This window comes from Podarcis bocagei, assembly GCF_964188305.1.
Source record: "Podarcis bocagei genome assembly, chromosome: 13".
Taxonomy (NCBI): Eukaryota; Metazoa; Chordata; class Lepidosauria; order Squamata; family Lacertidae; genus Podarcis; species Podarcis bocagei.
This window is the reverse complement of record NC_138138.1, coordinates 28,170,519-28,230,503: the sequence shown is the minus strand read 5'-3', so window position 1 is coordinate 28,230,503 and position 59,985 is coordinate 28,170,519. Positions and strand designations below refer to the sequence as shown.

Genomic DNA, 59,985 nt, shown 5'->3' with positions numbered 1-59,985 from the left:
AGCTAAGCCTGCTGCTTGCTTGTGTCTGGTACAATCATGCACACCTTATTTGAGAACTAGATTCAAATCCCCTCTCCTGGCATGAAATTGCCTGTAATTGTGAGCACCTGAATATGCGGCATGAAATGTATACAAACATTTGTCTCCTGAAATGTGAAAATGAAGGGGGAAATTTATGTTTTGAAGCTAATATTTCTAAAAATGTCTGCAGCAGAGCATGGCATCCAACCCCATGCACGCAATGTGGCTGGCTGACTTTCGCTCGAGCTGACGATGAATCACTTGTTCATCTCTCCTCAGACAGGCGTCCTTGTTTTCTTTCTGTCAAATGATTGACTTTGTACAACTGTGTATGTCCACTGGGTGTTTGGTTGATCCCCCCCCCTCCACCTAAACCCTCCACTCTCCCCCACCCCATCCGGACTCTGCTCTCAGTACACAGGAAAAATCTACTCCCTTCTAATACTTTGCATTAGTATGGAAACTGGTTTTTTCAGGCCAGCTCCCAGCTGGGACCGTGCATATAGCAAAGAGACATTGTTGTTGCCAGAGAGCCACTTGCAAGTCGTCACTCGGCCTTCTGCAAGGAAGTAAAGCCAGCTGGGTCTTGGCACCTACCCCACTGAGGAGACAAGGGCTGTTTTCATGCCGCCTTAACTGCTCCAATCTTGCCTTCTCCTAATCAAGCTTAGTCTGTTCCTTGATCCTTTCCAGGGGAGCTGCTCAGAGCATGTAGCAGCTTGTTCTCATTTGGCTAGCACATGGTGTGATGGGATGAGGTGGCAAGGTCTGGGTAGTGGAATGGTGCCCAAACCTTGGTGTATTTTTCGTTCTCCAAGGCCTCAGTCGTAGGTAAGAGGGCAGACCGACGTGTTTCAACTTGCCTAGAAAAAGGAATCCACACTCCAAGGAATATCATATGTGAATGGGGCGACTCGAGATAGTTATCCAGACTATAACATCAATATACGTATGTAGCGTAGATATGCCCAGACTGAGTGCTCCATTTTCTGCTCCTTCAGCCGACGGAAAGTTCAGTGCAGGCTGAGTAGTGTCAATATTTGGAAGAGTGGGAACCCTGAAGGTTCTGGGAAAGTTTGTGGGACTTTCCAGTCCGTGTGGTTTCTCGTGTCAGCAAATCCTTGTGCAGAGTCAACATGTCTTTTCCCCCAGCAACCGCTTCTGTTGCATCAGGAATCAAGTGCTGCACTTCTCAAAACTGCAAAATCAAGTTGCTAGGACATTGCAGCCCTGGCTAATTCAGCAACCCACTGCAGAGGGCTACATGGAACAGGCTTGCCCACCTTTCATGGAGACCAACAATTCAACTTCTCCCCACCTCTGCCCCATTTGGATTCAGGATACGGGCTGAAGACACATAGAATTGGAAGGGACCCTGAGGATCGTCTCGTTCAACCCCCTGCAAAGCAGGAATATGCAGCTGTCCCTTATGGAAATCAAACCTGTGACCTTGGTGCTATCAGCATCATGCTCTAACCAACTAAGCTGTCCTCTGAATAACACGAAGCGACCATCTTGTTGAAACTAAGCCAACCTGGGTCTGGTCAGTGCTGCCTGAGAGCCACACATATGCCACACTTAGTACCAAGATGGAAAAAAGATGGGCTATAAATGCAAGAAAATAAATGGGGGGGGGGGAATTGTGCATACCTTATAAAAGGATTGTTTCCCCTCAGTTACATTTTTATGTAACACGTCTGTTATTTTGTTTATAAAACGCAAAAATCATTCCCGAACAACACATCGTCCCCAGAACATTCCCCTCCTGCAATGTGGAAGGCTGTGGAACCTCAGGCCTACTGGGTGCAACCCTCCATGTCCGTCTTTCTGGCCCATGGGTTTTGAACTACACTGTGCCCTCTCTCCCTAGGCCAGACCCCTCATCTGCCCTGCTCTCTAGAGGCTCCTCCTCCAGTGTTTTCGCCCGGCTGGCATGTGCCCTTGAAGTGTGGCGATGTTTCTTGTGGGCCTAGTTGAAGAGATGGAGAAGGAGTGTAGAAACCCGTGGTTTTGGTGTGGCTGAAATGTAGCCTGCAGTACAAAATCAGGGGCCCTGCCCTTTTGCCTCTGGACTCACCAATCGCTGGCATGTAGCATGCAGAAGGCTGCCCATCAGGAGAGAATGCAGCCCTCAGGCTGAGAAAGGTTCCTCACTCTTGCCTTAGGCCTAATGCTCAACAAAAAGAAATGCAGAGCCTCCACGTGTCCCTATTCTCCAGGGACAGTCACAGATTATCAGAAGCCATCCCAGTTTCTGATTTCATCCTGCAGTGTCCCACTTTTCCTTGTTGTTTCGTCGTTTAGTCGTGTCCGACTCTTCGTGACCCTATGGACCAGAGCGCACCAGGCATTCCTGTCTTCCACTGCCTCCCGTAGTTTGGTCAAACTTCATGGATCACTGCCTTGTCGTGGCGAAGGGGCTTGAATAACTCAGAGAAGCTATGAGCTATGTCGTGCAGGGCCACCCAAGACGGACAGGTCATAGTGGAGAGTTTTGACTAAACGTGATCCACCTGGAGCCACTCCAGTATCCCTGCCAAGAAAACTCCATGGACAAAAACAACAGGCATTTTTCCTTAGCATGTCCTTATTTTTACCAGAGAAATATAGGATGGTATGGAGTAATAAGACCCCCCCCCCCGAGCCAAGGTTATAAGGAACTCTATCACCTTGAAAAGCATCTGAAGGCAGTCCTGTATATGGAAAAAATGTTTAATGTTTTATTATGCTCTTATATACATATATAAAAGAGTGGCTGAGGCAACCTGGCAGTCAGATGGGTGGGGTATTATTATTATTATTATTATTATTATTATTGCCATCCCTATTTTCTTTGGAGAAATGTTGGAGGGTATGGAAATGGGGAAAGCCACACACAGGCATATTACAAAAATTACAGTCCTAAGAGCTCCAGGAACTCCGGCCAACTACTACTAAATGCAGTGCAAACCAAATCTTGTGAGGCTCTTTAACTAAAAGGGCCTCAGTCCAGCGTCACTGCTTTCCAGTGCTGCAAGCTGAATGGAGACGGCAAAAGCCCTTACAAACCACAGCCTTTGATATGATGTAATCATCCACGTAAATATCCAAGGATTGAACCGAGGGCATAAAATCTCCAAGGTGAGTCAAGAGCAAAGGTAACTTATTGCTTCGCCTCCCATCACAATGAATCACTGAGGAACTATCAACAAATACAGGTTTTTAAATATATAACAGTATCACTCAAGACAAACAAAATTCTCCACAGGGTTGCTGGCTGTTGCCCACAGCCCGCAATCTCTGCAAAGACAGGAACGTCCTGCTTTGCCTGATAATCCCACTTGGTACTGAATTGTCCCTTGCTAAGCATTTTTAGGGCGTTCCATGCTTAATAAAACCCCTTTGCAAAACTCTATTTTATTTGCCAGTTTGAAAGGAGGAAGCAAACGTCAGAAACAATCCATCTCAGCCTCACAGCAGAAATGATTCTGCTCTTGAAACTGAAAGAGCTCAAAGACACGATAGCCAGCCTCTTTTTCTCATACTGGTTAAGTATAACAATAAATTCCACACTGACTGGTGGGTTAAGCGGAACAATAAAAGCCACAGCCCAAATGTCAAACAGCCTGTCCAAGGGTCTGAGTCATAAGCTGTAACCCTAGTTTGCAAGCAAGAAAAAAGAAGAAGAAAAAGAAACCAGAATTATCAGCTGTAAAATTCTTTGGCTCCTCCTCTCTTGTCAACATTCGATAGAGCTTAATCAATCCATATTTACAGTACAATACATATTTACAGTAAAGGGTTACTATGCAGTGCAGCATAATTAAATAACTACAGTTACAAAAACAGATATATATAAAGTTGAGGAATTTCCAGATAGGTACATTTTCTGTTCAGTTTAATGATGTTCCCCTTAATAGCCATCTATTAGTAATACAGTGGTACCTCGGGTTAAGAACTTTATTCGTTCTGGAGGTCTGCTCTTAACCGGAAACTGTTCTTAGCCCGAGGTACCACTTTAGCTAATGGGGCCTCCCGCTGCTGCCGTGCTGCCAACACGCGATTTCTGTTCTCATCCTTAAACAAAGTTCTTAACCCGAGGTACTATTTCTGGGTTAGCGGAGTCTATAACCTGAAGCGTCTATAACCCAAGGTACCACTGTAATTCCACCTGGCTGCTGCAGAGACAGTGATGGGGCAGCTGGGTTTACTGCATTCATTTGACTGAAGGACCAGCAGCCATTTGGCTCCTTCTGGACCAGCCCTACCAGTAGACAAGGGTGAGCCTCTTGTCTCAGGCAGTGATTGGGATTAACGGTGGATCGGTGTCCCCCTGCTAATCTGCAGCTGCCTTCACCTGCCAAGCCACTCAGTGCTGCCATTTTGCTTGCTTGCTGGATCCAACCCACACCGCAATCTCCACTGCAGCACTCTCAAAGGTCTCTACAGACCCCACAAGTCCTTGTGAGTGCGGTGACTCTAGCACATGTGTTAAACTTTAAACAGTATTTGCGGTTGTTGCAGCAGACATGGTTTAAAGTTTAACAGTAGTAAACACCAAAGCATTATTCTTTGGGACACTTTCACTGTGGTTTAAACCACTGAGCCTCTTGAGCTTGCCAATCAGAAGGTTGGCACTTCAAATCCGCGCAACAGGGTGAGCTCTGTCCCAGCTCCTGCTAACCTAGCAGTTTGAAAGCATGCCAGTGCAAGTAGATAAATAGGTACCGCTCTGGCAGGAAGGTAAACAGCATTTCCGTGCACTCTGGTTTCTGTCACGGTGTTCCATTGTGCCAGAAGCGGTTTAGTCATGCTGGCCACTTGACCCGGAAAGCTGTCTGTGGACGAATGCCGGCTCCCTCAGCCTGAAAGCGAGATGAGCGCCGCAACCCCAGAGTCGCCTTTGACTGAACTTAGCCATCCAGGGGTCATTTACATTTTTTTACCTACTCTTTGGGACCACCACTGGTCACTCCACAGCAGACGGCACAAATTAGGGGAGGTGGGAGAGACAGGCCAGATGCAGCAAGCAAACCAAACAACGTGATATCTATTTATTGCATTTCTCTCCCACCTCCCCCCCCCGCCCGTTCTTCCCCTCCTCATTTAATCCCCCCACAACCCTGTGACGTACGTTAGGCTGAGAGGCTGTGACAGGCCCAAAGATCTTCATGGCCGAGTGGGGATTTGAATCTTGGTCTCTCAGGTCCCAACCACATGGATCATGGCAGAAGATAGCCCAAGAGGACTTAGACATTGTTTTGCTAACGCAGCAGAAAAAACTATTTCAAGCCAGAGGCGGCAGCAGGAAGTGTAGGCCCACCTTCCTGGTGTGGCACAATGTCTTGAGGCAGCCCTATCCTCCGGTCTTCCTAAACCATCTCCATTATAAAGACAGTTACATTACTTTAAGAAACGGTGTCTGACTTTGCTTTTTCTTCTTTTCCTCCCTGTCCTTTTCCCTTTCTTAAGACTGAAAGCCTGCAAGCAAGACTGTCCCTTGCTTTTTGTCTTAGTGCAGCACTTTATTATACACGCTTCCTAAATAATAAATAATACGCAGCCAGCTTGATTTTTCTGGCAAGCAACATACCCGGCAGGAGAAATTACCTCTCAATGAATCTTGCCTTCACTGCAACAAGACAATGCATCCACTCCTTGTATCCAATAAATGCAGGGTTTGTGCAAAGAGCTGTATAGGCCAGGTGTAAATAAGTAAGTAAGTAAATTTGTATTTATACCCTGCCCTCCCCGGGCAAGACCGGGCTCAGGGTGGCTAGAGGGTGTTGCATTGAGGTGAGGAAATTGTGAATCAGTAGCTTCCTGTGTCTGGAATACCTTCCTCAATAAGATTAAGTCCACATTTGCAAGCATTCCAAACTCACACACTGAATGCTGTTTATTTTCCAGAATGGGTGTGCAACTTCGTGTAAATATTGCATTTCTCTCTCAGTATATGATTGCCATTTGGCCAATCTGACGCCAGACCAATCAGGCTATTTATTTTTAAAGCTCAGCTACGTAATTGCCCAATGAAATGGTATACAAGCGGGAGCTTCTCCTTTTCCATGTGTTTTTCTTGGTTACAATCGGAGTCTTCTAAGCATGTTGCCTAGTAAGCATTAAGATTTCCATGATAGGCAGTGAGGGCCATCAATGTGGAATGCATGTATGAAAAGCCGACTTAAAATAATGGCAGCCTTCTGCATGGAACCTGTTACCGGAAAAATCCGAGGGCTCCCTTGGACAAAAACAAAGACACCAACCAGGATAACTTGGAGCAAAACAGCAGCCTGTAGGCTTGGCCTTTATTGAACTGTTGCAACAGGGTATTCCCTTCACTTGCGAGAGAGAGGAAAAGACCCAGAAAGATGGTGTGCAAGACCTTATAAAAACTTTTGAAATTCCCATCCTCTAGGTCAAGCCCACCCCCAGAAACATCATGCATACATTACAGAAAGGAGGGGTTGAGGGAGGAGTTGTGGTGGTAACCTGAGTGTCCTGTCACCTGGCTGGTTCTTCCTTTCCCCCTGCCCATGAGTCACTTCCAGGAGACAAAGGGAGTTTGCAGTTTCCTGCCCCCAGAGGGAAGAGCTGCTTATTGTCCTTTGTTTCAGTCCATGCTGAATCCACTCCCATATGCAAGTTCTTTGTGATCCTGATTGTCTTCTGTCTGGGATCATCAGGGTTGACATAGCAACTGGGCAGGGCTCCTGTGGATGTGCTGGGATGGTGAAGGGATTATGGCTGACCAGAACCAAGCCACCCCCCCTTTGATAGTCCTTGTCATATGGAGTAAAATAAAAATGGAACAGTGCAAATCTGATGTATGGTTGATTTTCTATGAATTTATAACAGAAATGTGGCGTATGTAGGGTGTGAGTGTGAGTGTGTGTGAAGTTTGTACAAACAGAATGATTGGGGTGGGGGGGTTCCTGCTACAAACCTATTCCCAAACAAACAGGGATGGCATTAGACTGCATATAATGGGGGGAAATGGTTTATTTATATCATCTTTTAGAAAACAAACACCACAGAGTTACAGAAAACACATACCTCTAAACACAAAACTTCATTATGTATTTGTTTGTGTGTCTGCAAATGCATGACTGACAAAACAGAAAACAGAATTAGGTAATGATTCAGCTAAATATTCTGACTGCTATCTTTGTCAGTAACACAGCTGGATTTCAGACTCCAGGCTTCATGCTAAGGTGACAATTCTATAAAATCTGAAGGCAGAATTCTCAGGGAGGAAACATCCGCTGTAGAAATGGAAGAGAGGCTTACAATGTTCAATCCTATACATGTTTAGCTGGAAGTAAGTCCCACTGTGTCCAATGGAACTTACTTGTTTCTAAGCGTGCTTAGGATTGCAATAAAACCTGATCTCCCCTTTTTCCCACACGTAAGGGAAAAAGAAAGTAAAGCTTTTCCATCAGCCTCACAAACCTGTCTGTGGAGAATCTATAAGGACTGCCAATGTTTTAAGACCACGTAAAATGATGCCATAAACTAAATGCTGTGTTCTTTTCTTTGCTGTGACTGCATTGCATTATTATTATTATTATTAGGGGTAAAGGACTGCAACCATAACTGCACGTTGAAAACACAGGTAAGATTTTCATATGCTTCATTGTCACCATGAGTATGCTGAATTTCTGACTTACGTGAGCCATGTTGGGATTGGTCTGAAAAGCAGGTTAAAACCAAAGAACAGAACTTGAAATAATATTCTCCCAGATTAAGGCACTGATTTAGATATCTCAGGACTCAACAGCTTTTTTTTTCCTGTGGGAAATGTTTCTAAAGGAAAATGTTGGACTCCAACCCCCAACAGCTTTAGCCAGTATGGCCAATGGCTCAGGAGTGATTAGAGTAGTAGGCCAACAATATTTCCAGGACCATAAACTCCCCGTCCCTCTCTTTTAACCATCAATCAATTTCTTTATTCGACCGATAGTCAGAATTAAAACATTACGCAATAATTATAAACTATAACATCATAGGAGATACATAGGTAAGGTAGGGCCACAGAAATAGACCTCTCACAGATAACCCACATCAAAGCATTCAGTTATACGTTTCCGACGCTTGAGTGCCAGGAAAAGAAATTTAGCCACTGACAAGGTTGTTTTCCCAGAAGACTTATTTAGCAGATATGCTGTCTGGATTCCTCTTTGTCGGGAACTGAGCTGGGGTAAGTATGGAGTTATAAGATACTGTCTTAAATCGTTGTAGAAGGGACAGCTCAATAAAATGTGCTCTGTGGATTCTACCTCACCCAATGCACAGTGGCATAATCTCTGGTCATATGGAACTCCTCCATATCTTCCCTTCAGGACCGCCGAGTCAAGAACATTCAGCCTAGCCGCAGTAAATAGTCTGCGGTATTCCACGTAGTGGATATCCGCCAGGTAGCGAGCTGGGGCAGCCCGATACAACTGCTCCCCCAGAAACAACCCAGGTTTCACACGGGCTATGTCCTCCTGTCTGGCAATATCCCTTAATCTTTGCGCGATCACCGCCTTTGCGTGGCTATACGTCATGGACTCTATATAAAGGGAGGACAACCCACACTTCTGCACTTCCTCCACTATCTCCCCTTCCCATGGAGATTTAAAGTTATCCCTCAGAATCAGGGGGGCCAAACCCACCGGTCTGAAACAGAGCTTGAGCCATAGCCATAGCTTCGCTTTCAGGGCCACATACCTAAAGGCTTGGCAACCGGTTTCCAATCTCATGATCGCGCCTGCCACGGAGGGGGGGATCCTGAGTATGGCCCTGAGGAATTGGGTTTGGATAGATTCCAATTTTTCAAAATCCCTACGTGAGCCCAAGGCAATGCCCACCAGCAGAAGAGGGAGGACTTTCATTTTAAAGAGACGTAAGGCAACATTGACAGTCTGTGCCTGTTTCTTGGAGTACAGGGTTCTAATCGCCAGGGCTGCTTTGGATGCGTTCGAGGCTATGTATTCTCTGTGCGCCAGGAAGGACCTATTTGATCTTACAACCTGACCCAGGTATTTGAAGCAACTGACCTGCTCTAAAGGAATACCATTAATTGACCATAAATTAGGTTTCGGTCGAGCAGCAAAGACCATTATTTTGGTCTTGGCATAATTTAATTGGAGCTCGTGTTGGGTCTCATATTCATGAAGAGCTCGAAGCATCCTCCTTAATCCGATGGGGGAGGTAGCTAATAGGGCGGCATCGTCCGCATACAGTAGGACATTTAAGGCTCGTCCTGCCAGTTTTGGTGGATGGAAATCAGCATTTGCCATATGCACCACTAGCGAATTAATATAGAAGTTAAACAGAGCAGGGGCAAGCAAACAGCCCTGTCTTACCCCCCTAGTGGTGGCAACCGGATTGGAGACTAGCCCCTTACTATCTATCCTAATCCTCAAGAGGGTATTTGTATGCAAATTAATAATCAGCAAGAGAAGGCGGCGGTCGATAGATGTCGCTGCCAATTTTGTCCATAGCTGGTTCCTGGGAATTAGATCAAAGGCCTGCTTAAAGTCTATAAAGGCGACGTGGAGGGCTTTTAGGCCATTGCCAGCATACTTGGTGGCCAAGTGATTTAGGATTAAGATTTGGTCTGTTGTTGATCTTCCGGGGCGGAAACCCGCCTGCTCCTCTGCGATGATATTGTTGCTTTCCATCCAGGTCGTTAATTTGTTAAGTAGAAATCTTGAATAGATCTTCCCAATAACATTTAGCAGGCTAATTGGTCTAAAATTGGCCGGGTCTGTGCGCGGCCCTTTCTTGTGAATTAACACAATCAGTGCAGAGTTCCAGCTTGGAGGAAATTGTGCTGTTTTGTTTATATAAGTAAAAAGAGCTGCTAGAGGTGGACACCACCAATCCTTATTGGCTTTAATAACATCTATGGAAATAAGATCGTCTCCGGGTGCCTTGCCCGCCTCAAATTGGCCTATAAGTGTTTCCACTTCAGAGCAGGTAACAGGATCCCACTCTGGCAAGGGGGCCAAATCTAACCTTCCTCCGCTGGGTGCCTGAGCTGCATATAAATCGGAGAAGAAGCTTTCCCAGGTGTCAGCTGAAATTTGAGGTTCTATCCTTGACAACGGTCTACCCAGGTATTTGGAAATTTGGTGCCAAAAGGAGGAGGGATTTCTATTTTCTGCAGCTTTTAGAAGGTTCTTCCAATCATTTCTTTCTGCCGCAAGCTTCTTTTCCTTTAATAGTGCTTTATACCTTCTCTTGAGGTTCATAAGGTGACTGCTAGGTGCGGGGTCATTTGATGCCCTATATGCCAAGAATTCGTTATATAGGTTGTTCTTGAAGAGTCTACATTCCTCGTCAAACCACTTTTTATGAGAGAAATGGTTACTATTCATTACCGGGGTCTTAGCCAACGAAGGTTTTAGCAGTTCTACTAAATTGTCATATATTGGCAGTGGCTCAACTGCCTGGATAAGGGAGTCCCTTGTCTCTTGCAGTTGGTCAGACCAAAGGAGTTCATTTATCCGTTGAGCCATATTGTCGGTCCATTTTAGGGCAGTGGGCCTCATCTGAAGCTGGTTATTTGTAATAGGCACACAGGAATAGGTAGCCAATTCTCCATCCAGGGTCAGAGAAAGTTCTAATGGAAAATGGTCACTTTCCAGCCTCGTTACCACCCTAAAGTTGGAAATTTTGGGAATTAGGTCTACTGATGTCCAAATAAAGTCTATGGTAGAGGCTCGGGAGCCTGACCAGAAAGTAAATTCGGCAGGGTAATCAGAACTGAGAGCTCCGTTTAAAAGGTGAAAATTAAGAGCCATCAAGGTTTGTCTACATTTAAAACCTGCATATGTAGCAACACTGTCTTTAAAATTCCTAGGTAAAAGGTCTGAGGTTAAAATGGGTAGTGAGGGATATTTATTATACTTAGCAAATAATGATTTATCAGAGTGAGACAATCGGCCATTGAAATCTCCTGCAACTAGGAAGGTGGCTTCAGGATATTTCTCTAGGAGAGTTTCAAGAGTCTGTTGAATTTCCCTCCATCTTTGGTCCACCAGGTTTTTCTTATAGATTGGGTGCAAATAAACATTAATCACCACAAACACTTCCTCCGCTGTTTGTAGCTTTACACCCAGCATGGATGACGACTGGATGTCGATTTGTTCCACCTGCAGGTTTAAGGCCAAAGAAACTAGGGTAGCCAACCCACCTTGTGGTCTGCCAGATGATAGTAAATTCTGTTGTGCATTCAGGTAGAAGCCCTTATACCCTGATAGGGAGAAGCCCTCACAAGCCCAGGTCTCTTGCAGCAAAAGAATATGACTGCCTTTTATGTAGGCGACAAAGGATGGATCCATCAGCTTAGGTTTAATGCCAGCTACATTCCAGGATAAGAAAGTAAGTAATCTCCTGGTCACCCCTTCGAGTCATGCTGGGCCTTGCGGAACCAGCACGGCAGAATCCACCTGGGAATGCATGCGGCGAGGGGGGACAATAGGCTGGAAGAAGGAAGTAATTGTAGCTTGCTTACCAGGCAATTTCCGAGCACCACTTACCGCAGCAGCAGCCATGGTTTGAGGCTTAATTATTGGTAGCTGCAGGGATGGATTCTGGTGCACAGGAGTATCACTTAACGACAGGTCCATAGACTCTACATTTAAAGTATGCTCTAAGATTGAGGGGGGTGGGCCTTTTGGATCTGCGGATGCTGTAGGGAACATGCAGTGTAAGGCAGGTGGAAGGCATCCTTTTCGGTTTGCCTCCAAAAGAGCATCCAGTCTTGCCACAGCTTCCGAGTTTGACCAGAGGGTTGTCAAATCTTCCACTGTATCCTGCCCGGGCTTGACATCCCGAGGCCGTATACAGCCAGGTTGCAGATCAAAGGTCATTAAAGCAGGTACCACTTGGGCTTGTGTAGACTGATCTACAATTGGTGAGGAATTCATCTTATTTACATGAGCATGATCTTCTGAGTTACGGAGACAGAGTAGCAACTCATCCAATCTGTCTGTTATCTCTGTCCGCTCCAGTTTTGGCAATTGGGAGAAGGATAGAAGTAACTCACGCTCTGTAGAATTCTCCAGATGTATAGCCTTTGTCAGTGGAGGCAGGGGGGCGTCAATCCAGCTGATTAGATCTGCGGCCAGGGGAGTTGGGGTCGTGGCAATTGGCGGACCCTCAGACTTATCTGCTTTCTTTTTGAACAAGCAGTTTGGTAAGAGGGGGCAGATCTTGGTATTGGTAAAGAATCTTGTAGCAAGGATTCCATAGTTAATTAGAAGGCTTCTTGAGGACATAATAAGTGCAGGGAGCTTTTTGGTTTTAAAGGAGAGCAGCACTCTCTGCCTCTGAGGTCTGCTGCTAATATGATCAATATGCCTCAGGTCAATAGAGCTAGGGATTACCCTCAGAAGCTCCGCTAGGTGTCTCCTTATATCACTCTTATAATGCCAGTTTATTACCTTGCCTCTAAAGGGGCAAACCGTTAGGCAGATTTTGGTAGCTTGCAGCAGCAGTTTGTGACTGCTCTTTTAACAGGGATGACCTATGCCATCAAAAATATTTTTTTATTTATTTAAAGGATTATTACTACATTTATATTCCACTTTTCCTCCAATGAGTTCGACGTGGCACTCCTCACTCTCCATTTTATCCTCACAACAACCCTTTGAAGTCAGGCTGAGAGACGGTGAGTGGCCCAAGATCACCCAGTGAGCTGCATGGCTGAGGAGATTTGAGGTCCCCAAGGTCCTAGCCTAACACTCTAGCCCAGGGTGGTCCAGCGCACGTCCCAAGGGCCACATGTAGCCCTCAAGGCCTTTTTCTGGCAGCATCTGATGCCTCCACAGCATCTCCCTAAAAACCAGGTAAGTGCAGAACTGGGCTTTGGGAAGGAGGCATGAGGGCTCTGGAAGGCCCTGGAGTCCTCCCACCTCCTTCCTAAAGCTTAGTTAGAGCTTTCTTAGTTTTGGGAAGGGGGTGGGAGGGTTCTAGGAACCTGCCGCAGCCTTGCACCTTCTTCCCGAGCCCGGAAGCAACTTGCTTACCAGTGTTGAGAAGGCAGTGTGATGGCTGGGGGGGGGGGGGACACCAAGTTTTGGCCTTGCTCCCCCCACCACCACCACCACTGTGCAACAAGGCAGTGTGTGGCCCATGAGTTGAAGTACTTTTGCAGACTTGGTATGAAAAGTTGGACTGCTTGCTAGCCATGTCGCCACAGCCGCTCTTCCAAGTTTAGTTGCTATTCAGACAACGTATTACTGTACTTACACTTTTACGCAACCTTTAAAAACCGCCTATAAAATGTAGAGTTCCAAAGCTTGCAACTAGCGAATAGCAATGTCATTCATAATTAGGCACCTACATAATTTTCCAGCGTGAGGAACGGAATATAGACATACAAAACATGTAACTATAACTGTATTAATAATGAAAAAGTCCAAAACTTCAGTAACAAAGGAACAGGCGTATAGGTGCATAGGTTTGTGCAGAAAAGGTGGGGGAAAGGCCATGTATATCTTTCTTCGAAATACATAAACACTTGTGAGCAACAGCTGAGATAGCTATCTCTCTAGCTGCTGTGAAACAGCAGCTAGAAACGTATGTGGTCTTGTACAAACTTGTTGATCACTTTCTAAGAAACAGTCACCTGCCCTTGCCGATTTCAACAGAGACACAAAACAACCTAATCACACGGCCTCCCTGATCTATGTTTGTGTGCCGTAATCCAAACGGTTTACAGTTTTTACTCACTCTGTCCTGTCTTGCATGAGCAAATCTCCTTTTCCACCTCAGACTCAGCCCAACCTACAATACTAATGGGAGTGGAATTGATTTTCAGAGTTGCCTCGTTGTCACTTTACAGTATGAAATACATTATACACAACTGGTAGTGGTGCTACAACTGAACTGGAAATGCAGTATGTCTCACAAAAGCCTAGTCTCTTCTTCACATGCAGATTACATCGCATACAACAGGACTGGGGAACTTGCAGCCTTCCAAATGCCATTGGTCAGGGATGATGGGAAGTGTAGTCCAAAAGCATCTAGCGGCCAAACAGCCACCTCACACGTGTCTTCCCTCTCTCCACCTGAATACAAAATACTGGGGACAAATCCCTAGGCTAGCAATTAATTTCTCCCCACCAACATCCGACCCAGAGATCACGAGTTCTTCCCGAAAATCACAACCCACCCCCGTGAAACCTCTTTCAGTTAGTTTCTCTCTCACACACGTGTCTGCTTTATACACACGTATGCTCAGCCCTCCCTGCTACTGTGTGTCCCAGATTCCTAATAGATCCGTTTCACAAACTTCAACCACTTCCCGCACCTTTTCCTTCCACACAGGTCACATTCCTCCATCCCAACGCAACCACTCCATTCTTTTTGTATTTATGTTTTCCCAGCTGCCGAACGCCTTTGCTCCTTTCCCCCTCCCTCCAGCCAATAAAAGTGTCCCATTGCTCCAACAACTACCAATCAACACTCCTACCGCACTCCCACCCGCTATCAGACAATAAGTACCTCCCATCTCCTCTTCTTTTTCCAACCAATCACTGCCACAGCCTTCACTTCCCAAGAAACCAATGGGTGGAATCTTACACGGAATCCCGCCTAACGACCTGAACGTTTCGCGTCGCGCTCTAAATCTCTCCTCTCTTCTCCCACCGTAGCCAATGAGAGACACGCAAACGGCTTCCTTCCAACCAATGGCGTAGCTTCCTCCTCCCCACCCCCTCCACGCGCCTGCCCTCCGCTGTCAACCATTTAGCGCTCTTTCTCGCTTCCTGCTTTCCACGCCCCCGCTCTGACTCCGCCCCCTTTTGCTCTCGCTTTCGGAGAATTGACGGAGGGAGGGTGCGCGTGCCGGCTTGTTTTTTTTCAGGTCACGCTGCGATCACGTGATAGGAAGTAGTGTCCTGTCCGAAGTGGCGGTTACTTCCGTCTATTTCTCTCCCTGCCCCCCATCCCTTGTTCCTGTTGCTGAGGGGAGGCTGAGGCCTTTGGGCAGGCAGTGGCCCATCAGGTAAACGTCTAGCGGTGGGGGAAGCCCGGCCTTGCAGTGTAGGATGAGGAGCTCGTAGGGAAAGAAGAAAGACAGGCTCGTGAAAATTGGGGCATTTCTATATATCTATATATCTATATCTATCTATATAGCTATATCTATCTATATAGATATAGATATACATATAGATATATATTATTGTTAGGATGAGAATTAATACTTTGAATTTTGGTGTGTTCAAAATGATTCACATGCATTAGGTCAGGAATCCTTAACAACAGCCCTGTAAGGTAGGTCAGTATTAATCGTCCTCATGTTGTAGTTGTGGGTCTTTTAAGATGTGTGTATTCATGTGAGGGTGGCTTACATCTGCTGTGGCTCTGAGGTGAAATTTCTCCTGGGGGCTTCCTCAGTCTCATAGCTGCAACGTTATTAACCTACATGCTGCTGTCATAATAATAAAAATTATGATAAATAAAAACCATATTGTTGCAGGTTTGGGTCTATTGCAACAAATAATGGCACCTTAGAAGATTAACCTTGTTTATTGTGGGTGGAGATTTCCCAGGCTACATCCCCCACTTCATCAGGTGATTTAAATGTTGCGTGTTGTTGACAGCTACAGTTGCATGGCAGTACAAGGGAAATAAATACTGTAGTGGGGTCAAATTTGCAGAGATGGGGAACTGAGGCTTGGCATTATAAAGTTCATGATGGATCTAAGATTTGGACTGGGAACTTGCTGATTCATAGTTCTATGTCTTATTTTGAAGCTAGATGTTGCCATGTGAGGGAAAATGGCAAAAATAAAAGAGAGAAGAAGCTAGATGTTGCCTAAAATGAAGGACTGTCACCAAATAGTATTTCTAATAAAAATAGTTATAATTATAGTGCTCATACTTTAGTCATCCTTGCATCAACCCTGTAAGGTTGTAACTTTTGGAACACTTGCCATTTTAGTTTTGCTACCTAGAAGATTTATCAGAATTATTGTAGTGCAAGTTCCTATGGAGTAGAGCAGTTCGCATAAGGCCTAATGGCAATGATTGTATATGGGACTTTCAGTCACCATGTAGCACTTGTAATGTGTATAAGCACCTACTTTATAGTTCTTCTGAGCAGGGGTGTCTTTATTCACATAAAGACTTCCAGGTCAGACAGTAGAATTATTATGTAGGCTTGAGCCTGACCACATATGATTTTAGGGTGGAAACAATGAAAAGAAATAGGAAGAATCTTTTAATGCATGTGTTTGGCAATGAAAGGATAAGAGGAAGAGAAATTTTAGTAGACTGGGGAAAGGAGAAATGTTTATGTTCCTTAAAAAGTACAGGAGACAGGAATGTCGCCAGAGATCATCTGATGAGTAACAATCAAAGCATGCAAAAATGGCTTGGCACGTGTCAGGGAATTAGCAGATGTAAAGCAAGTAGCACAAGTGGCATCTGCCATAAGAACTCAGTAAGGTAGATCAATATTGTTACCACTATATTGCAAATGGGAGCTCAGGCTAAGAATACAGTGGTACCTCGGGTTACATACACTTCAGGTTACAGAGTCCGCTAACCCAGAAATAGTGCTTCAGGTTAAGAACTTTGCTTCAGGTTGAGAACAGAAATCGTGCTCCGGAGGCGCAGCAGCAGCGGTAGGCCCCATTAGCTAAAGTGGTGCTTCAGGTTAAGAACAGTTTCAGGTTAAGTACAGACCTCCGGAACGAATTAAGTACTTAACCCAAGGTACCACTGTAATAGATTGCCTTGGATCAATTAAGTGAGTTTGTGGCAGAGTTGAGATTCTGCTGAGGGGGGTGAGAGGCTTCCTAGATCATTGCTTAGTGCATGGATAGGCAAACTAAGGCCCAGGGGCCGGATCCGGCCCAATCGCCTTCTAAATCTGGCCCGCGGACAGTCCATGAATCAACATGTTTTTACATGAGTGGAATGTGTCCTTTTGTTTAAAATGCATCTCTGGGTTATTTGTGGGGCATAGGAATCCATTCTCTTTTTCCCCCTTCAAAATATAGTCTGGTCCCCCACAAGGCCTGAGGGACTGCTGAAAAGGTTTGCTGACCCCTGGCTTAGTGTCTCAACCAACATGCTACATTATTAAATGTATCTTTCCTCCAAAGAGGTCTCCATCCCTTCATATTATCCTCACAGCCCTGTGAGGTAGGTTAGGCTGAGAATTGATGACTGGCCAAAGATCACCCAGTGAGTTTTATGGCTCAGTGAAGATTTGAACCCTGGTCTCCCAGGTCACAGTATGACACACTAACTTACGTGATAGCATGCTTGTGTGGGGCGAGTGCTGCTTCCTTGTGTAGGAGAGGTCAGGTTTCAAAGACTTTGACTTCTTCCTAGCAGAACAAGGTAAATCTAAAAAAGGAGTCAGAAGTGTGGGGGCAGGGATGCTATTTCTGACAAAGTCAATCTGTGTTTTTCTTGCCTACCCTAAATTACCACCATGCCTGTTTCCCAGCTTGTTCTCCCTCTCTCAGCATCATTTTTGTCTCATCCACTGGGAGAGAGCAACTGAGTCAGAAAGGTGTAATAATTATAAATATATTTTGAAGCTAAATGGATTTGAGATGAATTAGGCAAAGAAGTTTAAGATCTTATTTTTTTAAAAGATCTGAACCCCATTAGGTTTCCAGCTTTTAAGAGTGGAAGTAGGAAGTGATGAGGTGATGTCAAGAGATGTTTTGGCCTGGATGTTTGAAGAAGCATAAATCTAGGGGGAAGGGGTGAGCCCCTTTTTATGGGAGCAAGGATTGTGGCTCATGCTTGGATTTACAAACTTCTACTATTTGTACATGTTCCTTGAAGTCCCTTTGGTTGAAAGGTGGGGTGTTGAAAACAGATACCAGGGAAGGGAATTATACTAGCCGAATCCCACTGATTAAGATTTGGATAATCAGCCTCATTGTGCATTGTGAACCCCATGGGAACAATAAGAGAAGTGTTGATATTAAATTGGTTAAACTGTGTGGAGAGGAAAACTACAGAAGTAGCTAAGTAGGTGAGGAGCTGGTGATGAGATGGAGGAAAGGGGCAAATGATGGGCGGAGGTGGGGTCCGAGGAGAGCCTGGGTTGGGATAGTGGCCTCTGAGGATGGGGATTGCAGGAAGTGTCCAGGCTTGCTGTCTCCTTGCAGCTTGAGCAGGTCAGTGTTCTTAATGAAAATCCAGCCTAGTCCAAAAATGTTCTTGTCATGTTATACCCTGTGTATGTAAATTGGAAATGTTTTCATAGTCTTTTTCCTTCAAAATAAATAAAAAGGTTATTTACCCAAAAATGCTCCTGTTGCTGGCTGAAGTTGGCCCTCAACCAATTATTGAGAGCATATGAGTCATTTGCTGTACCATCCACGCTGGTTTCTCATTTGCTTCTCGGTTCAGTTTGGATCACTGGCTATTTATCTTTCAAGGCCGAAATCCTGTACCTAACCTGGAAGGGAGTCCCATGGAACTGCTGAGTAAACATACAAAACATTACGCTGCACAGGCCCTAAATGGCAAAGAACCAAGATGCCGAGACTCCTCTAGGCCAGTGGTTTTCAACCAGTGTGCCGTGGTTATATATAATTATAACTTCTTTCTTTCCCTCCCTCCTCTGATGCCCTCTCGCAGCTCTCCCTTGAGGAGAAGACACTGAGGGAACACTCCACAAGGGAGGGTGTTCAAAAAAGGGTGAGAGGCTGCAAGCTCTGCAGGCAAGGGGTGACATAGCTGGGCTCCTGAGCCCCACAGGGTGCCGCAGAAAGAATGGAGTTGGTCAAGGGAGCCGTGGACTCCAAAAGGTTGAAAACCTCTCCTCTAGGCACCCTTCCCTTGCTGGCTGACCAGAGTAGGAATCCAGCACCTACCTTGAAGAAGGCTGCCAACTGCTTCTTGCCATTTTCACATGGCTGTTTCCTAAGGTTAAGGGAGAGGCCTTGTTGTACATCTGTGGCTTGTTTAGCAGGAGGATGTGATAGGACCTTCTTTGTTGCTGAATGCCCTGCCCCAGAAGATTGATTTGACTACAGTGGTGCCCCGCAAGACGAATGCCTCACAAGACGGAAAACCCGCTAAACGAAAGGGTTTTCCGTTTTGGAGGTGCTTCGCAAAACGAATTTCCTATGGGCTTGCTTCGCAAAACGAAAATGTCTTGCGAGTTCCTGCGGGGTTTTTTCCTCCCCCCCCTTTTCCAAAGCCGCTAAGCCGCTTAACAGCTGATCCGCTAAGCCACTTATCAGCTGATCCGCTAAGCCGCTAATAGTGCTAATCTGCAAAGCCGCTAATGGGCTTGCTTCGCAAGACGAAAAAACCGCAAGACGAAGAGACTTGCGGAACGGATTCTTTTTGTCTTGCGAGGCACCACTGTACCTTCCTGATGACACTTCATTCCAAGCTGAAGACTTTTTGTTGTTGTTCAATAGGTTTTCAATTTCTTAAAAGTTTTAAATGTGTGTTCTTGATCATACTGTTTGCCCGCTTCCTAGTTGCCATACTAGTGGGTTTATATTTTCTGCTGGTTTATGTATTTAACCTTTAGTTTCTGCATTGTTGCCTCGTGCGCTTTTTATGGTGTTGAATCACGTATGCTCCGTTCTCTAGCACCTCACTGAGTCGGCAAAGCAGGACAGAAATAGCGAGGGAATGGTTATTTTGTTGGGTGATGCGTTGGTAGCTTTGAAGGAAATGTTCCAGAGTTGCCAAAGGGAACTTGAGACTTTTATGCTGACGTTGTAGGCTGAAGAGCAATCAAATGAATTTTTAAAAAAACACCTGATAAAAAAGAACAAACCTTGACTACAGCTGGGAACTAGCAAAGAGAGGACTTGAGTAACAATGGCACTGAGTAACATTAAAAAACCAAACAAACCAGCAGTAGATCTGCTAGCAAATGGCTCTGAGGGGAAGAAATGGAAAAGTACAGGGAGGAAGTAGAAAGCAAGTATACAAAGCCCAGGTAATAATGGTGGGTTCAGGGAAGATTTCTTAACAGGTCCAATCCACTAAGGCTGACTTGTAGATGCAAACCCTGAGGCATACCACTAAACTGCCACACTCAGTAGCACAACTGTCCCAAAGCTTGTTTTTCTCAGATTTGCAGGTGATAGCTAGTTCAGTGTTTCCCAAACGTTTTTGGGCAACGGCACACCTGTTTACCGGAAAAAAATCTCGCGGCACACCACCATTAAAGCCCCGCCCCGTGACATCAGCGCGCAGCGTCACGCCGGGAGGGACGCACAAAAGTGAAAGTTTTTTCCCTCCCCCTTGCCGGGGTGGGAGGAGGCAGCAGAGCGAGGGACTGAGGGACGGCGGCAGCTGAGGCGGCGGCGGCTGTTGTGGTGGTGGCGGCGATAGCGGGCGGAGGAGGGGGCGGCGGCGGGGCTTGAGGAGCCGTCGCCGGGAGTTGCTGCTGCTGCTGTTGCTGCTGCTGCCCGGACATGCCGGCCTCCTCCTCCTCCGCTGTCTCGCGCTCCTCCCTTTTGCGCGCGCTGCCCCGCCGCTCGGCACCACCACCGCGGAGCCGCCCCCGGCTCGACGTGGATCCTCGCCGCCGCCGCCTCTCGCCGCCCGACTCGCCCGCCTCCCTCCCACGGCACACCAGCCGATGTCTCACGGCACAGTAGTGTGCCGCGGAACACCGGTTGGGAAACACTGAGCTAGTTGACCGCTTTGCAGTGAGGAATGTAATTGCGTAGCCTCCTTTTGTAAAAGTTGGACCTTCGGGGCATCTTTGGGTGGGATGTTGAAAAAAGTCACACAAACCTATGCAAGATAATTGTGGCGTGACATCCCACATGTCAGTTGCATGCAGCAATATGCCCCATGCATGATGAAGACTGCAATCATAGCCCCACTTACCTGGGAGTAAGCCCCATTTAATTCAATAGGGCTTCCTCTGAGTAGTCATTGGTAGAATTGTGCGGTAAACCATCCAATTTTTGCACCACGGTTGTGCTGCATGCCAGTGCAGGTACCATGGCTCATATCTTTTCCTAGAAGGAAGACCTCAAGCCACTCCAAAACCTCCTCTTCCCCCAGTCCCACACTTGGCTAATTTGATATTTGCAAATTCCAGCTCAAGCTGATCTGCTGTTGAACTAATATGCATATTGGAACATAGTTAACTGGCTTTTGGACTTCTTGAATTTTCCAATTCAGTTGTCTGCTGCAAAACTGTATCAAACTATGTTTTACAACCTTTAATAGGAATCTGCTTTTAAAATGTGATCCGCATCTGCCTATTCATATTCAAGAGGTTTCTTTGGTTATCCTTCAGTTCCATCCTTGGGTCGAACCTTGAACCTGGAACACAGTTTGATTGCCTTCCTGGCTGCCTTCCCTTTGGTTGCAGGATCAGGGACTCATGGCTGCCTTGACAGATAACCTTGGGCTCCACTTAAGCCCTTGTGCTTTCGGGGGCTTTGCTACAGCTGCTGGATTCTCCCTCCTCATCACCATTACCAGCTCTGAATTCTGCACTGTAATTTCGTTCCTTTGTGGTGTAGCTCATGGGTAGGCAAACTAAGGCCTGGGGGCCGGATCCGGCCCAATCGCCATCTAAATCTAGCCCACGGATGGTCTGGGAATCAGCATGCTTTTATGTGAGTAGATTGTGTCCTTTTATTTAAAATGCATCTCTGGGTTATTTGTGGCGCCTGCCTGGTATTTTTACATGAGTAGAATGTGTGCTTTTATCTAAAATGCATCTCTGGGTTACCGTAAATTTCGCTCTATAACACGCAGATTTTTTGTCCTAAAAAGTAAGGTGAAATGTCTGTGCGTGTTATTGAGCGAATGTGTGGTCCCTGGAGCTCACTCGCCGGAGCGCAGGGGCAAAATAGGGAAAAATAAGATCGGGCGGGCGGGCGGAGGGAAGAGGGAAGGCAGAAGCTTTCCTGCATTCTGCCTCAGGGTCTTACTGCCCGCCTGCTTCTGTTGCTGCGTTTGCTCAAACTCAACAAAGAGCAGGGAATCCCCCTGCCCTCCTGGCAAGCAGAGGGTTAAGGAAAGGATCACGTCCTTCCTTCTAATCGTCCCTAGTCACACTGCGTGCAGGCTCCAGCCCACCCCTTCCTCCTCTCTGTGCTCTAGGGACTCGCAGGCAGCCGAAAAGCATGCAGGTGGGAGAGAGAGAGAGGGCTGGCTTGGGTGGTGGTGGGGGAACGACTTTTGCTTTACAATGGTAGGTTTCTCGTTTCTTTTCCAAAAGCAGAGAGCCCTGCCCCCAGGCCCCCTCCAAATTACAGCTTCTCCAAGCAATGTACTGCTGGAGGGAGACAGTATGCTTGTTTGGAAGAGAAACCCTGCTTCCCTGCTCGTAAGTAACAGCAGGCTGGATTGCAGAGTGAGACATGGAAATCTCTGGATTTATATGCTGTATATCAAATATCTTAATCTATACTTTCTACACGCGGCTGGTAAATCAGAATCTTTTTTTGCTTTTTGCTTTCCTTCCCTCCCCATTTAAAATGTGGTGACAAAGCACAGATCCACATGGATCCTCAGGATTTTTGCATTGGGTCACCCCAAATTCACCATCAGATAACTTAGCATGTCCATGGCTACAGCCTGCACCAAAAAAATCACGCACCCACTGTTGCCTGGGGCTGCAATGGTGCAAAAACGTGGTTACAAAGCATGGATCCACAGGATCTTTGCACTGGGTCACCCCAAATTCACCATCAGATAACTTAGCATGTCCATGGCTACAGCCTGCACCAAAAAAATCACGCACCCACTGTTGCCTGGGGCTGCAATGGTGCAAAAACGTGGTTACAAAGCATGGATCCACAGGATCTTTGCACTGGGTCACCCCAAATTCACCATCAGATAACTTAGCATGTCCATGGCTACAGCCTGCACCAAAAAAATCACGCACCCACTGTTGCCTAGGGTCGCAGTGGTGCAAAAACGTGGTTACAAAGCATGGATCCACATGGATCCTCAGGATTTTTGCATTGGGCTACTCCAAACTCACCGTCAGATCACATGTCTGTGGCCATAGCATGAACCACAAAAATCATACATCCACTGTTTCATTTAGAATATTTTTTTCTTGTTTTCCTCCTCTAAAAACTATGTGCGTGTTATGGTCGGGTGCGTGTTATAGAGCGAAAAATACGGTATTTTGCAGGGCACAAGAATTCGTTCTTCTTTTTTCAAAATATAGTCTGGCCTCCCACAAGGTCTGAGGGACAGCGGACTGGTCCCCTGCTGAAAAAGTTTGCTGACCCCTGTATGGGGAAACGTTGGTTGTCTGAATTACACATCCCTCCATGAATGTTGATTGGCTTGAGAACCGATGACATTTACCAGGTTTTAGCCAATTGAGAGAAAATCCTTCCCAAGCAGCATCAGTCATAGTACTATCTTAAGTGGCTTTAAATGGTTTCCTCTATAGTGTTGGCAGAAGCAGGGGCAGCTGGAAAAAACAACAAAAGGCAGCCATGCTGATATGTAAGCTAGGGAAGCAGAGCCCTCTAGTCCACAGTTGGGCAACACCTTTATTATGGCCAACCAAAACGTTGCAAAATGGTGTGCCAGCTGCAACTTTTGAGTTCTCTGGTATGCATGATCAGGCAGGATGTTACCCAAAGCAGAGGCTGTGTGGATAAGGACATCAAAAACAGAACAAAATAGACCCGCTGTTGAAGGTGTGAGCCTGCATTTTTATTCAGTTTGAAGGTGGAGGTTGCAGACTGGCTCAATTGTCTGCAGTTATTAAGCTACGTCTAGGATTCTGGGATGAAGAAGCAATGAGTGACCCCCGTGTTCGAAACGTAAAGAGTGGCTGTTACCCAGACCTGCCTTGTTTAAACAGGAACACAGGCAGATGCTTCCCGCAGGCAGGCAGATAGATTCTAGCCTAGATAATGAGCCAGGCGGTGCTCGGAGCACCGCGTCTATCTTTACAGTTGATGTGCAGCTCCTCTTAGCAAAATGACTTTCATCAATCTTCATTCAGGAAGCTGCGCTGACAGCCCTCAACCCACCCACCCCAACTCCCTTCTGTGGGAGACAAGAGAACAAGCCCAGTCAGAACTATGCTAATAGGAGTAACTAGCACCTGCCTAGCAAGTGATCGCAAAGAAGAGATGGAAGGTGGCGCTCCTGCGATTAGGCCTGCTCGGAAAAGAGAGAAAAGGGTGTTGCTATTGTGGCAGTCACATTTAAACATGTGTGTGGTCTGCCAGTAGATGCAAGAAAATTCAAACCCCAGGTGTCTCCCATGTAGGAGGTTCGGCATTGTTGCTATTTGTGTATACAGTCATATCTTGGATCCCAAACACCTAGAGTCGAACATTTTGGCTCCTGAATGCTGCAAACCCAGAAGGTGAGTGTTCTGGTTTGCAGACGTTCTTTGGAACCTGAACGTCCAACGCAGGTTCCGATTGGCTGCAGGACCTTCCTGCAGCCAATCGGAAGTCACGCCTTGTTTTCCGAACGTTTGGAAGTCAAACAGACTTCCGGAACAGATTCTGTTCGACTTCCAAGGTGCCACTTTATATGTGTGTGTGAGTGAATCAGCCTTCAGGATAACTCTCCTGCCCTCGGATCCCTTGTCAGTGGCATTGCCCTACGAACAAAGTGGAGACCTGAGAGAGAAATGTATTCTGCTTAACAGATATATTTGGTTGGTTGGTTTATGCTGCCAAAGAAAATCGTGTCCGTTCAGGTCTTCAACTCGGCTCTTCTGGGGTTTAACAGGCGTGTTCCTCAAGCAGTGGGGTGAGAGGCTAGAGAGCAAACGTGCTCATCTGTTTTCAACCTCTTTGAAAACCAGTCTCCCGCCCGCTCTTCTAGACCACAGATAGCAACCTTGTTTGTTTGTTTGCTTGCTTGCTTGCTTGCTTGCTTGTTTTAAAACTGGATTTTATTTTTAAAAATCCTATAAAGCATAATCTAAAACAGTTGGATTTTCTTCTAAGCGTCGATGTCAAAAGGGACCGAACTGAGTCAAGGGGGATGAAAAGCAAAACAATCCAGCTGAGCTGACAATGATTCAGTCACATGCTGAAGGAACAACACTGCTACTGTTAACACACTCTCCAGAAGAAAGGGGTGAGTCAAGAACTTCTGGTATGAAGAGCTGCCCTGCAGGATCAGAAGAATGTCGGTCTAGCCCAGCATTCTCTTTGTAGTGCTGCGCAGTGGTTAGAGTGTGGCCCTGGCACCTGGGAGAGCAGGGTCAATTGCTGGCTCTCAGCCTAACCTACCTCACAGGGTGTGTTGGGAAAAATGGGGGGGGGGCAGACTATGTTCAGCACCTAGAGTTTCCTGGAGGAGAGTGAGGCTGTGCATATTTCTCACAGGCCACACAGGTGCCTTTAGGAGTTCACAAAGGGGGGTGTGAAGGTCTTATCCTCTGGTAGCCTAAAAATACTTTGGAGGGGAAACTTCTTTTTTTAAGAACTCTCTTTTTTCAGTTTTTCCAACAGGGAAAAAAATGATTTTGGAAGAGCCATTAAAAATGGTTCTGTGGAATATTTTCACTTTTGGAATGGGTGAAATGTTATTTGACATGAGGTTTCTTTTGTTTACTACAAAATTGGTGGTTTCTCTTTTCAGCCTTTTATTTCTCTCCCTCCCAAACCTTTCAGATGGCAAAAATCAAGCTACACGTGCTGAGGTAGCATGTGGTATAACAGTTTTTCAGCTTGCTCTCTCTAGTGCTGGGTATGGTTGCAGTGTTACTTGTACAAAATAAGGCAGTTATATTTCAGGAGACTGCAATCCTATCCTAAGGATGCTTACCTGGGAGGGAGCTCTACGAAATAGTCATGAATTTTCTTCCCCCAACCTGGGTGACCAAAATCCACAGTCCTTTAACCTCTCATCTTCATGGATGCTGTATACCTGCTCTGAAAAACCCCTCGTTCTTCTGCCTTTCAGCCAGAGATACACTTGGGCAGGGGGTGGCAATGAACAATTTTATTGAGAGATCCTATGACAGTTGCTTAAGTGGTGTTCAGACTTCTGCACAGAGCGAGGAGATGGGTAGAGGCACCGATGTGTATTATTCAGGAATCACAGATGGCTGAACTTCTTCTTTCGTTTGAGACGCTTGGGTCTCCTGCAGAAAGTGGAGGTCCCAGTTCTTACTCAGTTATGTGAAGTGACATTTCCCTCCCTTCAGTTGAAGCTAAGTGGCTTAAGAGTCTTATTTGCACAGGGGTTGACACACGCATGCATACGAAAGGGCGCTTGCATGTGTAAATTGTGTTGGGCTTTTTCCTCCTTGCAGGAAGTTTACAGTTGGAAGGTCTAATCCTTTCTCAGTTGCTGCTGTCATATATTTCTCTGGCAAAAGCTGCTGCTTGGGAGATGAAATTGTGCGTGTGCATATTCATTCTTGGGAACTGCTTTTCCATCTTTAAAATGTGGTGCGTGAAATGTTATTTGGATGCTTCACTTTTCATATGTCTGCAGGCCCTACTTTCTTATTTATGGAACCTACTCTGGCAGAAACAAAGCACAGGGATCTTCTGACATATCTAGAAAACCTGCGATCTGACTGTCATACTTTGATCCGCGTGGGGTGGGTGGGTGGCTGGTGTTCTCCAAAGATGCTGGAAATTAGAGAGAAGCAGATAGGGTTTTGGGTTGTACTTGGCCAGTAGCTGCTGCTGGAGTCTAGTTATTGCAAAATCTTTTTCCAGCTCTGCTGCCTTTTGGGTAGGGAAATTGAATTAGATGACCTTTGGTTCCTTCCAAGTCTCTGAACCGCCATCTGATATAACAGTTGCAGCTATTGTGAGTGAGGGCCCAGTTCCCTCAACTCCCATCTGGGCTTCAAGGAACAAAAACTGGGATGAGGTAGACCAGCGTTTTCATGCTTCCTTTTTATTCCACCCAGAAAAACAGATAGCAAAAAAAGGAAAAGAAACATGGTGTGTTTGAGAGGTGTAAATAACTCTCAGTTTCTTGGCTGTCACTACGTGCACCCAAAGCATTAACCTGCATTTTGGTTTCCTGCTGAGGATCTTGATCTCATTCTCTTTCCCTTTTCCCTCTGCTGCCAGAATACCAAGACGATCTCACTTCCCTGTTCTTTCTCTCCAGCCCCCCTGCAACCCCCACTGCAGATGAGCCATTGAGAGAGTCACGGATGACACGTCTGCACGCGAGAGCCAACCCTTTCACCCTCCTGCCTGAGGATGAGCAAGCTGTGGGGCTTGCAGAACGGTGACCTGGAGCAGAGTCTTCCCGCCATTGCATCCTCTCTTTCCCACAGCCCGGGCCTCTCCCCGCACCACTTCTTCTCTCCCGAGAGGAGGCGAGCCATTTCTGACGTGCGTCGGACCTTCTGCCTCTTTGTGACCTTCGATCTTCTCTTCGTCTCGCTCCTCTGGATAATTGAACTGAACGTGAGTTGAGGAGCTGGCCTTTGTGAATATGGTTTCCTGCTCCCCCCCGGGGTTTGGCTTAAACAAGGATCCCAGAAGTGGTTGTCCCTGAACATGTTCATATAGCAACGGCAGTGAGTCAGGCTCAGTTTAAAACAAAACAAAAAAACAGGGAGTGCCTCTCTCTGAGAGTCCATGCAGGCAGAAAGCAGTGTGCCAGACTCCTCCGTGCTGGTTCCCCTCACCGCCTCTGCCTTGAGCTGTCAGTGTGCTGCTTTCATCGCAGCCCACAAGTCTGTCCGTTGTCGGGTATTGTTAGCTCCCAGGGTGAGTCTGCTCAGGTGGTGATGCTGCTTGGGCCAAGAGCAACTCATGAGATTGAAGCCCCATTCAATGTTTCTGCACACGGCGGAACTGTACACAGTGAACTGGAAGTTGGCCGCGCCAGGTAGCCCCTTCCGCATGGCATCCCCATGTACAGAGCAAACCGTTTAAAGGGAGGGAGTCTTCACAGGCTCTTAACACTCAGGGTTCAAGATCCCAGGGAAGCCTGCGCATGCTTAAGCTCCCTCCCTCCTTTCAGACCTTTGTGTTGCATGTGTGTGAGGGAGTTGGGAGCTGCTGATCTGGCTGTCCTGCCCAGCCACATAACGGCTTGAAGGGTCATCAGAGATCTAACCGTCACCCAGTTGCAAATCACTCTTAGAAATTATCCATGTGCTGGGTGCCTTTTGCAAGTGGCGCAGGTCCAACTGGAACCACGTGGAGAACTCTAGATTCCAGGTTGGCAGCTGACATCTCCATCTGGCTGGCCTCTCCAGCTTTCTTAAGCAGAAGAGCTTATTCATTGCATTTATTTCACACCTTTTCCTCTGAGGAGTACATGGCTCACCTCTGTCTTCAGTTAATCCCTACAATGTCTCCGTGAGGTAGATTAAGAGGCAGTGACTGGCTCAAGGTCACTCAGTGAGCTTCATGACTGAGTGGGGATTTGAACCCTGACCTCTCAGGTCCCAGTCTGACACGCTAACCACTACACCGCACTGGCTTCCTGGAGTACTTATGCTATGGGACAGCTCTATAAGTTCAGGTAGGTAGATAAATTTGAGGAAAGCAAAATGTCACTTAGAGAAGAATCTGAAATATTTTCCTTGAAGCTTGCATTTGTTTTATTTGATGTTCTATAAACTGCTTTGAGAATTTTTCTTTTAAATATAAAGCAGGATAGAAATAAAATGAATAATAATAATGTTTCACTAAAAAGAAAATGCCCTTGACATTCCGTTGTGGTGACTGTAACTCAGGTTTAAGGTGCCATTTGGCGATATCAGCTTATATATCTGAGTTTCTAACACTGTGGCAAGTCCTTGTTTTACTGCTCATCTTTAGGTAGAAAAAGAGTGAACTCTTCTTCCTCCCCCTCCTATTATCCAGGGGTTCTTTGTGAGCTCATTTCGGCCTCAGAAGGAGTAAACCAAATCAGAGGCTGAACTGAGTTAGCAAATTGTTGGTCCCAGATTTAAATGATAAACAAGCCTGAGATAAGCAGTGAGTCATTGCTTAGAACTGTTCTAATCGTTGGGCTGAAAGGAAGGATAAATCCAAATGTTGTCCTCGCCCACAAAGAAACCCACACAAATCTGGACCAGTGCACGCTGCAAGCTTGTGGCAGGAAGACCGATGACTCAAGCAAGTGACCTACACGCTACAGAAGTGGGAGCCAATCTGACCTTGCAGGAAAAATTCCTGACCTCACATGTTTTCAGATGGCTCAACTAAGCGTCAGGAAAACCCTACCCATTAATATAAAGCAATGCTATGGTTCCCCTGGCACCAACATATTAAAAGTCAGGGGTGAGGAACCTCTAACTTGGATCCCAATTTGGCCTGTGTGGATGCTTTCACCAAACCATGCCCACCTGCCCTACACATGATGCCATATGTGATATTTGGTGTGGGGCAGTAGAGACATGGTTGGATCAACTGCACAACCGAACTCTCTGTGGGAGCTCAAATGCTCAGCTGATCCTCGCAGAGAGCAGGCTTTAAATGAGCACAGGTCGGAGCATTGCATTAAAGAGTCCCAGGCTAGCACTGTGGTGTCTTAATTTATTTGACTTTAATCTTGCCAATCTGCAGGCCACCAAAAGCATCCAGGAGAGTCTGAAGTATGAAATCATCGAGTACAACTTTAAAACGTCCTTTTTTGACATATTTGTAAGTATCCTGACAAAATTGTCGCTTGCAGTAATAGCCAAGGGGAGACCTGGGGGTGGGCATGGCAGGCAGAGTGCAGGGGAATGCCAAAGGAGCCATGAGGTCAGTACAGGCAGCTTCAGTAGTCCGTGCATTTCACAGAACTCCTTGTCTGTTAGGCCCTACCTGGATAAGAGTCCTGTGAAAGCCTGAAAGTTTGCCTAGTCTTGGTGCCAGTTGAGATTGATTCATAAAAAGAGATTTTAACTTCTCTGTGTTTTTGAGACCTTCACAATGGCCTTCTCATGATTTGCCTCTTCCTTCTTATCAGCTCTTGGCTTTCTTCCGGTTTTCGGTGCTGCTCCTGGGATATGCTGTCCTCAAGCTCCGCCACTGGTGGGTCATTGCGGTAAGAAGTCAACTTTTTATCTTGCTCTCAGAGACGTACATAACATTGAATTGCAGCTGTGGTTTGCTTGCTTGTTTGTTTGTTTGTTCATGGGCTTCTCTCTTTTATCCCCACCCTCCAGATCACTACATTGGTGTCCAGTGCCTTCCTGATTGTGAAAGTTATCCTTTCGGACGTGAGTTGCTGATAGCAAACATGGGTTCTGCTCTAAATCTTTATGGTCCCTTTCCAAAACCTTGGTGCAAATTGCAAGCCTTTAAAAGAAGATGATGCAAAATTTCAGTCTTTTAAAAAATGGGAACATTTTAAACTTCAGGGCTGCTTGTTGGTTTGGGGGTACAAATGGATGGTTACAAGTGCTTTGGGTGTAGTTGTTCCATGACAAATACTGGAGATCATTTCATATGAATCATGTCATCTCCTTTTTTCCCACCAACAGCTGCTGAACAAAGGGGCTTTTGGCTATCTGCTGCCCATCATTTCCTTTGTCCTTGCCTGGCTGGAAACATGGTTTCTGGATTTTAAAGTCTTGCCCCAAGAGGCTGAGGAAGAGCAATGTGAGTCTGTGTTGAGTGAGGATGGATGAATGGAATAAATCTCCTACCCCGGTAAAATTGGTTTTGACAGCCCTGCTAGGGTCGTGTCCCATGTGTTGTGAGGGGGGTGAGGCAGCACTCAGAAAGCAGATGACCTTAAGGGTTCATGGAAGCAGGTTGCTGTATTTACAGTGGGTATCGCTGGATCTACATTCTGATGCCTCAAGGCCTTTTAATATGTTAGATTAGTCCTATGCGAGGAAAGCATTGAAAAGCAAAATAATGCAAAAGATTACTCTTCCGTTCTGTGTCTTTGGGGTTTTGGTTTTGTTTTGTTTTTGCATGTTGAGAAAAGGGTTTAAAGACGACAAAACTAAGCAAGCACTTTGCCACGATTGGATTAGGGAAACGCTCAGGGTTGCTTGGAGGAAAAAGCTCTCTATTGCATTAGATGCTTAATTGCTTTGGAGATATGATAGGCAAAGAGGCCATCATTCTCCATGTAGATAACATGTCTTGTCTCCAGCTGAAAGGTTGAGGGGGGAAGCAGCTTGGCCAACTCCTAAAGGGTAGTGATAAATCTGCTTATCTGTGCAAAGGTGTCTGAGTGTGTTAAGCGACAATGCGCTGCCTTGTTGTTGTGCAACAAAATGTCCAAGTTCAGAGTACACCAAGTTCATCTGCATACATTGATTAGGTTTCCTTTTGGCTTTCTTCCTGTGATTCAGAGTTTGCAGTGCGTTAAAACGTATAGTGAGTCAATGAGGTGAAGTTATTTCCTAGTATTCTTCCATAACCATGAGGGAGGCCTAGAAACTTGTGCAGCCACAATGAGGTTGGAAAGGATGTCGAGGGTGATCCATTCTGTTCCATATGACTCTCGTGGTCTCCCTCAACAACCAAAGGCCTATGTATTTAAAATGCCAGGCCAACATCCTTCTGCAAGCTCAGTACTTGGTTGAGAATCTGCAAATTGAAGTTGCTGGAAGTGAAATGCTTCAGCATGTGTGCTCTTCTCACTGAGCTTAGCTCTCCCCCCCTTCCCACACCTGCTCAGGCAGATCTTCAGCTCAACCCACCAAGTTAGGAGGCCAGCCCAGTCCTGGTGTTCTCCACTCCATTCAAGCTCAGGAGGCCAACTTCTGCCTCTTTCTCCAGGGCTTGTGCTTCCCTGGTCTTTCATTCCGAGCCGCTCATCAAACTAGATTCCCAGTTCGCCCTCGATGAAGTTATTGTTCTCAGTTTACTAAGGGAGGCAGAAGTACTGAGAGGATTGCTGGCTCTTCTCAACCACAGTTCTGCCCTTTCTCAGACAGCTTTTCCTCCCTCATCTGGGGGTCACACGGGTTGAGCCAGGGATATAAATGCAATGCCATATAAATGAGCTGATTTCCACCCCCATCTCTTTCCAGGGTACCTGGCAGCTCAAGCTGCTGTGGCCCGAGGACCCCGCCTTTATTCAGGGGCGCTTTCAGACGGCCAGTTCTACTCCCCTCCAGAATCCGTTGCAGGTAATGACATTTCTTCCAAAAACTTGGGTATGATGTATTTCTGAAAGTCTGTCTCTAACTGAGCACTGGTAAAAAATAATAATAATAACTCACTCCTCTCTTTACCAGTCAGTTAATGTGTACAGAGTGTATGTAATATGAAAGTTGCAAACACACGAGATTGCCACTCCTCTTCTGAGTTGCAGTAATCTATAGCTTGTTTGAGCCCAGCCAAGCTCTCTTAACTTCTGTGTTACAAGAAGGGGCCAGTCATAACATGTACATCTCATATGCCCCATTTCTGCAGTATCTATGCTTTCGTTCACAAGAGAGAGGAAGAGCACAAAGGGTTATTTCAGGAACTCTCAGCCTATTTCCTGGGAGATAATAGTGTGTTGCAAGAAATACATGGACCAAAAGGTCCTATGGGCTGTATATTCCTGTCCACGCAGGAGGCAGCCCACTGCATCTTTGCATAATCCAGTGTTCTGGCCTTACTTGTCTTCTGCAGAAGTTGAATTGGGAAGAGGTAATTCTGTTGCATCTGCATTAGTGACACTGGGATCTGTCACTCAGTCTCAATGCAGAGATGTAGCACTATTGTCCATCCTCTAAGGAGGCTACATGTTGCATCTCTGTGTGAATTACTGCTCTGGGCTTCCTTCCAGGCAGGCAGCACACTTAAGACCAGTGACTCAGGCAGAAACCCAGGAGAATTGGCTGCCTGGAGGTGGGTAATTCCTACTACTCTGGCCACCGGATGACCCTTGCTCAGCAGCCATTCCTAAAGATGAACTTGTGTGAACAAACAGCCTTGGAATTGTGCAATGCTGCTTTGTATCCTATGCTTAACACTTCCAGATCTCCCATCATTTAACTTTTAAATGTTTCCTTTCCCCCCTCGTTCTCTAGGATCAGATGACTCAGATGATGAACTTTTGGGAAAGAGGACATTAACTGACCAGGTAAGCCCAGTGGCGTAGCTAGCTGCTCGGGTGCCCAGTGCATCCTGCAGCCAGCTGCCCATGACGGCACGGCAAGCCAAGGCAGGGCGTGCTTGCGTGGAGCCTCTCCGCAGCCTCCCCCTCAGCTATAGGGCGGCTGAGGTGGTGGGCAGACTCGAAAAAGCAGTGCAGAGCTTGCAGGCAGTCCGCCCACCGCCTCCCCCTCAGGAGAGACATGTGGCTCAGGCACGCTGCAGCCCCTGTGGTGTGACGTCCAGTGCTCTCCCCCCCCCCGCCTCACCTAGCCACGCCTCTGGATTAGGCAGATTCATGGAGGAGAGGGCTGTCAAAGGCTACTAGCCATAACCTAGCAAAGTTGGAGGCAGCAATGCTTCTGGTTTCTGGAAATCACTCGAGGGGAGAGTGTTCCTGCAGTGTCGTAGGAAGGGGCGTGCGGTGAGTGCAGGAGTTTTGGGGTTTTTTTATTTTAAAAAAGTGTTGTGAGCCCTTTATTTATTTATTTATTTATTTATTTTAAAAACACATGTTTTTGCCATTTTGTCAGTGGTGACACCGAGGGCAGTCCGCACCCCCCTTCCTACGCCACTGGGTAAGCCTTTATGTGAGCTGAGCAGCAATATGTAGCCCCTTTCGCGTTTACTTTCAATCAGTTGGAAAAGCCTCAGTTTCCAAAGATGGCTAGCGTGGTCAGAAATACACCTCAGTGTTGTGGGGGCTGCATGGACAGCATCTCGCAAGCACAGTTGTTTCCTACAGCTCCTCCATGCCTTATAGGTAGGGTTTAATAGACCTTGACCTTGTTTCCCTTGACAGGATACATTCCGTCAATGTTTCGGCAGCATACGTGGCCCACCAAAATGCTTATCACAGGCACATACTCAGTTTAGCAAGAGGGGTAATGCATTGTTGAGGGGCTGGTGTGTAGCATAATGGCTAATCGCATGGGCCAGAAAGCCCCTGGTCTAAATTTTGGCTTGGCTATGAGAAGAAGCTGGGGTAACAGAATCCACTGTCTCTCAGCCTCCATTTGCCCCTGATCTGTGTTACACCCACTGTCCTCTCTGGGAGCCACGTTGATGGGTAAAGGAAACTAGTGTATGCTTAAGTCTAGCTCCAGGTGGTTTGTAGTGGTTAAGTGTTGGTTGTTTGTATGTACTCCCACCCAGTCACCAGTTTTTTAAAAAGCAATAATTGAATTTCATAAATGACATTATTATTATTTATGCACACTTTTTTGTATATGCATTCATTCTTCCAAAAGCTTCTTTAAATAAGATTCATTTCTGCATGCTGTGTTCCGGTTTTTAATGCATGCACATTTCATAGTAACTATAATATAATTCCCACGCTTATGTTCCCAATGTACTTTGGTTTCCAGAACCGACCTGTTCAATGCCTTCAGGCACCAGTAATTTTAAATAGGCCTGTACCACTCTCACAACTTGCAGTGCAACTGCAGACACAACAGTAGCACATCCATTGTGTTATTTTAGGTAACATGGATGCACGCACGCACACAATGAGCATTCTCCTTGTCTTTTGGTAAAGGTTCAGATGACTGCCAGAAAAACATGAATTGTTTCTCTTGTTCTTTAACCAAAACGCAGCCTTGGAGTCTTGATTATAACAAATTTTTATAGTTAACTTATCAAATTGATTAACTACCTTCAAACTCTGTGAGGAGAGTGTGAAATGCTTCAGAATTCTCAGAATCCCAATCTTTGTTTTGTGGAAGTCAGGTCATACATACATACATATATATGAATGAGAGAAGTCTGTTTTATGGTGTGTACATTTCTCTCATCTCCTGTTGGCCACCAGGGGGCAGCATTAATCCAAAGCAGCTGACTCTGAATTTTCACTTTGAGCATCCCAAATAATTTGCTTTGTACATTGCCATTTGTTTACTTTTATGATTTCTTACCTGCCCTTCACCACAAGGTTCCGACATTGCAGAAATGCAGTGTTAGAATCAGTTAAAACATTGCTAGTCCATTTACAATTATACTTTTCCCAGACCATTATTGGGGTTTTTCGAACTTATGGGTCATTGCTGATGTGGTTTGGGTACGTGCCTGCATCCTGGGAGGACCTTATCCTGCCTGGAGGTAGTTGCTGCTCACTCCATGTGAGCAATTGAACAACAGCCAGTGCATCCATATTATAAGCCACACTTACATACTTACCTAGTTGAATTGCAGCAGCTCTCCCTCTGCTGCCAGGTGGGGATGGGAAGAAGCAGGAAGGCAACACTGAAAGCGAGCTGGGGAGGAGGGTGTTAGGCTGGTGGAGAGGCTTGGTTTCACTCATTTCAGTGGGTCTACTCTGAGTACAGTCTCATCTGCACTATGCATTTAAAGCAGTATCATACCACTTGCCTACCCTCCAAAGAATCCCAGGAACCATCGTTTATTAAGGGTGCTAAGAGTGGTTATAGGTAAATCGCGGGGATTCGAACCACCGACCTTTTGATCGGCAAGTCCTAGGCTCTGTAGTTTAACCCACAGTTCCACCCGCGTCCCTTGTTAAAGGTACTGAGCCATTATTCCCCTTGGAGCTGTTATTCCCAGAAGTGGGGAATAACCACTCTGAGAACTGTAGCTCTTTTGAGGGGAATGGGGTGGTGCTGTGGTCTAAACCATTGAGCCTAAGGCTTGCTGATTAGAACTTCAGCGGATTGAATCCCCGTGACGGAGTGAGCTCCCGTTGCTCGGTCCCTGCTCCTGCCAACCTAGCAGTTCGAAAGCACGTCAAAGTGCAAGTAGATCAATAGGTACCGCTCCGGCGGGAAGGTAAACAGCCTTTCCGTGCGCTGCTCTGGCTCGCCAGAAGCGGCTTAGTCATGCTGGCCACATGACCCAGAAGCTGTACGCCGGCTCCCTTAGCCAATAAAGCGAGATGAGCGCCGCAACCCCAGAGTCAGTCACGACTGGACCTAATGGTCTGGGGTCCCTTTACATTTACCTTACCTTTAACAAACTACAGATCCCATGATTCTTTGGGGGAAGCCATGACTGTTTAATGTGGTATGGTGCTGATTTAACCGTATAGTGCAGACGGGGCCCGGGACTAGCATTGGATGCAGCTCAGAGGATGTGGAACTGGTGCTTTATCCCTAAACTGTGGACTGTTCGTCATAGGAAATGAATTAACTGTTAGTTTTGTCCTAGGAAAGAGAATACATCCAACAAGGCAAAGCAGCAATGGAGGTGGTCGACCAGATCTTAGCCCAAGAGGAGAACTGGACATTTGAGAGATGCAGTGTAAGTTTATGGTTCCTGAAAGATGACTTATCGCCCTTGCAGGGGGGAGGGCGGAAGCGGTGTTAATCTTCTGATCAGATTTCGAAAAGAAGTAATCGTCTATTTTAGGCTGGGTAGGGCTGTTCAGCTCTCCCTGCGTGTAACCTTAGCATGTTTACTTTTAAGAATCTTGGGGAGCCTTGCCATGAGATGAGAGAGCCTTGTTCTTCGGTAGCTGCTCTTTTAAATGCCTCCCCCACATGGTGAAATAGCGGTACTGTCTTTATTTTGCACACCACTTAACAGCCTATTCTGCAACTAAACAGCATAGAAAATGACGATGATGAGTTTTAATTTTCAAAAAGAAGTAATGCTGCAGTTGTGTGACTCGACACCCCTCATCCTCTCTTGAGAATTTTTTTTTTTTTAAGATGCATATTTTTGCTATTCCTGGTGGGGTGTTTTTTTGCTATTCCTGCTTTTGCTATTCCTACTGTAGTTTCTACCTTGAACTTGTGCGTCTTCTGATAGCAGTCCTGAAACCTGGCGCTTAGAGGAGAGGGTAGAATATTGGCATGCTGTTAAACAGCCCTGTGTCCTAGCGATGGGCAAGAGGCCTAATTCAGTGCTGGAGGTTCTCACAGTCCTGCACAAAAGCAGCTCTGCCCTTCCACTGTGGAACTCATGTGCCCTCCCCCCTCATGCAGGAGTTTGGCGACACGGTTCACTCTCTGGAAATGCCATATTACGGCAAGGTGTTCATCCTGAAGGTAAGTTGCCTTGACTTTTCCTCTGAAGCTGATGTCTTGCAGAAGTCGCAGTTTTCCTCCTGCACCTTCAGTTAAAAAGAGATTGGGGGGTGGTGTGGAGGCTGTCGCACAGGAATTAAAATCTGGAAGGAGTGTTGTTTGTAGGATTGGGGGAGAGGAAGCAGAATGGGTGAGGCAGCCGTCCATTCTGTTTGGATTCCTCTTTGGGGATATTGGGGGGCGAAACAAACTTTTTCCCCCACTTGCTTTGCCAAGCATGAACTGAACTTGTGTTTTCATTTTCTGGGAGCACGGAATGTGTGCTGCCCAGTGGAAATAAGACCATTGCCACGGGGTAACTAAGCTTCCCAAAGATCATCCTTTAGTTTCCATTAGCTTGGGTTAATTTCATCCCTCTTGGAAAACTTCCCTGTTGGAGAACTTGGGTGGCAGCGGTCTTCCTTTTTTAACAAATCAGGGCCGGGAACCTTTTTCAGCCCGAGGTCTGAAGTCCCTTTGGCATTATTTACTATGGTCTACTTGCCAGCTACGGATGAGGCCAAAGTCACAGCCATACATCCACATGCTCCCCCATAATTCACACATCAAAGGAATCTTCATTTAAATGACCTTTCATGCATCGCCATGCCCTGCAAGGCGTAGGAAAAACCACAAGGCAAAAATAAGGCATTTTCATCCATATTCATTTATTCCCTCTATCCATTCTTACTGCCCCTTTCCCCCACATTCAAGGCTCTTTAGGACTCTTCAGAGGCTTTTTGGGCGGAGGGCTGCTTGTCGCCTCTTCCTAGCTAGGTTCCCTTTGCATCCCTTGGGGGACTTTGTAGGCGAACCCCCCTCAGAGGGACAGGGCAGAGCTAGTAAAAGAGAGCTGGGTGATTAACAAGCCTCCCTCCCTTGCAGGCAATTTTACAGTGTCCTGCCGAAATAGTTTACCAGGAGATGATTCTTCAGCCGGAGAAGATGGTCCTGTGGAATAAAACCTTGTTAGCATGCCAGGTAGGTCTTGGCAAACTCAGCTGCTAATTACTTATCCCTAAATTTTAACTCCTGGCTTTAGTCACTCTCAATCTCTTCTAGTCTTTGATGAGGGCAAAACCAGGAACAAACGAAAACCTATGTGCATCTCTCACTGCTGTGAATTGTTGTCTGTGTTGCCCACTTAGGGGGGAAGTTTTGGGCTAGGGTGGATTGTATATTGAGGTCCTTCCTTGATCTCTGTTGGACGTGGCAACCTTTCAAGTTTTTCCTGTCCTACAGTTTCTGCATACTTCCTTGAGCTCCTCAGAAGCTGCTTGTGATGAAGCTGCCACTGAGTGCCTTGTTTCACCTTTCTTAGCGTGAACCGGGAAGCTTTTGCCCCTTGCATGGCTGAGGGATGGGTTGCTACTTCTGCACTGTGTTGTGGGGTTTCTTCCTGAAGTGCCTGCGAGGGAGCAGGCACACAGGGCAAACAATTTCACATTTAATTGAAACAGAACTGAGGCGTGGCAAAATGATTTAGAAGCGCAAACCATCTAATGGGATAAACCCAACCCTGTTTAAGGCTCTCTGTGGCATTCTGCAAGGTTGTTCGTGGTGCAGCTTTTAGATTTTGTTTTCTTGCAAGCATGAGTCCTTCTGTCTTAGTTGATGTCAAAGTCCTACATGGAGCCCTGTGCGCAACTGAACCAAATGATATCACAGTTTCCCCCCCATCTAACTGGGAGTTGTTTTTGTGAAGGTGCTAAACATTTCCCATCAGGTCTCTGTCTTTCCCATAGGCAGTATTCCTGGAGAGAGAGAGAGAGGGGCTGTGTTTTCTTAGATAGATTTATGTCAGCAGAGGTAGAGGGAAGCATCTCGTTTTTCTTCTTTCTCGACAGATCTTGCAACGGATTGATGACAACACAACTGTATCCTACGATGTGGCAGCTGGTGCTGCTGCTGGCGTTGTGTCACCCAGGTGAGTCCTGGTTTGGCCTCGACCCTTGACAGTCCTTTCTTTTTAAAGGAGGGTGATGACCTCTTGTTTTGTGTTCCCAGGGACTTCATAAATGTGCGTCGGATTGAGAGAAGGAGAGACCGGTACATTTCATCAGGAATGGCAACAGTTCACAGCGCACGTCCCCCTACTTCCAAATATGTCAGGTATAAAGAGTCCTATGGATGGTGCTTTGATCTATTTTACTACCTGTAGGTTTCCTCTGATGCACCGGCTTAAATCGTGCATAAGTCTTTGACTTTTAATTTCTGAAAAATAAAAAGTTTCATGGACAAGACACAATGCAAATTACACCAGCATTTCCCAAAATGAAAATAAGACCTTGGATACTTCTAAAACTGGGTAGCCTAGTATGTAATGTGAAATGGGACAATATGAAACTATATGGTAGTTTTATGCATAATTTAGGGGGACTTCTAAGATATTTAGAAATGAAATAAAAAAATAAAAGAGGGGAGGGAATTAACAACCTGGTTAACCACGGACTTATGTTGAATGTCTTCCAGAACCAACAGAATGCTAAGCTGGGTTGGGGAGAGAGGGAATTAGCCTGGCTGAACCTCTGATTGTTTAGTATCCTGGAGAGGTGGACATTAGGTTCAGAGGAATCTGCACCACAGGGCTAAAATATCCCCCTCCCTGTACTGTATGGGGAAGTTTTAGTAGGAAGCAAAGGGGAAAGGGCACCTTTTCCCTTTCTCCTTCTCCAGAACTAAACCTGAGCTCTTCAGTGCTAAATAGCACAGTAGGGGAAGGTTTCATGAAGATGGGGAAACAAGAAAGGTGTTTTGCATGTGACTGACAGTCAGTAACCCTTGATCCTTGGGGAAGTTGCGGGTGTTGAGGTGTCCACTCAAACCAGCTTTTCAACGAAATGGTTCCCAGCTGCTGTCTTGTGATGAGCAGAGCTCTTGCCGAAGCATCAAGGCCCCCTTTGTTGTTCTCATCGCCTCTGCCTCAGGTGACCAGCCAGGGTGTCTTTGCTCACCAACTTCATTTTTCTGACTAATAGCATTAAAAAGTCATTGGCCTTTAGCTCAGCGTCTGCGTAGCTGTTGGGGGAAATCTGTGAGAAGGGCAGCGTACATTCCCCAAATCGCATGCGCATGATGAAATACAACATGCCTTGTCTCTTTGTCTTGATCAAGCTGATTGGATTTCTAGCATTTGAAATGCGTGGGAAGTGGTTGAAAATATGAGTTTTCTACTTCAGGTGTTCATACACTGAAATGGAACAGGCATGACACCTGTTGCACCCTGCTCTTCTCTTTCCAAACACCATTCCCTCTAAACTGCTGTTGCCTTTCTGGTTTCCACTTTGCTAGGCAAGAAGTTCCAAGGGCACTACACAGCTGGGTTTAGTTTCCCTTGGATGGGGGTGCAGGGATGACTTAGGATTTCTTTTGTAAAACTTGCTTTCGGTGACAGCAAACACACTCCTCCAGCAAAACAGGAGCTTGCTCTTTTAAATGGGAACTGGGGCACTCCCAAAGAAATGCAGCACATGCACAGATGCTCATGGCTTCTGAAGTTATTAATAATAAAAATAAATAATAAAATTTTATTTATACCTCCCCGACCAGAGCCAGGCTCAGGGTGACTAACACCAATAAAATTACAATAAAACATAATGGGGGGGGACAAACAAACAAACAAACCAATTTATTAAAATATGGGTTAAAATATAATTTAAAATGCAGCCTCATTTTAATAGTAGCCCATAAATCAAAACAATAAGGGGAGGGAAACATAAGGGTCAGACTGAGTCCAAACCAAAGGCCAGGCGGAACAGCTCTGTCTTGCAGGCCCTGCGGAAAGATGTTAAGTCCCGCAGGGCCCTAGTCTCTTGTGACAGAGCATTCCACCAAGTCAGGACCAGTACTGAAAAGGCCCTGGCCCTAGCTGAGACAAATCTAACCACCTTGCGGCTTGGGACCTCCAAAGTGTTACTTATGGAGCTTAAGTTCCTCCGCAGGGCATACCAGGAGAGGCGGTCCCGTAGGTACAAGGGTCCTAGGCCACATTAATGGCCTGGCCTGGGCTCAAGTTAACTGTAACAAGTCATTCCTCTATGGCCCATGCCATAAAACCCCTGCTGCATTTATCAGCATCTTCGGAAAAGTGCTCAGGGAGGGGTTTTCTGTCTCATGGTGTCACATTTATGGAAGAGGAGACCTGCCAAGATTTTCTTTGTGTGGGTTTCTTTGTAGGGGGCTGAAAAAATGTGTGGCTCTAAAACCGTATCGGGGGATGGGGGGAATTCAGTTACTCATAAGAGGGGGGAAATTGGTATGTGCTTGATATTTTCATGATTTCAGAGTACACTGCTTTGGGCACAGGATTTTCTATATCAAGCCCAACTCTTTCATGGGCAGCCTTCCAAGGGTTGCATGATGGGGATGGGGTGGGGCCACAGGCAAAAGTAGGTGGGGCAATGGGTATTCCTCTTGCAGATATTCCACCAATGAAAAAGGCCAGGTTTCTGCAAAACTCTTCCATTCTCCAGCCAGACAAGCGAGAGGCATGGTCGCAGTTCAAGGACACATTCCAATCAGGAAAGAACACTTCCAGGCCAAGCCAGGGGAGAGGGGGCATGGCTTAGGGAGTCTGGAAGGCCAGGTGGAGAGACACAGAGGGCCACATTCAGCTTCTGGGCATGTGGCTCCACACATCTGTTCTAGGTAATAACCAGCTATTAAATTGCTTCTGCTGTGACAACTCTCGCCCTCCCCGCCCCCTTGTTGTTGGTTTTTTCCAGAGCGGAAAATGGTCCAGGTGGTTTCGTTGCTCTGAAATGTCCCACTAATCCGAACCTCTGTACCTTGTTCTGGATACTCAATACAGACCTCAAGGTAAGGCATGTCTTGTCCTTGAGTGTTTTCAGTTGAATGAGCCAGATTGTGACCATTTCTCTCCTGCTCTACCACTGTTGTGTTTTGCTTTTTAAATGGCTCGTTGTCACCTCCAAGGTCTCAAACCTTGGAAACTTCTGGGTCCTGATTAGACATTTTTCACGTGAATCAAACGGCAATGTGGCCCAGATGCTGTAGTGCCATTGAAATCCATTCCTGCTCCCCTCTGATGAATGTGGTATGTGGTTGTGCTTCTGAGGATCAAGATGTGTCTTGGAGAACGGTCCAAGCAAGAGGCGAGGGCTGCTCTCCCTCCAGAATGCAGAATCAGACCAATTGCATAGCTTTGCTAGCCAATGAGTGCCCTGTTTGGGGATATAACTTGGACCTGATGAGATGAGAGAGAGGTACTGAACAGAGGAATATGCAGGAAAGAGGGAGATTTTAATGAGATCCTACGCTGAACCACACTGAGATCTATGGGTATAGGGGCAGTATACCAATTTAATAAATATAGTAGTAGTGGTGGTAGTAGTAGTAATACTATCCTGTGGTGTTTATATACCTAACATAACAGTATTACCTGTAACAAAATGCTGCGGTGTGACTGACAACCCACCGACACAGTTAAGGATTATCGTGCTTGCCAGCTGGGATCAGAAATTGCTCAGTTCTGCGGTTCCTTTCTCTGTGGCATTCTCTTAATCCTATGGTTTAAGGGGAGGAGCCATAGCACCATTGTAGACCTCATGCTTTGCATGTGGAGAAACCCCAAGCTGAGCCACTGGCATCTCCAGGTAGATATAGGGAAAGCGCTCTCTTATGAAAACTAGGAGAGCTACTGCCCACCCTTGAGGTGGGTGGACCAAAGCATTGATTCAACATAAGGCAGCTTCCTATATTCCTATGTTCATTTCTACTGCCCCAGCTTAAAGAGAGCAGTGGTTGAGCACATGCTTAGCACTGGATGCCTCGGGTTCATTTAGTGGCATCTCCAAGCAAAGGGGATGTTGGGCAAAGACCTGAGAAATACTGCCAGTTTGGGCCAGGCAGACCACTGCAGCTTCAGGACCTGTATCAGTGTTGAAGATGCTTCTCTGGCTTCATCCTTCGTCTCTTCCTGCAGGGCCGGCTTCCCCGCTACCTCATCAACCAAAGCTTGAGCGCCACCATGACGGAATTTGTTTTCCACCTGCGCAAACGTGTTGTGGAGGTCATGGCGAGGTCTTAGGTTCTTGGAACTCCTTGCTCTGATGTTGCCTTTTGAGCGTGCTCAAACCCAACAAGGTCCAAAGAACTGGAGTATCTTTTTTCCTTCTTCTTCTTCTTCTCTCTCTTCCTGCCAGAGAACAAAGACAAAATCTCACAGCTGACGTTCTGGATCAGGCTGAAGAGCCTTTCCTTGTGTCTTCAGGTTGTCAGCCAGGTAAAGAGGGAGGTCGAGACAAAGCAGGTGGTCCGTGCCCAAGCGAATTGGTGAGAAGCACCGAGGTGGTTTCTTCCAGCCTTTCACCGATGATCAAAGTTAACATTGCTACTAGAACTTGAGCCATGTATGGATTCCGATGTGCCAAATTGCTTCATGATCATGCTTCCAGAACCTGCCAAGTGCTTACCTGTATAGCCCCCTTCCTTTCTCCCTGGGTGTAATCATGATTTGTGTGTCCATGAACTTATCCAGTTGCCTTCCATGGCGGAACAGAAGTGCACCATCAGATAACCTGCACACACAGTCGCACGGCTGAAGTGCAGCAGGTTAAGCCAGAAAGTGTCCCAGGCACTGCTACTGGTCGTCCACCTTTCGGCATAGCTGTGAGGGCGTCAGGAGGTTTTATTGCCCGAATGTTTGGATGAAATTTGCCTATTGTGTGCTTGGTAAAGGCCAGAGAGAACGAAATCTCCTGCCCCCTGTCAAGTACCTGGTCTTCAGCGGTGCACCAAAACTGACACCTTGGCTTGAAAGCATTGCTGTTCCCAGTTCCGTGTTGCTTTATTTTCCAGTTTCTCCTCCTACCCATGAGTAGCAAAGACTCTAAAATAAGCTTCCGTAGACTAAACTGACCCAGTGGTTGGTTGGTTGGTGGTTCCTGGGTTTGATTGTGGCCTCATCACTCTGGAGTAGGCTTCAAATGTTAGTAATGGAGGCCAAGATCTATAATCGGTTCTATTGACTTGTTAATATATAGAGAGGCCAGAGCCCTTATCTGCCACTCGTGTGTGTGTGTGTGTGTGTGTGTGTGTGTGTGTAGTGGAGGAGCATCCTTGGAAACTTCCTGCCTGGTGCATATCGGAGCTAAGCACTGAAAGCAGCCTGTTGTTTCATGAAGCATGAGCTGGGTTTGCCATAGAAGTGAGACTAGTATAGACCTATCACCAGAGCAGATGTTTATATTAACCTCCTTCCTTCGCTCCCCAAAGTCCTTAAGTTGCCTTCCTCTGCTCTCCTGCATTCGCTGTTGATAACTAGTATTCTCCAGGTGAAAAACTACGTAGCTCATGAATCAATCTTCAGGGCCTTGAGTTCTGTCTCTCTCTCTCCCCACACCCTGCCTTGCTTGGGTGTAGAAAGCTGGAGATGTGGTGGACATAACATCTACAGGCCTTTTGGTCTGCCATTGACTGAAATTGCCTTGAGTGGAATCGACATTTCTAATCCCTTCAGAGGATCAGCTTTGGGACACAGGAGGGTGGGGCAGAAGTGAAATGCCTTTGCTTCAACATAATAAGTGCAATAATCCTGGCACAGAGCTAACACGCAACTTACCAGAAGTGTCCAAAGTTCTTGGCCTCAAATGTCAACTGTTGTCCAAAGCCATTTGGGTTAAACCGCACTGACTCCTGTGATTCTCCACTTCAGCGGGACCACTTTCAGCAGAAGTAGTATGGGGGATTGCACAGAGATTGCAGCCTTAAGGCAGATATTTTGTGTTCTCTCCCATCCCACTGCAATCTGACTCGTATGTGTGGGAGGTGACTTCTCGAGCGATTCCTGCACTTTTAAAGGCTCTAGAATCAGAATTAGTCTTGTAGCGAGAGTCACGCACGGCTGCTTGCTCGCTCGGTGCATTTTAAGACCCCCAACGCAGGACTTGAGGTCAAAAGGTTGAAATGAAAGCAAATAAATATATTCTGAACTGGATTTACTGGGGGAGTAAACTGCACACCTGGCTTACACAACAACGGGGCAACTAGCATGTGTGCCAGACCTGTTCTTGCAGGCGTATTTTCAGCAGTTGAGCCCCCCCCCCATACTTTTGTATACTGGTTTCTCCCCTTTGCCTAGCCTCTGTTTGTGTGTTTTGTGCAGTGGGTGGAACTTGTAGGAAGTCCTGTCCCCTCCATCTGATATCTTTGTCGGAATAGGGAGGCTTGTAAGAAGCTTTTCCTATTGCGGGGTGGGGTGAGTTTCCAGACACCACGATAGGCTTCCAGGGATGAAAAAGAGGCTCGCCATCCAGGGAAGTTGTCCGAAGTGACTTGCTTTACAATATTTCTGCATTTTTTGCCAGCATCGGAGATTTGCCCGAGTTCCCGTTTCTAAGAATCGGCTATTAATCTTATTAAAGCGCCTTGGGTTGTTCGTAAGCATTTCAAATGGACTGTGAAAAGGGAGGCTTACAGACTTCGTGAATCTAATGCACAGAAACTGTTTTCTTTTATGTGTTCATGGGGAGTGGACCTGCACACCTCATTTAAAAAGCCACTTGAATAACACATATGCCTTTTGCATTGATTCTTTGTTACTTGATCTAATAAAATCTAGTGACAACTTTCCTCTGGCTCAATGTGTCTTTCTGCCTAGCATGAAGAACAGAGCTAATCTACCAACTCAAAAATACCACACTGAGGATATGACTCTTACCTTAATTGCTGAGCCCTGTGTTCCAGGCTAGCTCCTGCTCCTCCTCTCTTTTAACTTATGTGAGCTGCTTTGGGAGACAGTAATTATCTGGAAAGCGGAATAAAACAATTACACAGTTTACTGGCGTTTTGGCAGCATGATTGCAACCCTGCTTTCCCAGGGGCAAATCTCTTTGTGTTCATTGGGGTTTCCTCCCCAGATCATTTTCCTGGGAATTTCAGAGTGTTCTGTTGCTTTTGCCCTAGGAGCAATCCTGGGAAGCTGATTTACTGTTGTTCAGCATTTTACAGATGGAAAATTCTAATATAGAGAGTCTGATCTGGTAACACCAGTTAGCAACTTACATTTAGAAACTGCTCACGGGTGCAGTCTACTTGCACAGCTAGTGTGCCGCCCAAGTGGTGAACTTCTGCAGGGTTGCAGATTTGTAGATTACTCCTGTGAGCATATATATATATTTAGCACAAGATAGGATGTTGGTCTTCCAGTGGAAACAAATCCATGCACAACCCAAGGTCACAAAATGAGTTTTATAGTAGAAGTGGGGACATAAAATTAAATGGAAAAGGCTAAGAATTGTAAATGGGTATGTGGTTATTCTATTAATCCTGGGCAGAGTAAGGCTACTCTAAACAGCCATGACTTCCTCCAAAGACTTCTTGAAACTGAGAGTCGTTTGTGGACCCCTATTCCTGTCCCAGAGCTACAGTTCCCAGAGGTCCCTGTCACTATGGATCGATTGCGGATTAATCCACTTTGGCAGTTGGGAAGCCATGACTGTTTTTAAACTGTTATCATAGTACTTTAAGGTGGAATGTGGCCCGAGTCTAACTCCAAGGCTGGCCCAAGACATGTTGCTTCCTGAGGCAACGGGCAAAATAACCCATACACATGCTCTTTCCACCTCCAGTAGCCAACTGGGCTGGCCACTGAATCCTAGGTAAAAAAGAAAGGTAAAGGGCCCCTGGACGGTTAAGTCCAGTCAAAGGCGACTATGGGGTTGCGGCACTCATCTCGCTTTCAGGCCGAGAGACCTGGTGTTTGTCCACAGACAGCTTTCCGGGTCATGTGGCCAGCATGACTAAACCACTTCTGGCGCAATGGAATAGCATGATGGAAACCAGAGCGCATGGAAACACTGTTTACCTTCCTGCCACAGTAGTACCTATTTATCTACTTGCACTGGCGTGCTTTCAAACTGCTAGGTTGGCAGGAGCTAGGACAGAGAAATGAGCTCGCTCCATTGCGGGAATTCAAACTGCTGACCTTCCAATCGGGAAGCCCAAGAGGTTCAAGTGGTTTAGACCACAGCGCCACCCACATCCACCAAATCCTACTTCAATACTAACAACAGGGCAAAGCACAGACCCTAAGGCAGTTACAAAGGGCGAGGGCAAGATGCACAACACACAACTCTCTTCTCCAACATAAGGAATGGTTGGGGAGTTCAGGAAGAAGAGCTATGGGGCACCACTGCCTCCTCCCATTAGCCACCAGAAGCAGTCACCTCACTCTGCCTAGTGACAGGACCAGCCCTGCTAGGGTCAAACGACCTACTTGGCAATTAAGCTCTTTGGGTGCAAGCCACTGTCTTGCCCACTGTAACCAAACTTGCAAAGTAGCTGTGAGGATAAACTGAGATGGCTCTATTTATGCTACCCTGAGCTGCTTGGAGGAAGGGCTGATTGCAAAAGGAATAGATGGCGGAATTTCTCCCAGTGGATAACACAGCAAGGCCTGGCTTCTGTTCTGCCTTTCCGTGCCTCTTCTCCTCTGGCTTCATGTGGCTCTACAGTGCCTCGCAACTCATCTAATCCTGCGGTCTCTCTTCTTGAAGATACGAAAAACGAACCTACTTTTCATTCCATATAAACACAGAGGCAACATACAATACACTATTTCATACTCGGCAGTTTGTTATAAAGGCCTTAAGCTATGGCGGAAGGGGGAGAATCTCACATGATCACTGCTTATGATGTGCAGATGATATTTAAAGAGAATTCATAGAACTCCTTTGCCTTCCCACTCCCCAAGCAGAGTTCCTTTACTACTTGGACTTGCGTCTGCCCCATCCATTTTCACTCCATCTTCTGTTTTAACTTTGGTTTTTAACGCGTTTCAATATGCTGGTATTGAGCCTGTCTTAGCATTTACAGCACATTGCAAGAAAGAGAGAGAGAGAGAGAGATGAACTTCTGGTACAAAGTTTGCAGCTGCTGTTGCCATATAGAAGATGAACTGGAGAAGAATCCATTGGTGGTTGGGTATGTGTTACAAATCAGCTTTTTCATTTAGCAAGCCCCGAGCTTCTGCCAAATTTATAATAAGCAATGGCAGACAACAGCATAAATTAAGGTAAGTGTGTTCTGCTTTCCAAGTGATGCTGTACGGAAGCTGGCAGTTCTGGAATTCTGGAAGTACAGAATATTGCTGTTTAGGGCCCCAGTTGGCCAGACAACCCCACCCTTTCCTAGGATATTCCATTTCATCCCCACTCCCAACAACCAGATGGCATTTCCTTCCTCCATTAGAGTTCTGTGTCTAAATATTTCAGTTCTACTTTTGCAAATCTTAGCATTCCCCCAAGCCTGCTGAAAACCTCCTCCTCCTGCAATGGTGTTTTGGTTATGTACCTTACAGGATTCATCATGAAAGGATTCTGCCTTTCTTGCTTTCACCGTTTAGCTACTGTTTCAATGTACAGTGTTTTGTTTGATTCACAGTCTGTGTGTGCCTTCACAAAAGCCCTCTTGAATTATATGCACACTTTAATTCTAGGGCTGCAACATTAAATGCTTCTATTAATCAGCTTTTAATTAATTGGTCTACTTTAATTGAGGGTGACTTTTTAGTCTGAAAAATTATTGTGAATAAATGTACGTAAGGGTAAAAGGACCCCTGACCATTAGGTCCAGTCGTGGCCGACTGGGGTTGCGGCGCTCATCTCACTTTATTGGCCGAGGGAGCCGGCATGCAGCTTCCGGGTCATGTGGCCAGCATGACCAAGCCACTTCTGGCAAACCAGAGCAGTGCACGGAAATGCTGTTTACCTTCCCGCCGGAGCGGTACCTATTTATCTACTTGCACTTGACGTGACCTTCTGATCGGCAAGTCCTAGGCTCTGTGTATGTACGGAGCAAGGCTCAAATCCAAGGTTTCCATTCCCAACCTGGTATCTACCAGGCTAAAGAGATGCATTGTGCTTGCCGCAATGGTAAACCTGTGCCCAGGCTGTACTGCTTTGGACTGAAGTTGCAGGAATCACAACATGAAAGAAATGTTGTTTCTGTGCATGAAAACAATTAGCTTGTCAGGGAGAAGACTATGCCTCTCCCTCAATATGCTAGCTGTCTCTGTGCAGGGACTGTTTTTGTTCAGAGAACAGACCGTCTGAGTGACCCATTATTCAGGGACGATCTCGGATTTACAGAAGCTGTCCTGGTTTCTGATTTGATCCTGGAATGTCCTGCTTTTCCATAGAACGTCCCTATTTTCATTGGAGAAATGCTGGAGAGTATGGAATAGAATGTTCCTGGGGCTTTTTTTCAGCTGGATCTTGCCAGCCCCTCTCAGGTGGGTGTCACTGCATTCTAAGAGAACGAGAGGAGGTGTTCGTGGTGAGTTCCAGTACTTCTTTTCCTAGAAAAATAGAACTGGACTTTCCTATTTTCGTTGGAGAAATGGAGGAGGTTATGTGAGAAGCATTTGCCCATATGAGCTCCCACTTTCAATCCAAAGTGATAAAGCCCAGATACCAGATACGGTACCTAGGAAGCTGCCTTCTATTGATCCAGACCATTGGTCCATGTAGCACACTATGGTTGACAATGACCAGCAAAGGTTCTCCAGGGTTTCAGACAGGGGACAATCGCAGATGTCAGAGATTGAGCATGTGCTCTACCACTGAGTGAGAACTTGGTGAGAAGTAGACCTAGGAGTCCTGTCTCAGTTTGAAGAGCAGCCATTGTGATACTGTTTGTTTGTTTGTTTGTTTGTTTGTTTGTTTGTTTGTTTGTAACCTTTCTGTTGCAGTGACACGCTTCAGTATTTCAACAAGTTGCAGAAACGACGGGAATTAGAGGCTGTCAACTTGTGGAATGAACCAGTGGACAAGACTCACGTGGAACGGGATGATGATCATAAACTCCACATGTTGCTGGAGAAAAGGTCAAAAACGCGCCGGGGATCAGAGGTATGTTGTCCTTGCGCACGGAATATTTTTGTTTGGGGGAGAATTTAATTGCAAGACATTTGCCCACGTACAGTCTGATATGGTTGGTTCATCTGGAGGGATAAGTGCCAGACAAGGATGTCCACAGACAAGAATTATTGTGTATGTGTGCCCACAAATACAGTGATGCATTGATGTAAGCATTAAAATAATATAAACTGGTTTCTAGTTTCTGTCGCACTCTAGTGTGACCCACAAATAAAAACTAGCATAGGGCTATGCAGGTGGGGTTGGCTAATTGCTTCCATTGAGTTATATTGGGCCAAAATAAACTTCTTGGAGGAATCTAACCCTTTCCTGACAAAAATAGCATCGGAAAGAGCAGTGATGTACCCCTTAATTGTCTGCCACATTCTGCTGTTTGCATCCATGGATGGGAGCCAGAAAAGTGATGCAACGTAGACGCAATCTGCATGAGTGGCATGAGCTTTAGGAATAGGGGCCTCAGTGGGGTGCAGTGTGTTAATGCACATGTAGGTGCACACACAAAGCAGCCCTTTAGAGATCCCTGTAATATATAGGCCTTTCTCCACACATACTTTACATGACGGTGGGCATTTTGCTGAAAAACATAGCTTAGTGGTTCATTCTTTTGATGGTCTCCTTTATCCTGACAAAGGAATACCGACGCTTGAGCTTTGACATCATCGCTCACCGGCAGATCCGTCGGAAGATGAAGGACCGATGGAAGCAAATCCTAGAAGTCTTGGGTATGGTGTCCTTGGGGGATTTCCACCACAGACCAAACTGGAGAGTGTTAGGAGAGCTATTATCCTTACTCGCTTTCATTTCTCTCAAGTTTGGTTTTAGTGTTCCATGACTAAAAACTACTAGAGCCTTCTCCCTGTTGACTTTGGAGGGGTGAAGACTATTATTTACCTATCCTTGGCCACTGTGAGAGCCGGATACCGGATTCTGTTCCTATCCAACAGGGCTGCTCTTGTTATTATTTATTGAGTTGGTTTTTGGAGTGGATATGGGCATAAATGATCTCTTCCCAATGTAGGGTTCAAAGCTGAAGCAGATGGGCTCCTCACTGTCACGTCCAGCACCTCATATGAATCCCTTTGCAATCCTCAAGAGGCCCGCAGGATCCACACTGCCCTGGCCGAGCAGACAACCATTTTTGGCTGGCATCGTGGTGGTCCACCCGAGAGATACCTCTTTGTCATTGTAAGTAGAGGAAGGATTCGGTAGAAACTTCTGTTGGGGCATGTGCTTGTCTGTGCAGTACATCACTGCAGGGACAGAAGCTGTGGCCTAACCTACAGTGGCATAGAAGCTACCATGGAGGTAGAAGCAACAAGCAAGCTCCTCCAGGTAGCCTGATTGTGGTTTTCAAATACAGTGGTACCTCAGGTTAAGTATTTAATTCGTTCCAGAGGTCTGTTCTTAACCTGAAACTATTCTTAACCTGAAACACCACTTTAGCTAATGGGGCCTCCTGCTGTTGCCGCGCCGCTAGAGCCCGATTTCTGTTCTTATCCTGAAGCAAAGTTCTTAACATGAAGCACTATTTCTGGGTTAGCAGAGTGTGTAACCTGAAGCATATGTAACCTGAAGCGTATGTAACCTGAGGTACCACTGTAACTGCTTCCAGTGTCATGAAGCCTCTGTGAGTTGACTCCTTCTAATGTGCTGATTGGCCTTACGAATCCTTTAATATCTTGCCACCCTCTCCCAAATATTTTTCTCTTTGTCCTCCAAATTAAGGGTGACATTTCCCCTCCTCCTAGTGTTGGGAGTGTGATGCCAAGTTTTCTGTTCAACATAGAGGGTGATGCCTTTAGGACAAAGCAGTCCTTTTGAAATTTTCCCCCTTCTGCAGGTAGCCTTGTTAATGGCTAAAAATATGTGGCGTTTGCTTGGTTAGTCAGTTCTCTCGCTTTGAGGGAGAAAGATCTCAGTTTAATCTTTTCCTTTGTCTGGAACAGGACTTTGGTTGATTTCATTGGCATACTATGCCCTTTTAAAATGTGGGGTTTTGGGGGGGTTATTAGGTTGTTTTAATTTTGATTATATATTTTGTGGTTTTATATTTTGATTTTGTTTTATGAACCACCTTGAAACCTCTGGGTATAGGGCGGTATATTAATGATGATGATGATGATGATGGGAAGAAGAATGCTTTGTTCTTTATCTGCAATAATTAAATAATTAAATAAAGGGTGTGACAGCTCCTGTTTTCTTCTTCTTCTTCTTCAAAGGCCAAATAGTTTATTGGGAACTATTTTCTACAACAAAGGGTGGATGTCTCCTAGGCTAGAAAACAGTCAGAGCAGAACAACAATAAATCACTTTATCTCCGTTTCCCCCTTTTGAATGCTTTTAGACTCAGACTTCCTTTAATAAATTTAATTTACATTTTATTACCAGATACTTGTATCTTTGTAGTTAATTACATACTCCAACCCTACCCATTCAGTATTAGGCCTGTGCTACTAAGAACCTGGGAATGCCCCTCGTGACAGACGCTTCTTGAAGTACTTTGGCCCCTGCCCCAAACAGGGACCATTTCTTCGGTTTGTTTTATATGTGTTTCCCTCACATCCTCTGTCTTTTAAAAGCGGGGTAGAGGCAGCTGGCAAAAATTAGTTTTTTGTTTGCTTAAAGATTTGGGGGATCCCTGACCCCTCTGGTGACCCAAGGATTGCCAATTCTCCCTCCTTCCATTATTTTACCTCACAATTACTGTGAGGTGAAATGTAATTGAATCCGATATTTACTCCTGGCTTGGTGTGGGCATCATTTTTAAATTTTCTACTTCAGGTGTCTTAGGCCAGCTCTATTGTGGGGTCTCAATGTACCCAACACTATCACCTTTTTTCTTTATTTTTGTCACCTTTCCTCCCCTAGGACAGGCTGCTTCTCCTTGATGTGGGAGATGAATTCCTGTCAGCGGCTCGGCACTTCTACCCCGTGGAGGATGAAGAGGACGATGGCTCTTCCAGCGACGGAGGACCTACAACACCTGGTCCTGTCTTGGTCACAATGAGCAACGAAGCTCAGGAAGAGATGGAGGAGGGCGTAGATGGGGAATAAGTCAAGGAGAAGACGGAAGTGAGGCAGACACTGAAGAAAGTGCAAAGAGGCGGATGCAACTCAACCTATGGATGGAAGAACGAATGTATTCAGAGTAGACTACTGAACCACAAACCTGTTGGAGACTCCCTTTGACACAAAGAACTTGTGCCCCCATTTCCTGTTCATGCTTTGCCCTCTTTCTTCTGTATTAATCTCATGAGTTAACAAATAGCATTGTTTCTCACGACGCTCAGTCTGTAGTTTTCTATAAAACAGGAGGTGAACATTTGGAAGGAAAACATAAACCAAAACATAGAACTGATATGTTCTCCATAGCCAAAAATGTGGGGCTTTCCCACACACTGCCTTGATACCTTTACTTTAGGCTATGCCACTCAAGACTCAGAACAACGACGACGACGACGACGACGACAACAACAACAACAACAACAACAACAACAACAACAACAACAACAACACCCTGCCCATCTGGCTGGGTTCCCCAGCCACTCTAGGTGGCTCCCAACAGAATATTAAAAACACAATAAAATATCAGACATTCTCAGGGTGATGAATAATAATATCTCCATATTTTTCCAGGGCGTTTTCTCTTGCCTATGGCAGGGCCAGAGGCTGAGATAATAGAAAGATATCTTTGAGACTCTTTCTTCCCTTTATGAGCTGAACTTCAGTTAGCTAGGAGGCTTTCCATGGAGTATAATAAATTATGTATATGACATAGAGGACTTGCAAACTTGTTTTAGCTGAATTCACTTCAGATTCCTTTAGCACTGAGTGTACACAACTCTGGTCATAAGGCTGAGGGTGTGGAGAGGCTCCTTCTGCAGTTGCGCTGCACATGCACCAGAATGTGGAATTTCAGCCTACAACGGAGCACATTGAGAGTCTAGACTTGCCGTCCACATGTTTGCTTTTAAAAAATAATTTATAGGCCTTAGTGTGGTTTAAAAAGGGGCGGGCAGTTGTTCCCACTGTGATGCACTGTACAAACTATCCCAACCCACCCACCAATTATTAGCAGACAGGAGAAGCCGGATATATTCAGCAAAATATGCCAATAAAGGCCACTTAGCTTAATCTGCATGATTTGTACAGCACACTGGTTTGGATGTTTGGCACAGAAACTGAGTTACCCTGATGCTCTGTGTTTTGGGGGCCGAGGCTGTTGAGCTTTTTTTTAGTTTTGCCCAAAGTTGTTCAACTTTTTTCCCCCTCTCAAAAATCTCCCCCCCCCCCAAAAAAAGAGGGAATTTTTAAAAGCTATTTTTAAGGAAAATCACTAAAATCTAGACTTCTGGCATGGGTTGTCATACGTCTGGATTTTCCCAGATATTGAACTGATTTCCACCTGGAAACTGTTTCCGACTGCCATATTCCAACTATGTATGGGAAATTCTGGATGTATGGCAACCCTACTCTGTGTGAGAGAGGAGGGCAGGACAGGAGGTTGTTAGAAGTGGGTTTAATGTACACAACATAGGAATAAAAATGGGGGGGGGGAGTTACCCCCCCCCTCTGGATGAAGCATAAGCCCCAGGTTCCCAGCTTTCACTTTGAAAAGCGAGTACTGTACAGTGGTACTTTGGGTTACAAACACTTTGGGTTACAGACTCCGCTAACCCAGAAGTAGTACCTCACGTTAAGAGCTTTATCTCAGGATGAGAACAGAAATCGTGTGGCGGCCACAGGAGGCCCCATTAGCCAAAGTGGTACCTCAGGTTAAGAGAATGGACCTCCAGAACGAATTAAGTTCTTAACCTGAGGTACCACTGTACATGTTTAGCAGTTGTAGAACCAGAGATGCAAGGCAAAAGGTGTGAGCAGGTATCCCTCTCTTTTGTTTTGAGAGAAGCTTGCCTGTTCCCACCTTTCATTTATGTATGTTTGCTCATATATCCAGGATTTGTCCATCAGAAATGGCGTCCGGGTGGAATTTCCAAAAATCACGGAAAATCATGGCAACCCATGTTGAAAGTGTGGATATTATTTTTATTTTTGGAAGTGTTGATTTTGGTTTTCCTTAAAAATAGCTCAAAGGCTTCAATTTTTTATTTTTGATATTGTTGATATTTTGCAAAGAAAAAGAAAAAGAAAGAAACCTTAACTTAGACAAGTTCGGATTTTCACTTTTTGAAATATGGCAGCCTCATGAGAAAAGAGGACTCCCTGGGAAGCTGGGAAAGATTGAGGGCACAAGGAGAAGGGGATGACAGAGGACGAGATAGTTGGGCAGTGTTATAGAAGTTACTAATGTGAGTTTGACCAAACTGCGGGAGGCAGTGGATGACAGGAGTGCCTGGCGTGCTCTGGTCCATGGGGTCACGAAGAGTCCAACACGACTAAACAACAACAACAGCCCTAGAGTATTTGCTTTCTCTACTGCACCTGCAAAAAAAATAATCCTGTGGTTGTCCATGGCAAACTACATACTGTACAGTGGTACCTTGGGTTACAGACACTTCAGGTTACAGACTCTGCTAACCCAGAAATAGTACCTCGGGTTAAGAACTTTGCTTCAGGATGAGAACAGAAATCACGCGGGGACAGCAGGAGGCCCCATTAGCTAAAGTGGCACCTCAGGTTAAAAACAGTTTCAGGTTAAGAACGGACCTCCAGAATGAATTAAGTTCTTAACCTGAAGTACCACTGTACATAAATGTTGCCCATTAGCCATGCCTGCCTATGAAATGTTTTCCCCTGTCCTTTCTACAAAAAGGGTTGTTTTCTCTCCTCCTCCTTTTCCCTGTCCATTTTTGTGTGTGCTTCCAGGCCACCTGTTCTCCTTTCATCACCCTCTTCTCTCCAATCTCTCTGTGTACAACCTGTCCCTGATATACAAGCCGCCTGGAGCCTGGTGACAAGGATTGCTGCTGTCCCTGTCGCTAATCCCCCTGGCTCCTGTTTCTAAATAGCAGAGTCTCCGTTTGCGGGAAACAAAAGGCCTGGCTGGGGAAATTTCTCCCTTTCTTCTCCTTCCCCACAATATCCCAAGCATGCGATGGACCCAGGACGGCCTTTTCCTGGAGTCTGGATCGCAGGTTTCAAGCATCCAGCCTAGAGGTTGGCAAGAAATGTTGGAAACTGCTCTACTTGTCCCTCTTGGCAGAGACATGCAAACACATATATCTCTTCCTGTCCCTATCCTTTCTGACAGCTGAGAACTGCTAGGTAATTAATGAGTCTTCTTCTCTTGCTCCCCCCCCCCCAAACCTCCAGCTCATTTAACAACGTTCCTTGTGATGATTTTGTTCTTCCTTGTCAAGGTTTCTGTGGTTTTACACCTTTCACAGGAATCTCAGGCCTCTGGGAAGGGATACTCCTGCCTGTGTGTACAGATGCCCACGTTAACTGTTGCACCCTGGTTTTGAATTGAAGAGACTGAAAACAGAATCACTGAACTGTCAAGTTGCAAGGGGTACCATGAGGGTCATCTAGTCCAACCCCCTGCAAAAGCAGGAATCTTTCTGCCAACATGGGGCTCGAACCCACCACTCTGAGCTTAAGAATCTCATCCTCTACCTACTGAGCTATCCAGGGTCAAGTCACATAATACCTTCACATCGGTTAAGTACTTAATTCGTTCCGGAGGTCCGTACTTAACCTGAAACTGTTCTTAACCTGAAGCACCACTTTAGCTAATGGGGCCTCCCGCTGTCCCCGCACGATTTCTGTTCTCATCCTGAAGCAAAGTTCTTAACCCGAGGTATTATTTCTGGGTTAGCGGAGTCTGTACCCTGAAGCGTATGTAACCTGAAGTGTATGTAACCCGAGGTACCACTGTATATGAATACATTGGTGCAGCCACTTTTGGAATATCATCTACCCATATCATAGAGCTAGATAGTATGCTTTTTAAAAGAACACAACACAACTGTGTGATGTTCAACTAAACCTACAATCCAACACATCCACCTCGTAAGTCTCATTGGCCTCAGAGGGACTTACTTCTGAGCAGATTTGCATAGGATCACACTGTAAAATGACAGTATCTTAGAGCATCCTGTGGGGAGCTAGATGGAAACTCAGTCCGATTTCGTAGGGCACAGTCGGAAGGGATGGCAATGTGCTCTCCTTTGACCACCACCCCCCTTACAAAAGGCAAGTGGGAAGGGCTAAAACCTCTCTTTCCTGCTGGCCCATTGCCTTCTGAGGCACAGCTGGTGATCCTTTGCATGTGGAACTCCTTGCCCCAAGACTTCTCTGTGTTCTACCAACAAATAAAAGCTTTCTTTTCCCAGTGGCTTTTGGTTCTGCTGTGGCTCAATTTAATTTAATTCGTCAGCCTGGGTTTATTGTTTCCTTGCTCTCTGCTGCATTTGTGTTTTTACTGATGGATTGTTGTTTTTTTGTATGCCTTTTATATTTTATAAGCCGCCTTAAGCAACTCTTTTTTTGGAGTGGGGAAAGCAAGGTATAAATCTTTGCATAAATAACAAAATGGCAATAAGTGCGTGTGTGTTGTTTGTTTTTCCCAACTGCCTAAGCCTTAACAGTCTCGCTCCCTTCTTGGCCCTGAGCAAAGGTCAGCATATTATGATCCTCACTATGGGAAAACAAATAGCTACTCCTCTGTTTTTTTGGCTAGGGGCCTTGTAGGAACACCAAGCCAAGTTATAGTCCCCCTGGGCCACAAGTGTGCTGGTAAGCCTCACACTGATGCTTCACCCAACCCAGTCTACAGCTGCCTCCCCCTCCCCCTTGCACGTTGGGTCTGTTCAACGTGAGCCGCTCTGTATGGTATCTGCAATGGGCAAGCAATGTTTTTCCCAAAATGGATGGGGAAGGGAAAGCAGATGCAGCCTCAGTTTCTGTTTGGCCTGGAGAGTTTGTGGGTTTGTCTATGAAGATCTGTCAGCCCACCCTACTGCCAGACCATCCTGAACTCTCCCCAATTGTCTGATCTCAGAAGCAAAACAAGGACCTCCCTGCTTAGAACTTGGATGGGAGAAGGTCTGTCAGCCAGAATACTGTTGAGCGAGAATGGGTCTGCTCTGCTTTATTTATGATGTTGTTGTTGTTGTTTGTTGTTGTTGTTAAAAGTGGAAGTCTGATATTTTGCTATCCTGTACAGATCTACATAGGGACGTGGGTGGCGCTGTGGGTTAAACCAAGAGCCTAGTACTTGCCGATCAGAAGGTCGGCGGTTCGAAACCCCGCAACGGGGTGAGCTCCCATTGTTCGGTCCCTGCTCCTGCCAACCTAGCAGTTCAAAAGCACATCAAAGTGCAAGTAGATAAATAGGTACCGCTCTGGCGGGAAGGTAAACGGCGTTTCCATGCGCTGCTCTGGTTCGCCAGAAGCGGCTTAGTCATGCTGGCCACATGACCCGGAAGCTGTACGCCTGCTCCCTCAGCCAATAAAGCGAGATGAGCGCCGCAACCCCAGAGACGGTCACAACTGGACCTAATGGTCAGGGGTCCCTTTACCTTTACCTTACAGATCTACATAAATAACATCATTGTTATTATTGCTGTATTTTCTATACTGCTTTCATCTGAGGATCACAGGGCAGTTTACAATTTAAAAACACAAAAATACATACCATAGATTACCCATTTCATACCACCTTTTCTGTGGTGTCGCCCCGATAGTGGAATGCTCTCCCCGGAAAGGCTCACCTGGCAGCATCTTTACATTTCTTACAGCACCAGGCAAAAACATTCCTATTTACCCAGGCCTATGGCTATTAAATAACCTATGGCCTGTAACAGTGTGGGGGAGGGGACTGTTATGATGATGATGATTTCATTATTAGGCTGTCCATCAGTATGCTTTTTACTATGTTTTTATCTTTGATGTTCTGTAATGTGCTTTTAAAGTTGTATACCACCTCAGGATCTTTTGATAAAGGACGTTACATAAATTAAACAAGTAAAAAATAATAACAACAATAAAAAAAATTCACTAGGGGCTATGCCCCTGCTCGCTTTGCTCACCACCCGCCCCATCTTTGCCAAAGCCACCCTTATCCCTATCCTTTACATCTCGCCAAACTTCTTCTTGCAGACTTGGGCCACCTGTTTTCCTCCTCACTGGCCTCTATCTCCAGTTCCCTCCTTTCCTCTGATGCTGTTGCAATGGCCCAGCAGAGCCCAGTTTTTCACCACGCTGCAGTTCACAGCAACACCTGCTGGCGGCCACACAGACTGCAGCATGACGACATCCTTAGGAAAATATGTAATGGGAGAGAAAAGCACTTCATAACCTCAGTACTTTGAAAATGGAAGCAGTGTACCAGAATGCAACATAAAAACTGGCATCTGGTTGGCCACTGGATGCTGGACTAGAAGCGCTACGGGCCTGATCCAGCAGGACTTTAATCATGTTCTTGTCGGTGAAAATAATGCAATAAGATTAAATGTGATGTAAAAAAAACAGAAGAAGGAAGGAGGGAAGTCAGTGCTTAGGAGCAAGTATTAATGTAAAATGCAACACATTATGTGTATGTGGAGTATGTAACCGGAAAACTAATAAAGATTATTTGGTGGGGGGGGGGAATCATGTTCTTGTCTGAGCCCCATAATACCTTACAATGCCAAAATCGGCTGCCTGCTGTGTATCAACACTGTAGTGTCTGATCCTGCATTGGTTTTAAAAGCTGTGTGTCTTGTTGTTGTTCTTAAAGCTACCCTCCCCTCCCCAATCCCTGTAGTTCTCCTGTAACATTGTCCTCATACTTTACATGCTTTACAAAATGAACTTCACCACCTGCAGCATAGCAGGCTGTCTAAAACATGGCATAAAAGGTAAAGGTAAAGGGACCCCTGACCATTAGGTCCAGTCGTGACCGACTCTGGGGTTGCGGTGCTCATCTCACTTTATTGGCCGAGGAAGCCGGCGTACAGCTTCCGGGTCATGTGGCCAGCATGACTAAGCCTCTTCTGGCGAACCAGAGCAGCACACGGAAATGCCGTTTACCTTCCTGCCAGAGCGGTACCTATTTATCTACTTGCACTTTGTGCTTTCGAACTGCTAGGTTGGCAGGAGCAGGGACTGAGCAACGGGAGCTCACTCCATCACGGGGATTCGAACCGCCGAAGCTTCTGATCGGCAAGTCCTAGGCTCTGTGGTTTAACC

The 59,985-nt window shown here is 46.0% G+C and overlaps 2 protein-coding genes and 1 long non-coding RNA gene across 4 annotated transcripts; 2 read left to right on the top strand and 1 right to left on the bottom strand.

Moving 5' to 3' along the window:
• Nucleotides 1–5,834: 5,834 nt before the first annotated feature.
• Nucleotides 5,835–13,076, bottom strand: LOC308572560. Its single transcript, XR_014001810.1, has 3 exons — nucleotides 12,500–13,076; nucleotides 6,947–7,921; nucleotides 5,835–6,214 (listed from the first exon to the last, which is right to left on the bottom strand). It is a non-coding gene; the product is annotated as an uncharacterized lncRNA (long non-coding RNA).
• Nucleotides 13,077–14,811: 1,735 nt separating this feature from the next.
• Nucleotides 14,812–43,196, top strand: STARD3 (StAR related lipid transfer domain containing 3). 2 transcript variants are annotated; one of them, XM_081168695.1, is made up of 15 exons: nucleotides 14,812–15,004; nucleotides 27,043–27,347; nucleotides 29,466–29,543; nucleotides 29,854–29,931; nucleotides 30,053–30,106; nucleotides 30,371–30,488; nucleotides 31,880–31,978; nucleotides 32,870–32,922; nucleotides 36,093–36,185; nucleotides 36,872–36,934; nucleotides 37,838–37,933; nucleotides 38,800–38,879; nucleotides 38,960–39,064; nucleotides 41,677–41,770; nucleotides 42,897–43,196. In XM_081168695.1, exons 2-15 carry the CDS (start codon nucleotides 27,138–27,140, stop codon nucleotides 42,999–43,001), a joined length of 1,326 nt encoding a protein of 441 aa, XP_081024821.1. In that variant the 5' UTR covers nucleotides 14,812–15,004; nucleotides 27,043–27,137; the 3' UTR covers nucleotides 43,002–43,196. The 2 variants fall into 2 exon arrangements, with proteins under 2 accessions (XP_081024821.1, XP_081024822.1); XM_081168696.1 differs by lacking the exon at nucleotides 14,812–15,004 and adding an exon at nucleotides 25,020–25,041.
• A 4,441-nt stretch (nucleotides 43,197–47,637) lies between these two features.
• On the top strand, nucleotides 47,638–53,134 carry LOC308572548 (melanoregulin-like). The gene is made up of 5 exons (XM_081168716.1): nucleotides 47,638–47,896; nucleotides 49,665–49,824; nucleotides 50,483–50,573; nucleotides 50,870–51,036; nucleotides 52,720–53,134. The coding sequence occupies exons 1-5, from the start codon at nucleotides 47,820–47,822 to the stop codon at nucleotides 52,903–52,905; spliced, it is 681 nt and encodes a 226-aa protein (XP_081024842.1). The 5' UTR covers nucleotides 47,638–47,819; the 3' UTR covers nucleotides 52,906–53,134.
• The last annotated feature ends 6,851 nt before the right edge of the window (nucleotides 53,135–59,985 follow it).

Coding starts and splice junctions, on each gene's coding strand:
- LOC308572548 (XM_081168716.1), top strand. CDS start 47,820: ATGAACTTCTGGTACAAAGTTTGCAGCTGCTGTTGCCATATAGAAGAT. Junction 47,897..49,664: donor AAGAATCCATTGGTGGTTGG/GTATGTGTTACA, acceptor TTTCTGTTGCAG/TGACACGCTTCAGTATTTCA. Junction 50,574..50,869: donor GCAAATCCTAGAAGTCTTGG/GTATGGTGTCCT, acceptor TTCCCAATGTAG/GGTTCAAAGCTGAAGCAGAT.
- STARD3 (XM_081168695.1), top strand. CDS start 27,138: ATGAGCAAGCTGTGGGGCTTGCAGAACGGTGACCTGGAGCAGAGTCTT. Junction 30,107..30,370: donor TGAAAGTTATCCTTTCGGAC/GTGAGTTGCTGA, acceptor TCCCACCAACAG/CTGCTGAACAAAGGGGCTTT. Junction 39,065..41,676: donor CCTACTTCCAAATATGTCAG/GTATAAAGAGTC, acceptor GGTTTTTTCCAG/AGCGGAAAATGGTCCAGGTG.